Raw genomic sequence first — 72,089 nt, 5'->3', positions numbered from 1 at the left:
TTGTGATAAGCGTATCCCCGGTATAGTCAGGGGTTAATGGGAGTCGTCCCCGTCCCCCCAGTATACGGCCAGAACCATGGACCCGGTACTTGTGGTTCGGACTGTCTCCAACCAGCCATAATGTTGTGAGAGTGAAATTATGTCTAAGTCCAGCTTTGGTACATTAGAAGCAACTCTGAAACTTAACCTAAGCGTTTTTCGAAGCTACTTTTTGGCTAACTTCTTATAGGAAGGTCTAGGAGCTCTGAAAATGAACGTGCGCGTCTTTCACTCTTCCCGAGGGACTTAGAAGAATTTTGTGATATTTTTTATTAAAATGGTGTATAAGGGTATATATATAAATATATTTTATGCACTGTATATGAGCTGGCGATTTCTAAGTCTGTGGTTCCGAGAGGGGGTAACCAGGCTCACTAATAAAGGTCAAGCCACTTGGCTGCCAGAATGCCGTGCTTCAGCACAGACCAGAAAGGCATTGTGATAAGCGTATCCCCGGTATAGTCAGGGGTTTATGGGAGTCGTCCCCGTCCCCCCAGTATACGGCCAGAACCATGGACCCGGTACTTGTGGTTCGGACTGTCTCCAACCAGCCATAATGTTGTGAGAGTGAAATTATGTCTAAGTCCAGCTTTGGTACATTAGAAGCAACTCTGAAACTTAACCTAAGCGTTTTTCGAAGCTACTTTTTGGCTAACTTCTTATAGGAAGGTCTAGGAGCTCTAAAAATGAACGTGCGCGTCTTTCACTCTTCCCGAGGGACTTAGAAGAATTTTGTGATATTTTTTATTAAATGGTGTATAAGGGTATATATATAAATATATTTTATGCACTGTATATGAGCTGGCGATTTCTAAGTCTGTGGTTCCGAGAGGGGGTAACCAGGCTCACTAATAAAGGTCAAGCCACTTGGCTGCCAGAATGCCCTGCTTCAGCACAGACCAGAAAGGCATTGTGATAAGCGTATCCCCGGTATAGTCAGGGGTTAATGGGAGTCGTCCCCGTCCCCCCAGTATACGGCCAGAACCATGGACCCGGTACTTGTGGTTCGGACTCTCTCCAACCAGCCATAATGTTGTGAGAGTGAAATTATGTCTAAGTCCAGCTTTGGTACATTAGAAGCAACTCTGAAACTTAACCTAAGCGTTTTTCGAAGCTACTTTTTGGCTAACTTCTTATAGGAAGGTCTAGGAGCTCTGAAAATGAACGTGCGCGTCTTTCACTCTTCCCGAGGGACTTAGAAGAATTTTGTGATATTTTTTATTAAATGGTGTATAAGGGTATATATATAAATATATTTTATGCACTGTATATGAGCTGGCGATTTCTAAGTCTGTGGTTCCGAGAGGGGGTAACCAGGCTCACTAATAAAGGTCAAGCCACTTGGCTGCCAGAATGCCGTGCTTCAGCACAGACCAGAAAGGCATTGTGATAAGCGTATCCCCGGTATAGTCAGGGGTTAATGGGAGTCGTCCCCGTCCCCCCAGTATACGGCCAGAACCATGGACCCGGTACTTGTGGTTCGGACTGTCTCCAACCAGCCATAATGTTGTGAGAGTGAAATTATGTCTAAGTCCAGCTTTGGTACATTAGAAGCAACTCTGAAACTTAACCTAAGCGTTTTTCGAAGCTACTTTTTGGCTAACTTCTTATAGGAAGGTCTAGGAGCTCTGAAAATGAACGTGCGCGTCTTTCACTCTTCCCGAGGGACTTAGAAGAATTTTGTGATATTTTTTATTAAATGGTGTATAAGGGTATATATATAAATTTATTTTATGCACTGTATATGAGCTGGCGATTTCTAAGTCTGTGGTTCCGAGAGGGGGTAACCAGGCTCACTAATAAAGGTCAAGCCACTTGGCTGCCAGAATGCCCTGCTTCAGCACAGACCAGAAAGGCATTGTGATAAGCGTATCCCCGGTATAGTCAGGGGTTAATGGGAGTCGTCCCCGTCCCCCCAGTATACGGCCAGAACCATGGACCCGGTACTTGTGGTTCGGACTCTCTCCAACCAGCCATAATGTTGTGAGAGTGAAATTATGTCTAAGTCCAGCTTTGGTACATTAGAAGCAACTCTGAAACTTAACCTAAGCGTTTTTCGAAGCTACTTTTTGGCTAACTTCTTATAGGAAGGTCTAGGAGCTCTGAAAATGAACGTGCGCGTCTTTCACTCTTCCCGAGGGACTTAGAAGAATTTTGTGATATTTTTTATTAAATGGTGTATAAGGGTATATATATAAATTTATTTTATGCACTGTATATGAGCTGGCGATTTCTAAGTCTGTGGTTCCGAGAGGGGGTAACCAGGCTCACTAATAAAGGTCAAGCCACTTGGCTGCCAGAATGCCCTGCTTCAGCACAGACCAGAAAGGCATTGTGATAAGCGTATCCCCGGTATAGTCAGGGGTTAATGGGAGTCGTCCCCGTCCCCCCAGTATACGGCCAGAACCATGGACCCGGTACTTGTGGTTCGGACTGTCTCCAACCAGCCATAATGTTGTGAGAGTGAAATTATGTCTAAGTCCAGCTTTGGTACATTAGAAGCAACTCTGAAACTTAACCTAAGCGTTTTTCGAAGCTACTTTTTGGCTAACTTCTTATAGGAAGGTCTAGGAGCTCTGAAAATGAACGTGCGCGTCTTTCACTCTTCCCGAGGGACTTAGAAGAATTTTGTGATATTTTTTATTAAATGGTGTATAAGGGTATATATATAAATATATTTTATGCACTGTATATGAGCTGGCGATTTCTAAGTCTGTGGTTCCGAGAGGGGGTAACCAGGCTCACTAATAAAGGTCAAGCCACTTGGCTGCCAGAATGCCCTGCTTCAGCACAGACCAGAAAGGCATTGTGATAAGCGTATCCCCGGTATAGTCAGGGGTTAATGGGAGTCGTCCCCGTCCCCCCAGTATACGGCCAGAACCATGGACCCGGTACTTGTGGTTCGGACTCTCTCCAACCAGCCATAATGTTGTGAGAGTGAAATTATGTCTAAGTCCAGCTTTGGTACATTAGAAGCAACTCTGAAACTTAACCTAAGCGTTTTTCGAAGCTACTTTTTGGCTAACTTCTTATAGGAAGGTCTAGGAGCTCTGAAAATGAACGTGCGCGTCTTTCACTCTTCCCGAGGGACTTAGAAGAATTTTGTGATATTTTTTATTAAATGGTGTATAAGGGTATATATATAAATATATTTTATGCACTGTATATGAGCTGGCGATTTCTAAGTCTGTGGTTCCGAGAGGGGGTAACCAGGCTCACTAATAAAGGTCAAGCCACTTGGCTGCCAGAATGCCGTGCTTCAGCACAGACCAGAAAGGCATTGTGATAAGCGTATCCCCGGTATAGTCAGGGGTTTATGGGAGTCGTCCCCGTCCCCCCAGTATACGGCCAGAACCATGGACCCGGTACTTGTGGTTCGGACTGTCTCCAACCAGCCATAATGTTGTGAGAGTGAAATTATGTCTAAGTCCAGCTTTGGTACATTAGAAGCAACTCTGAAACTTAACCTAAGCGTTTTTCGAAGCTACTTTTTGGCTAACTTCTTATAGGAAGGTCTAGGAGCTCTAAAAATGAACGTGCGCGTCTTTCACTCTTCCCGAGGGACTTAGAAGAATTTTGTGATATTTTTTATTAAATGGTGTATAAGGGTATATATATAAATATATTTTATGCACTGTATATGAGCTGGCGATTTCTAAGTCTGTGGTTCCGAGAGGGGGTAACCAGGCTCACTAATAAAGGTCAAGCCACTTGGCTGCCAGAATGCCGTGCTTCAGCACAGACCAGAAAGGCATTGTGATAAGCGTATCCCCGGTATAGTCAGGGGTTAATGGGAGTCGTCCCCGTCCCCCCAGTATACGGCCAGAACCATGGACCCGGTACTTGTGGTTCGGACTGTCTCCAACCAGCCATAATGTTGTGAGAGTGAAATTATGTCTAAGTCCAGCTTTGGTACATTAGAAGCAACTCTGAAACTTAACCTAAGCGTTTTTCGAAGCTACTTTTTGGCTAACTTCTTATAGGAAGGTCTAGGAGCTCTGAAAATGAACGTGCGCGTCTTTCACTCTTCCCGAGGGACTTAGAAGAATTTTGTGATATTTTTTATTAAATGGTGTATAAGGGTATATATATAAATTTATTTTATGCACTGTATATGAGCTGGCGATTTCTAAGTCTGTGGTTCCGAGAGGGGGTAACCAGGCTCACTAATAAAGGTCAAGCCACTTGGCTGCCAGAATGCCCTGCTTCAGCACAGACCAGAAAGGCATTGTGATAAGCGTATCCCCGGTATAGTCAGGGGTTAATGGGAGTCGTCCCCGTCCCCCCAGTATACGGCCAGAACCATGGACCCGGTACTTGTGGTTCGGACTGTCTCCAACCAGCCATAATGTTGTGAGAGTGAAATTATGTCTAAGTCCAGCTTTGGTACATTAGAAGCAACTCTGAAACTTAACCTAAGCGTTTTTCGAAGCTACTTTTTGGCTAACTTCTTATAGGAAGGTCTAGGAGCTCTGAAAATGAACGTGCGCGTCTTTCACTCTTCCCGAGGGACTTAGAAGAATTTTGTGATATTTTTTATTAAATGGTGTATAAGGGTATATATATAAATTTATTTTATGCACTGTATATGAGCTGGCGATTTCTAAGTCTGTGGTTCCGAGAGGGGGTAACCAGGCTCACTAATAAAGGTCAAGCCACTTGGCTGCCAGAATGCCCTGCTTCAGCACAGACCAGAAAGGCATTGTGATAAGCGTATCCCCGGTATAGTCAGGGGTTAATGGGAGTCGTCCCCGTCCCCCCAGTATACGGCCAGAACCATGGACCCGGTACTTGTGGTTCGGACTGTCTCCAACCAGCCATAATGTTGTGAGAGTGAAATTATGTCTAAGTCCAGCTTTGGTACATTAGAAGCAACTCTGAAACTTAACCTAAGCGTTTTTCGAAGCTACTTTTTGGCTTTCTTATAGGAAGGTCTAGGAGCTCTGAAAATGAACGTGCGCGTCTTTCACTCTTCCCGAGGGACTTAGAAGAATTTTGTGATATTTTTTATTAAATGGTGTATAAGGGTATATATATAAATATATTTTATGCACTGTATATGAGCTGGCGATTTCTAAGTCTGTGGTTCCGAGAGGGGGTAACCAGGCTCACTAATAAAGGTCAAGCCACTTGGCTGCCAGAATGCCCTGCTTCAGCACAGACCAGAAAGGCATTGTGATAAGCGTATCCCCGGTATAGTCAGGGGTTAATGGGAGTCGTCCCCGTCCCCCCAGTATACGGCCAGAACCATGGACCCGGTACTTGTGGTTCGGACTCTCTCCAACCAGCCATAATGTTGTGAGAGTGAAATTATGTCTAAGTCCAGCTTTGGTACATTAGAAGCAACTCTGAAACTTAACCTAAGCGTTTTTCGAAGCTACTTTTTGGCTAACTTCTTATAGGAAGGTCTAGGAGCTCTGAAAATGAACGTGCGCGTCTTTCACTCTTCCCGAGGGACTTAGAAGAATTTTGTGATATTTTTTATTAAATGGTGTATAAGGGTATATATATAAATATATTTTATGCACTGTATATGAGCTGGCGATTTCTAAGTCTGTGGTTCCGAGAGGGGGTAACCAGGCTCACTAATAAAGGTCAAGCCACTTGGCTGCCAGAATGCCCTGCTTCAGCACAGACCAGAAAGGCATTGTGATAAGCGTATCCCCGGTATAGTCAGGGGTTAATGGGAGTCGTCCCCGTCCCCCCAGTATACGGCCAGAACCATGGACCCGGTACTTGTGGTTCGGACTCTCTCCAACCAGCCATAATGTTGTGAGAGTGAAATTATGTCTAAGTCCAGCTTTGGTACATTAGAAGCAACTCTGAAACTTAACCTAAGCGTTTTTCGAAGCTACTTTTTGGCTAACTTCTTATAGGAAGGTCTAAGAGCTCTGAAAATGAACGTGCGCGTCTTTCACTCTTCCCGAGGGACTTAGAAGAATTTTGTGATATTTTTTATTAAAATGGTGTATAAGGGTATATATATAAATATATTTTATGCACTGTATATGAGCTGGCGATTTCTAAGTCTGTGGTTCCGAGAGGGGGTAACCAGGCTCACTAATAAAGGTCAAGCCACTTGGCTGCCAGAATGCCCTGCTTCAGCACAGACCAGAAAGGCATTGTGATAAGCGTATCCCCGGTATAGTCAGGGGTTAATGGGAGTCGTCCCCGTCCCCCCAGTATACGGCCAGAACCATGGACCCGGTACTTGTGGTTCGGACTCTCTCCAACCAGCCATAATGTTGTGAGAGTGAAATTATGTCTAAGTCCAGCTTTGGTACATTAGAAGCAACTCTGAAACTTAACCTAAGCGTTTTTCGAAGCTACTTTTTGGCTAACTTCTTATAGGAAGGTCTAGGAGCTCTGAAAATGAACGTGCGCGTCTTTCACTCTTCCCGAGGGACTTAGAAGAATTTTGTGATATTTTTTATTAAAATGGTGTATAAGGGTGTATATATATAAATATATTTTATGCACTGTACATGAGCTGGCGATTTCTAAGTCTGTGGTTCCGAGAGGGGGTAACCAGGCTCACTAATAAAGGTCAAGCCACTTGGCTGCCAGAATGCCCTGCTTCAGCACAGACCAGAAAGGCATTGTGATAAGCATATCCCCGGTATAGTCAGGGGTTAATGGGAGTCGTCCCCATCCCCCCAGTATACGGCCAGAACCATGGACCCGGTACTTGTGGTTCGGACTCTCTCCAACCAGCCATAATGTTGTGAGAGTGAAATTATGTCTAAGTCCAGCTTTGGTACATTAGAAGCAACTCTGAAACTTAACCTAAGCGTTTTTCGAAACTACTTTTTGGCTAACTTCTTATAGGAAGGTGTAGGAGATCTGAAAATGAACGTGCGCGTCTTTCACTCTTCCCGAGGGACTTAGAAGAATTTTGTGATATTTTTTATTAAAATGGTGTATAAGGGTATATATATAAATATTTTTTATGCACTGTATATGAGCTGGCGATTTCTAAGTCTGTGGTTCCGAGAGGGGGTAACCAGGCTCACTAATAAAGGTCAAGCCACTTGGCTGCCAGAATGCCCTGCTTCAGCACAGACCAGAAAGGCATTGTGATAAGCGTATCCCCGGTATAGTCAGGGGTTAATGGGAGTCGTCCCCGTCCCCCCAGTATACGGCCAGAACCATGGACCCGGTACTTGTGGTTCGGACTCTCTCCAACCAGCCATAATGTTGTGAGAGTGAAATTATGTCTAAGTCCAGCTTTGGTACATTAGAAGCAACTCTGAAACTTAACCTAAGCGTTTTTCGAAGCTACTTTTTGGCTTACTTCTTATAGGAAGGTCTAGGAGCTCTGAAAATGAACGTGCGCGTCTTCCACTCTTCCCGAGGGACTTAGAAGAAATTTGTGATATTTTTTATTAAAATGGTGTATAAGGGTATATATACAGTATAAATATATTTTATGCACTGTATATGAGCTGGCGATTTCTAAGTCTGTGGTTCCGAGAGGGGGTAACCAGGCTCACTAATAAAGGTCAAGCCACTTGGCTGCCAGAATGCCCTGCTTCAGCACAGACCAGAAAGGCATTGTGATAAGCGTATCCCCGGTATAGTCAGGGGTTAATGGGAGTCGTCCCCGTCCCCCCAGTATACGGCCAGAACCATGGACCCGGTACTTGTGGTTCGGACTCTCTCCAACCAGCCATAATGTTGTGAGAGTGAAATTATGTCTAAGTCCAGCTTTGGTACATTAGAAGCAACTCTGAAACTTAACCTAAGCGTTTTTCGAAGCTACTTTTTGGCTAACTTCTTATAGGAAGGTCTAGGAGCTCTGAAAATGAACGTGCGCGTCTTTCACTCTTCCCGAGGGACTTAGAAGAATTTTGTGATATTTTTTATTAAATGGTGTATAAGGGTATATATATAAATATATTTTATGCACTGTATATGAGCTGGCGATTTCTAAGTCTGTGGTTCCGAGAGGGGGTAACCAGGCTCACTAATAAAGGTCAAGCCACTTGGCTGCCAGAATGCCCTGCTTCAGCACAGACCAGAAAGGCATTGTGATAAGCGTATCCCCGGTATAGTCAGGGGTTAATGGGAGTCGTCCCCGTCCCCCCAGTATACGGCCAGAACCATGGACCCGGTACTTGTGGTTCGGACTCTCTCCAACCAGCCATAATGTTGTGAGAGTGAAATTATGTCTAAGTCCAGCTTTGGTACATTAGAAGCAACTCTGAAACTTAACCTAAGCGTTTTTCGAAGCTACTTTTTGGCTAACTTCTTATAGGAAGGTCTAGGAGCTCTGAAAATGAACGTGCGCGTCTTTCACTCTTCCCGAGGGACTTAGAAGAATTTTGTGATATTTTTTATTAAATGGTGTATAAGGGTATATATATAAATATATTTTATGCACTGTATATGAGCTGGCGATTTCTAAGTCTGTGGTTCCGAGAGGGGGTAACCAGGCTCACTAATAAAGGTCAAGCCACTTGGCTGCCAGAATGCCCTGCTTCAGCACAGACCAGAAAGGCATTGTGATAAGCGTATCCCCGGTATAGTCAGGGGTTAATGGGAGTCGTCCCCGTCCCCCCAGTATACGGCCAGAACCATGGACCCGGTACTTGTGGTTCGGACTCTCTCCAACCAGCCATAATGTTGTGAGAGTGAAATTATGTCTAAGTCCAGCTTTGGTACATTAGAAGCAACTCTGAAACTTAACCTAAGCGTTTTTCGAAGCTACTTTTTGGCTAACTTCTTATAGGAAGGTCTAGGAGCTCTAAAAATGAACGTGCGCGTCTTCCACTCTTCCCGAGGGACTTCGAAGAAATTTGTGATATTTTTTATTAAAATGGTGTATAAGGGTATATATATAAATATATTTTATGCACTGTATATGAGCTGGCGATTTCTAAGTCTGTGGTTCCGAGAGGGGGTAACCAGGCTCACTAATAAAGGTCAAGCCACTTGGCTGCCAGAATGCCCTGCTTCAGCACAGACCAGAAAGGCATTGTGATAAGCGTATCCCCGGTATAGTCAGGGGTTAATGGGAGTCGTCCCCGTCCCCCCAGTATACGGCCAGAACCATGGACCCGGTACTTGTGGTTCGGACTCTCTCCAACCAGCCATAATGTTGTGAGAGTGAAATTATGTCTAAGTCCAGCTTTGGTACATTAGAAGCAACTCTGAAACTTAACCTAAGCGTTTTTCGAAGCTACTTTTTGGCTAACTTCTTATAGGAAGGTCTAGGAGCTCTGAAAATGAACGTGCGCGTCTTTCACTCTTCCCGAGGGACTTAGAAGAAATTTGTGATATTTTTTATTAAAATGGTGTATAAGGGTATATATATAAATATATTTTATGCACTGTATATGAGCTGGCGATTTCTAAGTCTGTGGTTCCGAGAGGGGGTAACCAGGCTCACTAATAAAGGTCAAGCCACTTGGCTGCCAGAATGCCGTGCTTCAGCACAGACCAGAAAGGCATTGTGATAAGCGTATCCCCGGTATAGTCAGGGGTTAATGGGAGTCGTCCCCGTCCCCCCAGTATACGGCCAGAACCATGGACCCGGTACTTGTGGTTCGGACTGTCTCCAACCAGCCATAATGTTGTGAGAGTGAAATTATGTCTAAGTCCAGCTTTGGTACATTAGAAGCAACTCTGAAACTTAACCTAAGCGTTTTTCGAAGCTACTTTTTGGCTAACTTCTTATAGGAAGGTCTAGGAGCTCTGAAAATGAACGTGCGCGTCTTTCACTCTTCCCGAGGGACTTAGAAGAATTTTGTGATATTTTTTATTAAATGGTGTATAAGGGTATATATATAAATATATTTTATGCACTGTATATGAGCTGGCGATTTCTAAGTCTGTGGTTCCGAGAGGGGGTAACCAGGCTCACTAATAAAGGTCAAGCCACTTGGCTGCCAGAATGCCGTGCTTCAGCACAGACCAGAAAGGCATTGTGATAAGCGTATCCCCGGTATAGTCAGGGGTTAATGGGAGTCGTCCCCGTCCCCCCAGTATACGGCCAGAACCATGGACCCGGTACTTGTGGTTCGGACTGTCTCCAACCAGCCATAATGTTGTGAGAGTGAAATTATGTCTAAGTCCAGCTTTGGTACATTAGAAGCAACTCTGAAACTTAACCTAAGCGTTTTTCGAAGCTACTTTTTGGCTAACTTCTTATAGGAAGGTCTAGGAGCTCTGAAAATGAACGTGCGCGTCTTTCACTCTTCCCGAGGGACTTAGAAGAATTTTGTGATATTTTTTATTAAAATGGTGTATAAGGGTATATATATAAATATATTTTATGCACTGTATATGAGCTGGCGATTTCTAAGTCTGTGGTTCCGAGAGGGGGTAACCAGGCTCACTAATAAAGGTCAAGCCACTTGGCTGCCAGAATGCCCTGCTTCAGCACAGACCAGAAAGGCATTGTGATAAGCGTATCCCCGGTATAGTCAGGGGTTAATGGGAGTCGTCCCCGTCCCCCCAGTATACGGCCAGAACCATGGACCCGGTACTTGTGGTTCGGACTCTCTCCAACCAGCCATAATGTTGTGAGAGTGAAATTATGTCTAAGTCCAGCTTTGGTACATTAGAAGCAACTCTGAAACTTAACCTAAGCGTTTTTCGAAGCTACTTTTTGGCTAACTTCTTATAGGAAGGTCTAGGAGCTCTGAAAATGAACGTGCGCGTCTTCCACTCTTCCCGAGGGACTTAGAAGAAATTTGTGATATTTTTTATTAAAATGGTGTATAAGGGTATATATATAAATATATTTTATGCACTGTATATGAGCTGGCGATTTCTAAGTCTGTGGTTCCGAGAGGGGGTAACCAGGCTCACTAATAAAGGTCAAGCCACTTGGCTGCCAGAATGCCGTGCTTCAGCACAGACCAGAAAGGCATTGTGATAAGCGTATCCCCGGTATAGTCAGGGGTTAATGGGAGTCGTCCCCGTCCCCCCAGTATACGGCCAGAACCATGGACCCGGTACTTGTGGTTCGGACTGTCTCCAACCAGCCATAATGTTGTGAGAGTGAAATTATGTCTAAGTCCAGCTTTGGTACATTAGAAGCAACTCTGAAACTTAACCTAAGCGTTTTTCGAAGCTACTTTTTGGCTAACTTCTTATAGGAAGGTCTAGGAGCTCTGAAAATGAACGTGCGCGTCTTTCACTCTTCCCGAGGGACTTAGAAGAATTTTGTGATATTTTTTATTAAAATGGTGTATAAGGGTATATATATAAATATATTTTATGCACTGTATATGAGCTGGCGATTTCTAAGTCTGTGGTTCCGAGAGGGGGTAACCAGGCTCACTAATAAAGGTCAAGCCACTTGGCTGCCAGAATGCCCTGCTTCAGCACAGACCAGAAAGGCATTGTGATAAGCGTATCCCCGGTATAGTCAGGGGTTAATGGGAGTCGTCCCCGTCCCCCCAGTATACGGCCAGAACCATGGACCCGGTACTTGTGGTTCGGACTCTCTCCAACCAGCCATAATGTTGTGAGAGTGAAATTATGTCTAAGTCCAGCTTTGGTACATTAGAAGCAACTCTGAAACTTAACCTAAGCGTTTTTCGAAGCTACTTTTTGGCTAACTTCTTATAGGAAGGTCTATGAGCTCTGAAAATGAACGTGCGCGTCTTTCACTCTTCCCGAGGGACTTAGAAGAATTTTGTGATATTTTTTATTAAAATGGTGTATAAGGGTATATATATAAATATATTTTATGCACTGTATATGAGCTGGCGATTTCTAAGTCTGTGGTTCCGAGAGGGGGTAACCAGGCTCACTAATAAAGGTCAAGCCACTTGGCTGCCAGAATGCCCTGCTTCAGCACAGACCAGAAAGGCATTGTGATAAGCGTATCCCCGGTATAGTCAGGGGTTAATGGGAGTCGTCCCCGTCCCCCCAGTATACGGCCAGAACCATGGACCCGGTACTTGTGGTTCGGACTGTCTCCAACTAGCCATAATGTTGTGAGAGTGAAATTATGTCTAAGTCCAGCTTTGGTACATTAGAAGCAACTCTGAAACTTAACCTAAGCGTTTTTCGAAGCTACTTTTTGGCTAACTTCTTATAGGAAGGTCTAGGAGCTCTGAAAATGAACGTGCGCGTCTTTCACTCTTCCCGAGGGACTTAGAAGAATTTTGTGATATTTTTTATTAAAATGGTGTATAAGGGTATATATATAAATATATTTTATGCACTGTATATGAGCTGGCGATTTCTAAGTCTGTGGTTCCGAGAGGGGGTAACCAGGCTCACTAATAAAGGTCAAGCCACTTGGCTGCCAGAATGCCCTGCTTCAGCACAGACCAGAAAGGCATTGTGATAAGCGTATCCCCGGTATAGTCAGGGGTTAATGGGAGTCGTCCCCGTCCCCCCAGTATACGGCCAGAACCATGGACCCGGTACTTGTGGTTCGGACTGTCTCCAACCAGCCATAATGTTGTGAGAGTGAAATTATGTCTAAGTCCAGCTTTGGTACATTAGAAGCAACTCTGAAACTTAACCTAAGCGTTTTTCGAAGCTACTTTTTGGCTAACTTCTTATAGGAAGGTCTAGGAGCTCTGAAAATGAACGTGCGCGTCTTTCACTCTTCCCGAGGGACTTAGAAGAATTTTGTGATATTTTTTATTAAAATGGTGTATAAGGGTATATATATAAATATATTTTATGCACTGTATATGAGCTGGCGATTTCTAAGTCTGTGGTTCCGAGAGGGGGTAACCAGGCTCACTAATAAAGGTCAAGCCACTTGGCTGCCAGAATGCCCTGCTTCAGCACAGACCAGAAAGGCATTGTGATAAGCGTATCCCCGGTATAGTCAGGGGTTAATGGGAGTCGTCCCCGTCCCCCCAGTATACGGCCAGAACCATGGACCCGGTACTTGTGGTTCGGACTGTCTCCAACCAGCCATAATGTTGTGAGAGTGAAATTATGTCTAAGTCCAGCTTTGGTACATTAGAAGCAACTCTGAAACTTAACCTAAGCGTTTTTCGAAGCTACTTTTTGGCTAACTTCTTATAGGAAGGTCTAGGAGCTCTGAAAATGAACGTGCGCGTCTTTCACTCTTCCCGAGGGACTTAGAAGAATTTTGTGATATTTTTTATTAAATGGTGTATAAGGGTATATATATAAATATATTTTATGCACTGTATATGAGCTGGCGATTTCTAAGTCTGTCGTTCCGAGAGGGGGTAACCAGGCTCACTAATAAAGGTCAAGCCACTTGGCTGCCAGAATGCCGTGCTTCAGCACAGACCAGAAAGGCATTGTGATAAGCGTATCCCCGGTATAGTCAGGGGTTAATGGGAGTCGTCCCCGTCCCCCCAGTATACGGCCAGAACCATGGACCCGGTACTTGTGGTTCGGACTGTCTCCAACCAGCCATAATGTTGTGAGAGTGAAATTATGTCTAAGTCCAGCTTTGGTACATTAGAAGCAACTCTGAAACTTAACCTAAGCGTTTTTCGAAGCTACTTTTTGGCTAACTTCTTATAGGAAGGTCTAGGAGCTCTGAAAATGAACGTGCGCGTCTTTCACTCTTCCCGAGGGACTTAGAAGAATTTTGTGATATTTTTTATTAAATGGTGTATAAGGGTATATATATAAATTTATTTTATGCACTGTATATGAGCTGGCGATTTCTAAGTCTGTGGTTCCGAGAGGGGGTAACCAGGCTCACTAATAAAGGTCAAGCCACTTGGCTGCCAGAATGCCCTGCTTCAGCACAGACCAGAAAGGCATTGTGATAAGCGTATCCCCGGTATAGTCAGGGGTTAATGGGAGTCGTCCCCGTCCCCCCAGTATACGGCCAGAACCATGGACCCGGTACTTGTGGTTCGGACTGTCTCCAACCAGCCATAATGTTGTGAGAGTGAAATTATGTCTAAGTCCAGCTTTGGTACATTAGAAGCAACTCTGAAACTTAACCTAAGCGTTTTTCGAAGCTACTTTTTGGCTAACTTCTTATAGGAAGGTCTAGGAGCTCTGAAAATGAACGTGCGCGTCTTTCACTCTTCCCGAGGGACTTAGAAGAATTTTGTGATATTTTTTATTAAATGGTGTATAAGGGTATATATATAAATTTATTTTATGCACTGTATATGAGCTGGCGATTTCTAAGTCTGTGGTTCCGAGAGGGGGTAACCAGGCTCACTAATAAAGGTCAAGCCACTTGGCTGCCAGAATGCCCTGCTTCAGCACAGACCAGAAAGGCATTGTGATAAGCGTATCCCCGGTATAGTCAGGGGTTAATGGGAGTCGTCCCCGTCCCCCCAGTATACGGCCAGAACCATGGACCCGGTACTTGTGGTTCGGACTGTCTCCAACCAGCCATAATGTTGTGAGAGTGAAATTATGTCTAAGTCCAGCTTTGGTACATTAGAAGCAACTCTGAAACTTAACCTAAGCGTTTTTCGAAGCTACTTTTTGGCTAACTTCTTATAGGACGGTCTAGGAGCTCTGAAAATGAACGTGCGCGTCTTTCACTCTTCCCGAGGGACTTAGAAGAATTTTGTGATATTTTTTATTAAATGGTGTATAAGGGTATATATATAAATATATTTTATGCACTGTATATGAGCTGGCGATTTCTAAGTCTGTGGTTCCGAGAGGGGGTAACCAGGCTCACTAATAAAGGTCAAGCCACTTGGCTGCCAGAATGCCCTGCTTCAGCACAGACCAGAAAGGCATTGTGATAAGCGTATCCCCGGTATAGTCAGGGGTTAATGGGAGTCGTCCCCGTCCCCCCAGTATACGGCCAGAACCATGGACCCGGTACTTGTGGTTCGGACTCTCTCCAACCAGCCATAATGTTGTGAGAGTGAAATTATGTCTAAGTCCAGCTTTGGTACATTAGAAGCAACTCTGAAACTTAACCTAAGCGTTTTTCGAAGCTACTTTTTGGCTAACTTCTTATAGGAAGGTCTAGGAGCTCTGAAAATGAACGTGCGCGTCTTTCACTCTTCCCGAGGGACTTAGAAGAATTTTGTGATATTTTTTATTAAATGGTGTATAAGGGTATATATATAAATATATCTTATGCACTGTATATGAGCTGGCGATTTCTAAGTCTGTGGTTCCGAGAGGGGGTAACCAGGCTCACTAATAAAGGTCAAGCCACTTGGCTGCCAGAATGCCGTGCTTCAGCACAGACCAGAAAGGCATTGTGATAAGCGTATCCCCGGTATAGTCAGGGGTTAATGGGAGTCGTCCCCGTCCCCCCAGTATACGGCCAGAACCATGGACCCGGTACTTGTGGTTCGGACTGTCTCCAACCAGCCATAATGTTGTGAGAGTGAAATTATGTCTAAGTCCAGCTTTGGTACATTAGAAGCAACTCTGAAACTTAACCTAAGCGTTTTTCGAAGCTACTTTTTGGCTAACTTCTTATAGGAAGGTCTAGGAGCTCTGAAAATGAACGTGCGCGTCTTTCACTCTTCCCGAGGGACTTAGAAGAATTTTGTGATATTTTTTATTAAATGGTGTATAAGGGTATATATATAAATATATTTTATGCACTGTATATGAGCTGGCGATTTCTAAGTCTGTGGTTCCGAGAGGGGGTAACCAGGCTCACTAATAAAGGTCAAGCCACTTGGCTGCCAGAATGAACTGCTTCAGCACAGACCAGAAAGGCATTGTGATAAGCGTATCCCCGGTATAGTCAGGGGTTAATGGGAGTCGTCCCCGTCCCCCCAGTATACGGCCAGAACCATGGACCCGGTACTTGTGGTTCGGACTCTCTCCAACCAGCCATAATGTTGTGAGAGTGAAATTATGTCTAAGTCCAGCTTTGGTACATTAGAAGCAACTCTGAAACTTAACCTAAGCGTTTTTCGAAGCTACTTTTTGGCTAACTTCTTATAGGAAGGTCTAGGAGCTCTGAAAATGAACGTGCGCGTCTTTCACTCTTCCCGAGGGACTTAGAAGAAATTTGTGATATTTTTTATTAAAATGGTGTATAAGGGTATATATATAAATATATTTTATGCACTGTATATGAGCTGGCGATTTCTAAGTCTGTGGTTCCGAGAGGGGGTAACCAGGCTCACTAATAAAGGTCAAGCCACTTGGCTGCCAGAATGCCGTGCTTCAGCACAGACCAGAAAGGCATTGTGATAAGCGTATCCCCGGTATAGTCAGGGGTTTATGGGAGTCGTCCCCGTCCCCCCAGTATACGGCCAGAACCATGGACCCGGTACTTGTGGTTCGGACTGTCTCCAACCAGCCATAATGTTGTGAGAGTGAAATTATGTCTAAGTCCAGCTTTGGTACATTAGAAGCAACTCTGAAACTTAACCTAAGCGTTTTTCGAAGCTACTTTTTGGCTTTCTTATAGGAAGGTCTAGGAGCTCTGAAAATGAACGTGCGCGTCTTTCACTCTTCCCGAGGGACTTAGAAGAATTTTGTGATATTTTTTATTAAAATGGTGTATAAGGGTATATATATAAATATATTTTATGCACTGTATATGAGCTGGCGATTTCTAAGTCTGTGGTTCCGAGAGGGGGTAACCAGGCTCACTAATAAAGGTCAAGCCACTTGGCTGCCAGAATGCCCTGCTTCAGCACAGACCAGAAAGGCATTGTGATAAGCGTATCCCCGGTATAGTCAGGGGTTAATGGGAGTCGTCCCCGTCCCCCCAGTATACGGCCAGAACCATGGACCCGGTACTTGTGGTTCGGACTGTCTCCAACCAGCCATAATGTTGTGAGAGTGAAATTATGTCTAAGTCCAGCTTTGGTACATTAGAAGCAACTCTGAAACTTAACCTAAGCGTTTTTCGAAGCTACTTTTTGGCTAACTTCTTATAGGAAGGTCTAGGAGCTCTGAAAATGAACGTGCGCGTCTTTCACTCTTCCCGAGGGACTTAGAAGAATTTTGTGATATTTTTTATTAAAATGGTGTATAAGGGTATATATATAAATATATTTTATGCACTGTATATGAGCTGGCGATTTCTAAGTCTGTGGTTCCGAGAGGGGGTAACCAGGCTCACTAATAAAGGTCAAGCCACTTGGCTGCCAGAATGCCGTGCTTCAGCACAGACCAGAAAGGCATTGTGATAAGCGTATCCCCGGTATAGTCAGGGGTTTATGGGAGTCGTCCCCGTCCCCCCAGTATACGGCCAGAACCATGGACCCGGTACTTGTGGTTCGGACTGTCTCCAACCAGCCATAATGTTGTGAGAGTGAAATTATGTCTAAGTCCAGCTTTGGTACATTAGAAGCAACTCTGAAACTTAACCTAAGCGTTTTTCGAAGCTACTTTTTGGCTAACTTCTTATAGGAAGGTCTAGGAGCTCTAAAAATGAACGTGCGCGTCTTTCACTCTTCCCGAGGGACTTAGAAGAATTTTGTGATATTTTTTATTAAATGGTGTATAAGGGTATATATATAAATATATTTTATGCACTGTATATGAGCTGGCGATTTCTAAGTCTGTGGTTCCGAGAGGGGGTAACCAGGCTCACTAATAAAGGTCAAGCCACTTGGCTGCCAGAATGCCGTGCTTCAGCACAGACCAGAAAGGCATTGTGATAAGCGTATCCCCGGTATAGTCAGGGGTTAATGGGAGTCGTCCCCGTCCCCCCAGTATACGGCCAGAACCATGGACCCGGTACTTGTGGTTCGGACTCTCTCCAACCAGCCATAATGTTGTGAGAGTGAAATTATGTCTAAGTCCAGCTTTGGTACATTAGAAGCAACTCTGAAACTTAACCTAAGCGTTTTTCGAAGCTACTTTTTGGCTAACTTCTTATAGGAAGGTCTAGGAGCTCTGAAAATGAACGTGCGCGTCTTTCACTCTTCCCGAGGGACTTAGAAGAATTTTGTGATATTTTTTATTAAATGGTGTATAAGGGTATATATATAAATATATTTTATGCACTGTATATGAGCTGGCGATTTCTAAGTCTGTGGTTCCGAGAGGGGGTAACCAGGCTCACTAATAAAGGTCAAGCCACTTGGCTGCCAGAATGCCGTGCTTCAGCACAGACCAGAAAGGCATTGTGATAAGCGTATCCCCGGTATAGTCAGGGGTTAATGGGAGTCGTCCCCGTCCCCCCAGTATACGGCCAGAACCATGGACCCGGTACTTGTGGTTCGGACTGTCTCCAACCAGCCATAATGTTGTGAGAGTGAAATTATGTCTAAGTCCAGCTTTGGTACATTAGAAGCAACTCTGAAACTTAACCTAAGCGTTTTTCGAAGCTACTTTTTGGCTAACTTCTTATAGGAAGGTCTAGGAGCTCTGAAAATGAACGTGCGCGTCTTTCACTCTTCCCGAGGGACTTAGAAGAATTTTGTGATATTTTTTATTAAATGGTGTATAAGGGTATATATATAAATTTATTTTATGCACTGTATATGAGCTGGCGATTTCTAAGTCTGTGGTTCCGAGAGGGGGTAACCAGGCTCACTAATAAAGGTCAAGCCACTTGGCTGCCAGAATGCCCTGCTTCAGCACAGACCAGAAAGGCATTGTGATAAGCGTATCCCCGGTATAGTCAGGGGTTAATGGGAGTCGTCCCCGTCCCCCCAGTATACGGCCAGAACCATGGACCCGGTACTTGTGGTTCGGACTGTCTCCAACCAGCCATAATGTTGTGAGAGTGAAATTATGTCTAAGTCCAGCTTTGGTACATTAGAAGCAACTCTGAAACTTAACCTAAGCGTTTTTCGAAGCTACTTTTTGGCTAACTTCTTATAGGAAGGTCTAGGAGCTCTGAAAATGAACGTGCGCGTCTTTCACTCTTCCCGAGGGACTTAGAAGAATTTTGTGATATTTTTTATTAAAATGGTGTATAAGGGTATATATATAAATATATTTTATGCACTGTATATGAGCTGGCGATTTCTAAGTCTGTGGTTCCGAGAGGGGGTAACCAGGCTCACTAATAAAGGTCAAGCCACTTGGCTGCCAGAATGCCCTGCTTCAGCACAGACCAGAAAGGCATTGTGATAAGCGTATCCCCGGTATAGTCAGGGGTTAATGGGAGTCGTCCCCGTCCCCCCAGTATACGGCCAGAACCATGGACCCGGTACTTGTGGTTCGGACTGTCTCCAACCAGCCATAATGTTGTGAGAGTGAAATTATGTCTAAGTCCAGCTTTGGTACATTAGAAGCAACTCTGAAACTTAACCTAAGCGTTTTTCGAAGCTACTTTTTGGCTAACTTCTTATAGGAAGGTCTAGGAGCTCTGAAAATGAACGTGCGCGTCTTTCACTCTTCCCGAGGGACTTAGAAGAATTTTGTGATATTTTTTATTAAAATGGTGTATAAGGGTATATATATAAATATATTTTATGCACTGTATATGAGCTGGCGATTTCTAAGTCTGTGGTTCCGAGAGGGGGTAACCAGGCTCACTAATAAAGGTCAAGCCACTTGGCTGCCAGAATGCCGTGCTTCAGCACAGACCAGAAAGGCATTGTGATAAGCGTATCCCCGGTATAGTCAGGGGTTTATGGGAGTCGTCCCCGTCCCCCCAGTATACGGCCAGAACCATGGACCCGGTACTTGTGGTTCGGACTGTCTCCAACCAGCCATAATGTTGTGAGAGTGAAATTATGTCTAAGTCCAGCTTTGGTACATTAGAAGCAACTCTGAAACTTAACCTAAGCGTTTTTCGAAGCTACTTTTTGGCTAACTTCTTATAGGAAGGTCTAGGAGCTCTAAAAATGAACGTGCGCGTCTTTCACTCTTCCCGAGGGACTTAGAAGAATTTTGTGATATTTTTTATTAAATGGTGTATAAGGGTATATATATAAATATATTTTATGCACTGTATATGAGCTGGCGATTTCTAAGTCTGTGGTTCCGAGAGGGGGTAACCAGGCTCACTAATAAAGGTCAAGCCACTTGGCTGCCAGAATGCCGTGCTTCAGCACAGACCAGAAAGGCATTGTGATAAGCGTATCCCCGGTATAGTCAGGGGTTAATGGGAGTCGTCCCCGTCCCCCCAGTATACGGCCAGAACCATGGACCCGGTACTTGTGGTTCGGACTCTCTCCAACCAGCCATAATGTTGTGAGAGTGAAATTATGTCTAAGTCCAGCTTTGGTACATTAGAAGCAACTCTGAAACTTAACCTAAGCGTTTTTCGAAGCTACTTTTTGGCTAACTTCTTATAGGAAGGTCTAGGAGCTCTGAAAATGAACGTGCGCGTCTTTCACTCTTCCCGAGGGACTTAGAAGAATTTTGTGATATTTTTTATTAAATGGTGTATAAGGGTATATATATAAATATATTTTATGCACTGTATATGAGCTGGCGATTTCTAAGTCTGTGGTTCCGAGAGGGGGTAACCAGGCTCACTAATAAAGGTCAAGCCACTTGGCTGCCAGAATGCCGTGCTTCAGCACAGACCAGAAAGGCATTGTGATAAGCGTATCCCCGGTATAGTCAGGGGTTAATGGGAGTCGTCCCCGTCCCCCCAGTATACGGCCAGAACCATGGACCCGGTACTTGTGGTTCGGACTGTCTCCAACCAGCCATAATGTTGTGAGAGTGAAATTATGTCTAAGTCCAGCTTTGGTACATTAGAAGCAACTCTGAAACTTAACCTAAGCGTTTTTCGAAGCTACTTTTTGGCTAACTTCTTATAGGAAGGTCTAGGAGCTCTGAAAATGAACGTGCGCGTCTTTCACTCTTCCCGAGGGACTTAGAAGAATTTTGTGATATTTTTTATTAAATGGTGTATAAGGGTATATATATAAATTTATTTTATGCACTGTATATGAGCTGGCGATTTCTAAGTCTGTGGTTCCGAGAGGGGGTAACCAGGCTCACTAATAAAGGTCAAGCCACTTGGCTGCCAGAATGCCCTGCTTCAGCACAGACCAGAAAGGCATTGTGATAAGCGTATCCCCGGTATAGTCAGGGGTTAATGGGAGTCGTCCCCGTCCCCCCAGTATACGGCCAGAACCATGGACCCGGTACTTGTGGTTCGGACTCTCTCCAACCAGCCATAATGTTGTGAGAGTGAAATTATGTCTAAGTCCAGCTTTGGTACATTAGAAGCAACTCTGAAACTTAACCTAAGCGTTTTTCGAAGCTACTTTTTGGCTAACTTCTTATAGGAAGGTCTAGGAGCTCTGAAAATGAACGTGCGCGTCTTTCACTCTTCCCGAGGGACTTAGAAGAATTTTGTGATATTTTTTATTAAATGGTGTATAAGGGTATATATATAAATATATTTTATGCACTGTATATGAGCTGGCGATTTCTAAGTCTGTGGTTCCGAGAGGGGGTAACCAGGCTCACTAATAAAGGTCAAGCCACTTGGCTGCCAGAATGCCGTGCTTCAGCACAGACCAGAAAGGCATTGTGATAAGCGTATCCCCGGTATAGTCAGGGGTTTATGGGAGTCGTCCCCGTCCCCCCAGTATACGGCCAGAACCATGGACCCGGTACTTGTGGTTCGGACTGTCTCCAACCAGCCATAATGTTGTGAGAGTGAAATTATGTCTAAGTCCAGCTTTGGTACATTAGAAGCAACTCTGAAACTTAACCTAAGCGTTTTTCGAAGCTACTTTTTGGCTAACTTCTTATAGGAAGGTCTAGGAGCTCTAAAAATGAACGTGCGCGTCTTTCACTCTTCCCGAGGGACTTAGAAGAATTTTGTGATATTTTTTATTAAATGGTGTATAAGGGTATATATATAAATATATTTTATGCACTGTATATGAGCTGGCGATTTCTAAGTCTGTGGTTCCGAGAGGGGGTAACCAGGCTCACTAATAAAGGTCAAGCCACTTGGCTGCCAGAATGCCGTGCTTCAGCACAGACCAGAAAGGCATTGTGATAAGCGTATCCCCGGTATAGTCAGGGGTTAATGGGAGTCGTCCCCGTCCCCCCAGTATACGGCCAGAACCATGGACCCGGTACTTGTGGTTCGGACTGTCTCCAACCAGCCATAATGTTGTGAGAGTGAAATTATGTCTAAGTCCAGCTTTGGTACATTAGAAGCAACTCTGAAACTTAACCTAAGCGTTTTTCGAAGCTACTTTTTGGCTAACTTCTTATAGGAAGGTCTAGGAGCTCTGAAAATGAACGTGCGCGTCTTTCACTCTTCCCGAGGGACTTAGAAGAATTTTGTGATATTTTTTATTAAATGGTGTATAAGGGTATATATATAAATTTATTTTATGCACTGTATATGAGCTGGCGATTTCTAAGTCTGTGGTTCCGAGAGGGGGTAACCAGGCTCACTAATAAAGGTCAAGCCACTTGGCTGCCAGAATGCCCTGCTTCAGCACAGACCAGAAAGGCATTGTGATAAGCGTATCCCCGGTATAGTCAGGGGTTAATGGGAGTCGTCCCCGTCCCCCCAGTATACGGCCAGAACCATGGACCCGGTACTTGTGGTTCGGACTGTCTCCAACCAGCCATAATGTTGTGAGAGTGAAATTATGTCTAAGTCCAGCTTTGGTACATTAGAAGCAACTCTGAAACTTAACCTAAGCGTTTTTCGAAGCTACTTTTTGGCTAACTTCTTATAGGAAGGTCTAGGAGCTCTGAAAATGAACGTGCGCGTCTTTCACTCTTCCCGAGGGACTTAGAAGAATTTTGTGATATTTTTTATTAAATGGTGTATAAGGGTATATATATAAATTTATTTTATGCACTGTATATGAGCTGGCGATTTCTAAGTCTGTGGTTCCGAGAGGGGGTAACCAGGCTCACTAATAAAGGTCAAGCCACTTGGCTGCCAGAATGCCCTGCTTCAGCACAGACCAGAAAGGCATTGTGATAAGCGTATCCCCGGTATAGTCAGGGGTTAATGGGAGTCGTCCCCGTCCCCCCAGTATACGGCCAGAACCATGGACCCGGTACTTGTGGTTCGGACTCTCTCCAACCAGCCATAATGTTGTGAGAGTGAAATTATGTCTAAGTCCAGCTTTGGTACATTAGAAGCAACTCTGAAACTTAACCTAAGCGTTTTTCGAAGCTACTTTTTGGCTAACTTCTTATAGGAAGGTCTAGGAGCTCTGAAAATGAACGTGCGCGTCTTTCACTCTTCCCGAGGGACTTAGAAGAATTTTGTGATATTTTTTATTAAATGGTGTATAAGGGTATATATATAAATATATTTTATGCACTGTATATGAGCTGGCGATTTCTAAGTCTGTGGTTCCGAGAGGGGGTAACCAGGCTCACTAATAAAGGTCAAGCCACTTGGCTGCCAGAATGCCCTGCTTCAGCACAGACCAGAAAGGCATTGTGATAAGCGTATCCCCGGTATAGTCAGGGGTTAATGGGAGTCGTCCCCGTCCCCCCAGTATACGGCCAGAACCATGGACCCGGTACTTGTGGTTCGGACTCTCTCCAACCAGCCATAATGTTGTGAGAGTGAAATTATGTCTAAGTCCAGCTTTGGTACATTAGAAGCAACTCTGAAACTTAACCTAAGCGTTTTTCGAAGCTACTTTTTGGCTAACTTCTTATAGGAAGGTCTAGGAGCTCTGAAAATGAACGTGCGCGTCTTTCACTCTTCCCGAGGGACTTAGAAGAATTTTGTGATATTTTTTATTAAATGGTGTATAAGGGTATATATATAAATATATTTTATGCACTGTATATGAGCTGGCGATTTCTAAGTCTGTGGTTCCGAGAGGGGGTAACCAGGCTCACTAATAAAGGTCAAGCCACTTGGCTGCCAGAATGCCGTGCTTCAGCACAGACCAGAAAGGCATTGTGATAAGCGTATCCCCGGTATAGTCAGGGGTTAATGGGAGTCGTCCCCGTCCCCCCAGTATACGGCCAGAACCATGGACCCGGTACTTGTGGTTCGGACTGTCTCCAACCAGCCATAATGTTGTGAGAGTGAAATTATGTCTAAGTCCAGCTTTGGTACATTAGAAGCAACTCTGAAACTTAACCTAAGCGTTTTTCGAAGCTACTTTTTGGCTAACTTCTTATAGGAAGGTCTAGGAGCTCTGAAAATGAACGTGCGCGTCTTTCACTCTTCCCGAGGGACTTAGAAGAATTTTGTGATATTTTTTATTAAATGGTGTATAAGGGTATATATATAAATTTATTTTATGCACTGTATATGAGCTGGCGATTTCTAAGTCTGTGGTTCCGAGAGGGGGTAACCAGGCTCACTAATAAAGGTCAAGCCACTTGGCTGCCAGAATGCCCTGCTTCAGCACAGACCAGAAAGGCATTGTGATAAGCGTATCCCCGGTATAGTCAGGGGTTAATGGGAGTCGTCCCCGTCCCCCCAGTATACGGCCAGAACCATGGACCCGGTACTTGTGGTTCGGACTCTCTCCAACCAGCCATAATGTTGTGAGAGTGAAATTATGTCTAAGTCCAGCTTTGGTACATTAGAAGCAACTCTGAAACTTAACCTAAGCGTTTTTCGAAGCTACTTTTTGGCTAACTTCTTATAGGAAGGTCTAGGAGCTCTGAAAATGAACGTGCGCGTCTTTCACTCTTCCCGAGGGACTTAGAAGAATTTTGTGATATTTTTTATTAAATGGTGTATAAGGGTATATATATAAATTTATTTTATGCACTGTATATGAGCTGGCGATTTCTAAGTCTGTGGTTCCGAGAGGGGGTAACCAGGCTCACTAATAAAGGTCAAGCCACTTGGCTGCCAGAATGCCCTGCTTCAGCACAGACCAGAAAGGCATTGTGATAAGCGTATCCCCGGTATAGTCAGGGGTTAATGGGAGTCGTCCCCGTCCCCCCAGTATACGGCCAGAACCATGGACCCGGTACTTGTGGTTCGGACTGTCTCCAACCAGCCATAATGTTGTGAGAGTGAAATTATGTCTAAGTCCAGCTTTGGTACATTAGAAGCAACTCTGAAACTTAACCTAAGCGTTTTTCGAAGCTACTTTTTGGCTAACTTCTTATAGGAAGGTCTAGGAGCTCTGAAAATGAACGTGCGCGTCTTTCACTCTTCCCGAGGGACTTAGAAGAATTTTGTGATATTTTTTATTAAATGGTGTATAAGGGTATATATATAAATATATTTTATGCACTGTATATGAGCTGGCGATTTCTAAGTCTGTGGTTCCGAGAGGGGGTAACCAGGCTCACTAATAAAGGTCAAGCCACTTGGCTGCCAGAATGCCCTGCTTCAGCACAGACCAGAAAGGCATTGTGATAAGCGTATCCCCGGTATAGTCAGGGGTTAATGGGAGTCGTCCCCGTCCCCCCAGTATACGGCCAGAACCATGGACCCGGTACTTGTGGTTCGGACTCTCTCCAACCAGCCATAATGTTGTGAGAGTGAAATTATGTCTAAGTCCAGCTTTGGTACATTAGAAGCAACTCTGAAACTTAACCTAAGCGTTTTTCGAAGCTACTTTTTGGCTAACTTCTTATAGGAAGGTCTAGGAGCTCTGAAAATGAACGTGCGCGTCTTTCACTCTTCCCGAGGGACTTAGAAGAATTTTGTGATATTTTTTATTAAATGGTGTATAAGGGTATATATATAAATATATTTTATGCACTGTATATGAGCTGGCGATTTCTAAGTCTGTGGTTCCGAGAGGGGGTAACCAGGCTCACTAATAAAGGTCAAGCCACTTGGCTGCCAGAATGCCGTGCTTCAGCACAGACCAGAAAGGCATTGTGATAAGCGTATCCCCGGTATAGTCAGGGGTTTATGGGAGTCGTCCCCGTCCCCCCAGTATACGGCCAGAACCATGGACCCGGTACTTGTGGTTCGGACTGTCTCCAACCAGCCATAATGTTGTGAGAGTGAAATTATGTCTAAGTCCAGCTTTGGTACATTAGAAGCAACTCTGAAACTTAACCTAAGCGTTTTTCGAAGCTACTTTTTGGCTAACTTCTTATAGGAAGGTCTAGGAGCTCTAAAAATGAACGTGCGCGTCTTTCACTCTTCCCGAGGGACTTAGAAGAATTTTGTGATATTTTTTATTAAATGGTGTATAGGGGTATATATATAAATATATTTTATGCACTGTATATGAGCTGGCGATTTCTAAGTCTGTGGTTCCGAGAGGGGGTAACCAGGCTCACTAATAAAGGTCAAGCCACTTGGCTGCCAGAATGCCGTGCTTCAGCACAGACCAGAAAGGCATTGTGATAAGCGTATCCCCGGTATAGTCAGGGGTTAATGGGAGTCGTCCCCGTCCCCCCAGTATACGGCCAGAACCATGGACCCGGTACTTGTGGTTCGGACTGTCTCCAACCAGCCATAATGTTGTGAGAGTGAAATTATGTCTAAGTCCAGCTTTGGTACATTAGAAGCAACTCTGAAACTTAACCTAAGCGTTTTTCGAAGCTACTTTTTGGCTAACTTCTTATAGGAAGGTCTAGGAGCTCTGAAAATGAACGTGCGCGTCTTTCACTCTTCCCGAGGGACTTAGAAGAATTTTGTGATATTTTTTATTAAATGGTGTATAAGGGTATATATATAAATTTATTTTATGCACTGTATATGAGCTGGCGATTTCTAAGTCTGTGGTTCCGAGAGGGGGTAACCAGGCTCACTAATAAAGGTCAAGCCACTTGGCTGCCAGAATGCCCTGCTTCAGCACAGACCAGAAAGGCATTGTGATAAGCGTATCCCCGGTATAGTCAGGGGTTAATGGGAGTCGTCCCCGTCCCCCCAGTATACGGCCAGAACCATGGACCCGGTACTTGTGGTTCGGACTGTCTCCAACCAGCCATAATGTTGTGAGAGTGAAATTATGTCTAAGTCCAGCTTTGGTACATTAGAAGCAACTCTGAAACTTAACCTAAGCGTTTTTCGAAGCTACTTTTTGGCTAACTTCTTATAGGAAGGTCTAGGAGCTCTGAAAATGAACGTGCGCGTCTTTCACTCTTCCCGAGGGACTTAGAAGAATTTTGTGATATTTTTTATTAAATGGTGTATAAGGGTATATATATAAATTTATTTTATGCACTGTATATGAGCTGGCGATTTCTAAGTCTGTGGTTCCGAGAGGGGGTAACCAGGCTCACTAATAAAGGTCAAGCCACTTGGCTGCCAGAATGCCCTGCTTCAGCACAGACCAGAAAGGCATTGTGATAAGCGTATCCCCGGTATAGTCAGGGGTTAATGGGAGTCGTCCCCGTCCCCCCAGTATACGGCCAGAACCATGGACCCGGTACTTGTGGTTCGGACTCTCTCCAACCAGCCATAATGTTGTGAGAGTGAAATTATGTCTAAGTCCAGCTTTGGTACATTAGAAGCAACTCTGAAACTTAACCTAAGCGTTTTTCGAAGCTACTTTTTGGCTAACTTCTTATAGGAAGGTCTAGGAGCTCTGAAAATGAACGTGCGCGTCTTTCACTCTTCCCGAGGGACTTAGAAGAATTTTGTGATATTTTTTATTAAATGGTGTATAAGGGTATATATATAAATATATTTTATGCACTGTATATGAGCTGGCGATTTCTAAGTCTGTGGTTCCGAGAGGGGGTAACCAGGCTCACTAATAAAGGTCAAGCCACTTGGCTGCCAGAATGCCCTGCTTCAGCACAGACCAGAAAGGCATTGTGATAAGCGTATCCCCGGTATAGTCAGGGGTTAATGGGAGTCGTCCCCGTCCCCCCAGTATACGGCCAGAACCATGGACCCGGTACTTGTGGTTCGGACTCTCTCCAACCAGCCATAATGTTGTGAGAGTGAAATTATGTCTAAGTCCAGCTTTGGTACATTAGAAGCAACTCTGAAACTTAACCTAAGCGTTTTTCGAAGCTACTTTTTGGCTAACTTCTTATAGGAAGGTCTAAGAGCTCTGAAAATGAACGTGCGCGTCTTTCACTCTTCCCGAGGGACTTAGAAGAATTTTGTGATATTTTTTATTAAAATGGTGTATAAGGGTATATATATAAATATATTTTATGCACTGTATATGAGCTGGCGATTTCTAAGTCTGTGGTTCCGAGAGGGGGTAACCAGGCTCACTAATAAAGGTCAAGCCACTTGGCTGCCAGAATGCCCTGCTTCAGCACAGACCAGAAAGGCATTGTGATAAGCGTATCCCCGGTATAGTCAGGGGTTAATGGGAGTCGTCCCCGTCCCCCCAGTATACGGCCAGAACCATGGACCCGGTACTTGTGGTTCGGACTCTCTCCAACCAGCCATAATGTTGTGAGAGTGAAATTATGTCTAAGTCCAGCTTTGGTACATTAGAAGCAACTCTGAAACTTAACCTAAGCGTTTTTCGAAGCTACTTTTTGGCTAACTTCTTATAGGAAGGTCTAGGAGCTCTGAAAATGAACGTGCGCGTCTTTCACTCTTCCCGAGGGACTTAGAAGAATTTTGTGATATTTTTTATTAAAATGGTGTATAAGGGTATATATATAAATATATTTTATGCACTGTACATGAGCTGGCGATTTCTAAGTCTGTGGTTCCGAGAGGGGGTAACCAGGCTCACTAATAAAGGTCAAGCCACTTGGCTGCCAGAATGCCCTGCTTCAGCACAGACCAGAAAGGCATTGTGATAAGCATATCCCCGGTATAGTCAGGGGTTAATGGGAGTCGTCCCCATCCCCCCAGTATACGGCCAGAACCATGGACCCGGTACTTGTGGTTCGGACTCTCTCCAACCAGCCATAATGTTGTGAGAGTGAAATTATGTCTAAGTCCAGCTTTGGTACATTAGAAGCAACTCTGAAACTTAACCTAAGCGTTTTTCGAAACTACTTTTTGGCTAACTTCTTATAGGAAGGTGTAGGAGATCTGAAAATGAACGTGCGCGTCTTTCACTCTTCCCGAGGGACTTAGAAGAATTTTGTGATATTTTTTATTAAAATGGTGTATAAGGGTATATATATAAATATTTTTTATGCACTGTATATGAGCTGGCGATTTCTAAGTCTGTGGTTCCGAGAGGGGGTAACCAGGCTCACTAATAAAGGTCAAGCCACTTGGCTGCCAGAATGCCCTGCTTCAGCACAGACCAGAAAGGCATTGTGATAAGCGTATCCCCGGTATAGTCAGGGGTTAATGGGAGTCGTCCCCGTCCCCCCAGTATACGGCCAGAACCATGGACCCGGTACTTGTGGTTCGGACTCTCTCCAACCAGCCATAATGTTGTGAGAGTGAAATTATGTCTAAGTCCAGCTTTGGTACATTAGAAGCAACTCTGAAACTTAACCTAAGCGTTTTTCGAAGCTACTTTTTGGCTTACTTCTTATAGGAAGGTCTAGGAGCTCTGAAAATGAACGTGCGCGTCTTCCACTCTTCCCGAGGGACTTAGAAGAAATTTGTGATATTTTTTATTAAAATGGTGTATAAGGGTATATATACAGTATAAATATATTTTATGCACTGTATATGAGCTGGCGATTTCTAAGTCTGTGGTTCCGAGAGGGGGTAACCAGGCTCACTAATAAAGGTCAAGCCACTTGGCTGCCAGAATGCCCTGCTTCAGCACAGACCAGAAAGGCATTGTGATAAGCGTATCCCCGGTATAGTCAGGGGTTAATGGGAGTCGTCCCCGTCCCCCCAGTATACGGCCAGAACCATGGACCCGGTACTTGTGGTTCGGACTCTCTCCAACCAGCCATAATGTTGTGAGAGTGAAATTATGTCTAAGTCCAGCTTTGGTACATTAGAAGCAACTCTGAAACTTAACCTAAGCGTTTTTCGAAGCTACTTTTTGGCTAACTTCTTATAGGAAGGTCTAGGAGCTCTGAAAATGAACGTGCGCGTCTTTCACTCTTCCCGAGGGACTTAGAAGAATTTTGTGATATTTTTTATTAAATGGTGTATAAGGGTATATATATAAATATATTTTATGCACTGTATATGAGCTGGCGATTTCTAAGTCTGTGGTTCCGAGAGGGGGTAACCAGGCTCACTAATAAAGGTCAAGCCACTTGGCTGCCAGAATGCCCTGCTTCAGCACAGACCAGAAAGGCATTGTGATAAGCGTATCCCCGGTATAGTCAGGGGTTAATGGGAGTCGTCCCCGTCCCCCCAGTATACGGCCAGAACCATGGACCCGGTACTTGTGGTTCGGACTCTCTCCAACCAGCCATAATGTTGTGAGAGTGAAATTATGTCTAAGTCCAGCTTTGGTACATTAGAAGCAACTCTGAAACTTAACCTAAGCGTTTTTCGAAGCTACTTTTTGGCTAACTTTTTATAGGAAGGTCTAGGAGCTCTGAAAATGAACGTGCGCGTCTTTCACTCTTCCCGAGGGACTTAGAAGAATTTTGTGATATTTTTTATTAAATGGTGTATAAGGGTATATATATAAATATATTTTATGCACTGTATATGAGCTGGCGATTTCTAAGTCTGTGGTTCCGAGAGGGGGTAACCAGGCTCACTAATAAAGGTCAAGCCACTTGGCTGCCAGAATGCCCTGCTTCAGCACAGACCAGAAAGGCATTGTGATAAGCGTATCCCCGGTATAGTCAGGGGTTAATGGGAGTCGTCCCCGTCCCCCCAGTATACGGCCAGAACCATGGACCCGGTACTTGTGGTTCGGACTCTCTCCAACCAGCCATAATGTTGTGAGAGTGAAATTATGTCTAAGTCCAGCTTTGGTACATTAGAAGCAACTCTGAAACTTAACCTAAGCGTTTTTCGAAGCTACTTTTTGGCTAACTTCTTATAGGAAGGTCTAGGAGCTCTGAAAATGAACGTGCGCGTCTTCCACTCTTCCCGAGGGACTTCGAAGAAATTTGTGATATTTTTTATTAAAATGGTGTATAAGGGTATATATATAAATATATTTTATGCACTGTATATGAGCTGGCGATTTCTAAGTCTGTGGTTCCGAGAGGGGGTAACCAGGCTCACTAATAAAGGTCAAGCCACTTGGCTGCCAGAATGCCCTGCTTCAGCACAGACCAGAAAGGCATTGTGATAAGCGTATCCCCGGTATAGTCAGGGGTTAATGGGAGTCGTCCCCGTCCCCCCAGTATACGGCCAGAACCATGGACCCGGTACTTGTGGTTCGGACTCTCTCCAACCAGCCATAATGTTGTGAGAGTGAAATTATGTCTAAGTCCAGCTTTGGTACATTAGAAGCAACTCTGAAACTTAACCTAAGCGTTTTTCGAAGCTACTTTTTGGCTAACTTCTTATAGGAAGGTCTAGGAGCTCTGAAAATGAACGTGCGCGTCTTTCACTCTTCCCGAGGGACTTAGAAGAAATTTGTGATATTTTTTATTAAAATGGTGTATAAGGGTATATATATAAATATATTTTATGCACTGTATATGAGCTGGCGATTTCTAAGTCTGTGGTTCCGAGAGGGGGTAACCAGGCTCACTAATAAAGGTCAAGCCACTTGGCTGCCAGAATGCCCTGCTTCAGCACAGACCAGAAAGGCATTGTGATAAGCGTATCCCCGGTATAGTCAGGGGTTAATGGGAGTCGTCCCCGTCCCCCCAGTATACGGCCAGAACCATGGACCCGGTACTTGTGGTTCGGACTCTCTCCAACCAGCCATAATGTTGTGAGAGTGAAATTATGTCTAAGTCCAGCTTTGGTACATTAGAAGCAACTCTGAAACTTAACCTAAGCGTTTTTCGAAGCTACTTTTTGGCTAACTTCTTATAGGAAGGTCTAGGAGCTCTGAAAATGAACGTGCGCGTCTTTCACTCTTCCCGAGGGACTTAGAAGAATTTTGTGATATTTTTTATTAAATGGTGTATAAGGGTATATATATAAATATATTTTATGCACTGTATATGAGCTGGCGATTTCTAAGTCTGTGGTTCCGAGAGGGGGTAACCAGGCTCACTAATAAAGGTCAAGCCACTTGGCTGCCAGAATGCCGTGCTTCAGCACAGACCAGAAAGGCATTGTGATAAGCGTATCCCCGGTATAGTCAGGGGTTAATGGGAGTCGTCCCCGTCCCCCCAGTATACGGCCAGAACCATGGACCCGGTACTTGTGGTTCGGACTGTCTCCAACCAGCCATAATGTTGTGAGAGTGAAATTATGTCTAAGTCCAGCTTTGGTACATTAGAAGCAACTCTGAAACTTAACCTAAGCGTTTTTCGAAGCTACTTTTTGGCTAACTTCTTATAGGAAGGTCTAGGAGCTCTGAAAATGAACGTGCGCGTCTTTCACTCTTCCCGAGGGACTTAGAAGAATTTTGTGATATTTTTTATTAAAATGGTGTATAAGGGTATATATATAAATATATTTTATGCACTGTATATGAGCTGGCGATTTCTAAGTCTGTGGTTCCGAGAGGGGGTAACCAGGCTCACTAATAAAGGTCAAGCCACTTGGCTGCCAGAATGCCCTGCTTCAGCACAGACCAGAAAGGCATTGTGATAAGCGTATCCCCGGTATAGTCAGGGGTTAATGGGAGTCGTCCCCGTCCCCCCAGTATACGGCCAGAACCATGGACCCGGTACTTGTGGTTCGGACTCTCTCCAACCAGCCATAATGTTGTGAGAGTGAAATTATGTCTAAGTCCAGCTTTGGTACATTAGAAGCAACTCTGAAACTTAACCTAAGCGTTTTTCGAAGCTACTTTTTGGCTAACTTCTTATAGGAAGGTCTAGGAGCTCTGAAAATGAACGTGCGCGTCTTCCACTCTTCCCGAGGGACTTAGAAGAAATTTGTGATATTTTTTATTAAAATGGTGTATAAGGGTATATATATAAATATATTTTATGCACTGTATATGAGCTGGCGATTTCTAAGTCTGTGGTTCCGAGAGGGGGTAACCAGGCTCACTAATAAAGGTCAAGCCACTTGGCTGCCAGAATGCCGTGCTTCAGCACAGACCAGAAAGGCATTGTGATAAGCGTATCCCCGGTATAGTCAGGGGTTAATGGGAGTCGTCCCCGTCCCCCCAGTATACGGCCAGAACCATGGACCCGGTACTTGTGGTTCGGACTGTCTCCAACCAGCCATAATGTTGTGAGAGTGAAATTATGTCTAAGTCCAGCTTTGGTACATTAGAAGCAACTCTGAAACTTAACCTAAGCGTTTTTCGAAGCTACTTTTTGGCTAACTTCTTATAGGAAGGTCTAGGAGCTCTGAAAATGAACGTGCGCGTCTTTCACTCTTCCCGAGGGACTTAGAAGAATTTTGTGATATTTTTTATTAAAATGGTGTATAAGGGTATATATATAAATATATTTTATGCACTGTATATGAGCTGGCGATTTCTAAGTCTGTGGTTCCGAGAGGGGGTAACCAGGCTCACTAATAAAGGTCAAGCCACTTGGCTGCCAGAATGCCCTGCTTCAGCACAGACCAGAAAGGCATTGTGATAAGCGTATCCCCGGTATAGTCAGGGGTTAATGGGAGTCGTCCCCGTCCCCCCAGTATACGGCCAGAACCATGGACCCGGTACTTGTGGTTCGGACTCTCTCCAACCAGCCATAATGTTGTGAGAGTGAAATTATGTCTAAGTCCAGCTTTGGTACATTAGAAGCAACTCTGAAACTTAACCTAAGCGTTTTTCGAAGCTACTTTTTGGCTAACTTCTTATAGGAAGGTCTATGAGCTCTGAAAATGAACGTGCGCGTCTTTCACTCTTCCCGAGGGACTTAGAAGAATTTTGTGATATTTTTTATTAAAATGGTGTATAAGGGTATATATATAAATATATTTTATGCACTGTATATGAGCTGGCGATTTCTAAGTCTGTGGTTCCGAGAGGGGGTAACCAGGCTCACTAATAAAGGTCAAGCCACTTGGCTGCCAGAATGCCCTGCTTCAGCACAGACCAGAAAGGCATTGTGATAAGCGTATCCCCGGTATAGTCAGGGGTTAATGGGAGTCGTCCCCGTCCCCCCAGTATACGGCCAGAACCATGGACCCGGTACTTGTGGTTCGGACTGTCTCCAACTAGCCATAATGTTGTGAGAGTGAAATTATGTCTAAGTCCAGCTTTGGTACATTAGAAGCAACTCTGAAACTTAACCTAAGCGTTTTTCGAAGCTACTTTTTGGCTAACTTCTTATAGGAAGGTCTAGGAGCTCTGAAAATGAACGTGCGCGTCTTTCACTCTTCCCGAGGGACTTAGAAGAATTTTGTGATATTTTTTATTAAAATGGTGTATAAGGGTATATATATAAATATATTTTATGCACTGTATATGAGCTGGCGATTTCTAAGTCTGTGGTTCCGAGAGGGGGTAACCAGGCTCACTAATAAAGGTCAAGCCACTTGGCTGCCAGAATGCCCTGCTTCAGCACAGACCAGAAAGGCATTGTGATAAGCGTATCCCCGGTATAGTCAGGGGTTAATGGGAGTCGTCCCCGTCCCCCCAGTATACGGCCAGAACCATGGACCCGGTACTTGTGGTTCGGACTGTCTCCAACCAGCCATAATGTTGTGAGAGTGAAATTATGTCTAAGTCCAGCTTTGGTACATTAGAAGCAACTCTGAAACTTAACCTAAGCGTTTTTCGAAGCTACTTTTTGGCTAACTTCTTATAGGAAGGTCTAGGAGCTCTGAAAATGAACGTGCGCGTCTTTCACTCTTCCCGAGGGACTTAGAAGAATTTTGTGATATTTTTTATTAAAATGGTGTATAAGGGTATATATATAAATATATTTTATGCACTGTATATGAGCTGGCGATTTCTAAGTCTGTGGTTCCGAGAGGGGGTAACCAGGCTCACTAATAAAGGTCAAGCCACTTGGCTGCCAGAATGCCGTGCTTCAGCACAGACCAGAAAGGCATTGTGATAAGCGTATCCCCGGTATAGTCAGGGGTTAATGGGAGTCGTCCCCGTCCCCCCAGTATACGGCCAGAACCATGGACCCGGTACTTGTGGTTCGGACTCTCTCCAACCAGCCATAATGTTGTGAGAGTGAAATTATGTCTAAGTCCAGCTTTGGTACATTAGAAGCAACTCTGAAACTTAACCTAAGCGTTTTTCGAAGCTACTTTTTGGCTAACTTCTTATAGGAAGGTCTAGGAGCTCTGAAAATGAACGTGCGCGTCTTTCACTCTTCCCGAGGGACTTAGAAGAATTTTGTGATATTTTTTATTAAAATGGTGTATAAGGGTATATATATAAATATATTTTATGCACTGTATATGAGCTGGCGATTTCTAAGTCTGTGGTTCCGAGAGGGGGTAACCAGGCTCACTAATAAAGGTCAAGCCACTTGGCTGCCAGAATGCCCTGCTTCAGCACAGACCAGAAAGGCATTGTGATAAGCGTATCCCCGGTATAGTCAGGGGTTAATGGGAGTCGTCCCCGTCCCCCCAGTATACGGCCAGAACCATGGACCCGGTACTTGTGGTTCGGACTGTCTCCAACTAGCCATAATGTTGTGAGAGTGAAATTATGTCTAAGTCCAGCTTTGGTACATTAGAAGCAACTCTGAAACTTAACCTAAGCGTTTTTCGAAGCTACTTTTTGGCTAACTTCTTATAGGAAGGTCTAGGAGCTCTGAAAATGAACGTGCGCGTCTTTCACTCTTCCCGAGGGACTTAGAAGAAATTTGTGATATTTTTTATTAAAATGGTGTATAAGGGTATATATATAAATATATTTTATGCACTGTATATGAGCTGGCGATTTCTAAGTCTGTGGTTCCGAGAGGGGGTAACCAGGCTCACTAATAAAGGTCAAGCCACTTGGCTGCCAGAATGCCGTGCTTCAGCACAGACCAGAAAGGCATTGTGATAAGCGTATCCCCGGTATAGTCAGGGGTTAATGGGAGTCGTCCCCGTCCCCCCAGTATACGGCCAGAACCATGGACCCGGTACTTGTGGTTCGGACTGTCTCCAACCAGCCATAATGTTGTGAGAGTGAAATTATGTCTAAGTCCAGCTTTGGTACATTAGAAGCAACTCTGAAACTTAACCTAAGCGTTTTTCGAAGCTACTTTTTGGCTAACTTCTTATAGGAAGGTCTAGGAGCTCTGAAAATGAACGTGCGCGTCTTTCACTCTTTCCGAGGGACTTAGAAGAATTTTGTGATATTTTTTATTAAAATGGTGTATAAGGGTATATATATAAATATATTTTATGCACTGTATATGAGCTGGCGATTTCTAAGTCTGTGGTTCCGAGAGGGGGTAACCAGGCTCACTAATAAAGGTCAAGCCACTTGGCTGCCAGAATGCCGTGCTTCAGCACAGACCAGAAAGGCATTGTGATAAGCGTATCCCCGGTATAGTCAGGGGTTAATGGGAGTCGTCCCCGTCCCCCCAGTATACGGCCAGAACCATGGACCCGGTACTTGTGGTTCGGACTGTCTCCAACCAGCCATAATGTTGTGAGAGTGAAATTATGTCTAAGTCCAGCTTTGGTACATTAGAAGCAACTCTGAAACTTAACCTAAGCGTTTTTCGAAGCTACTTTTTGGCTAACTTCTTATAGGAAGGTCTAGGAGCTCTGAAAATGAACGTGCGCGTCTTTCACTCTTCCCGAGGGACTTAGAAGAATTTTGTGATATTTTTTATTAAAATGGTGTATAAGGGTATATATATAAATATATTTTATGCACTGTATATGAGCTGGCGATTTCTAAGTCTGTGGTTCCGAGAGGGGGTAACCAGGCTCACTAATAAAGGTCAAGCCACTTGGCTGCCAGAATGCCCTGCTTCAGCACAGACCAGAAAGGCATTGTGATAAGCGTATCCCCGGTATAGTCAGGGGTTAATGGGAGTCGTCCCCGTCCCCCCAGTATACGGCCAGAACCATGGACCCGGTACTTGTGGTTCGGACTCTCTCCAACCAGCCATAATGTTGTGAGAGTGAAATTATGTCTAAGTCCAGCTTTGGTACATTAGAAGCAACTCTGAAACTTAACCTAAGCGTTTTTCGAAGCTACTTTTTGGCTAACTTCTTATAGGAAGGTCTAGGAGCTCTGAAAATGAACGTGCGCGTCTTTCACTCTTCCCGAGGGACTTAGAAGAAATTTGTGATATTTTTTATTAAAATGGTGTATAAGGGTATATATATAAATATATTTTATGCACTGTATATGAGCTGGCGATTTCTAAGTCTGTGGTTCCGAGAGGGGGTAACCAGGCTCACTAATAAAGGTCAAGCCACTTGGCTGCCAGAATGCCGTGCTTCAGCACAGACCAGAAAGGCATTGTGATAAGCGTATCCCCGGTATAGTCAGGGGTTAATGGGAGTCGTCCCCGTCCCCCCAGTATACGGCCAGAACCATGGACCCGGTACTTGTGGTTCGGACTGTCTCCAACCAGCCATAATGTTGTGAGAGTGAAATTATGTCTAAGTCCAGCTTTGGTACATTAGAAGCAACTCTGAAACTTAACCTAAGCGTTTTTCGAAGCTACTTTTTGGCTAACTTCTTATAGGAAGGTCTAGGAGCTCTGAAAATGAACGTGCGCGTCTTTCACTCTTTCCGAGGGACTTAGAAGAATTTTGTGATATTTTTTATTAAAATGGTGTATAAGGGTATATATATAAATATATTTTATGCACTGTATATGAGCTGGCGATTTCTAAGTCTGTGGTTCCGAGAGGGGGTAACCAGGCTCACTAATAAAGGTCAAGCCACTTGGCTGCCAGAATGCCGTGCTTCAGCACAGACCAGAAAGGCATTGTGATAAGCGTATCCCCGGTATAGTCAGGGGTTAATGGGAGTCGTCCCCGTCCCCCCAGTATACGGCCAGAACCATGGACCCGGTACTTGTGGTTCGGACTGTCTCCAACCAGCCATAATGTTGTGAGTGAAATTATGTCTAAGTCCAGCTTTGGTACATTAGAAGCAACTCTGAAACTTAACCTAAGCGTTTTTCGAAGCTACTTTTTGGCTAACTTCTTATAGGAAGGTCTAGGAGCTCTGAAAATGAACGTGCGCGTCTTTCACTCTTCCCGAGGGACTTAGAAGAATTTTGTGATATTTTTTATTAAAATGGTGTATAAGGGTATATATATAAATATATTTTATGCACTGTATATGAGCTGGCGATTTCTAAGTCTGTGGTTCCGAGAGGGGGTAACCAGGCTCACTAATAAAGGTCAAGCCACTTGGCTGCCAGAATGCCCTGCTTCAGCACAGACCAGAAAGGCATTGTGATAAGCGTATCCCCGGTATAGTCAGGGGTTAATGGGAGTCGTCCCCGTCCCCCCAGTATACGGCCAGAACCATGGACCCGGTACTTGTGGTTCGGACTCTCTCCAACCAGCCATAATGTTGTGAGAGTGAAATTATGTCTAAGTCCAGCTTTGGTACATTAGAAGCAACTCTGAAACTTAACCTAAGCGTTTTTCGAAGCTACTTTTTGGCTAACTTCTTATAGGAAGGTCTAGGAGCTCTGAAAATGAACGTGCGCGTCTTCCACTCTTCCCGAGGGACTTAGAAGAAATTTGTGATATTTTTTATTAAAATGGTGTATAAGGGTATATATATAAATATATTTTATGCACTGTATATGAGCTGGCGATTTCTAAGTCTGTGGTTCCGAGAGGGGGTAACCAGGCTCACTAATAAAGGTCAAGCCACTTGGCTGCCAGAATGCCGTGCTTCAGCACAGACCAGAAAGGCATTGTGATAAGCGTATCCCCGGTATAGTCAGGGGTTAATGGGAGTCGTCCCCGTCCCCCCAGTATACGGCCAGAACCATGGACCCGGTACTTGTGGTTCGGACTGTCTCCAACCAGCCATAATGTTGTGAGAGTGAAATTATGTCTAAGTCCAGCTTTGGTACATTAGAAGCAACTCTGAAACTTAACCTAAGCGTTTTTCGAAGCTACTTTTTGGCTAACTTCTTATAGGAAGGTCTAGGAGCTCTGAAAATGAACGTGCGCGTCTTTCACTCTTCCCGAGGGACTTAGAAGAATTTTGTGATATTTTTTATTAAAATGGTGTATAAGGGTATATATATAAATATATTTTATGCACTGTATATGAGCTGGCGATTTCTAAGTCTGTGGTTCCGAGAGGGGGTAACCAGGCTCACTAATAAAGGTCAAGCCACTTGGCTGCCAGAATGCCCTGCTTCAGCACAGACCAGAAAGGCATTGTGATAAGCGTATCCCCGGTATAGTCAGGGGTTAATGGGAGTCGTCCCCGTCCCCCCAGTATACGGCCAGAACCATGGACCCGGTACTTGTGGTTCGGACTCTCTCCAACCAGCCATAATGTTGTGAGAGTGAAATTATGTCTAAGTCCAGCTTTGGTACATTAGAAGCAACTCTGAAACTTAACCTAAGCGTTTTTCGAAGCTACTTTTTGGCTAACTTCTTATAGGAAGGTCTAGGAGCTCTGAAAATGAACGTGCGCGTCTTCCACTCTTCCCGAGGGACTTAGAAGAAATTTGTGATATTTTTTATTAAAATGGTGTATAAGGGTATATATATAAATATATTTTATGCACTGTATATGAGCTGGCGATTTCTAAGTCTGTGGTTCCGAGAGGGGGTAACCAGGCTCACTAATAAAGGTCAAGCCACTTGGCTGCCAGAATGCCCTGCTTCAGCACAGACCAGAAAGGCATTGTGATAAGCGTATCCCCGGTATAGTCAGGGGTTAATGGGAGTCGTCCCCGTCCCCCCAGTATACGGCCAGAACCATGGACCCGGTACTTGTGGTTCGGACTCTCTCCAACCAGCCATAATGTTGTGAGAGTGAAATTATGTCTAAGTCCAGCTTTGGTACATTAGAAGCAACTCTGAAACTTAACCTAAGCGTTTTTCGAAGCTACTTTTTGGCTAACATCTTATAGGAAGGTCTATGAGCTCTGAAAATGAACGTGCGCGTCTTTCACTCTTCCCGAGGGACTTAGAAGAATTTTGTGATATTTTTTATTAAAATGGTGTATAAGGGTATATATATAAATATATTTTATGCACTGTATATGAGCTGGCGATTTCTAAGTCTGTGGTTCCGAGAGGGGGTAACCAGGCTCACTAATAAAGGTCAAGCCACTTGGCTGCCAGAATGCCCTGCTTCAGCACAGACCAGAAAGGCATTGTGATAAGCGTATCCCCGGTATAGTCAGGGGTTAATGGGAGTCGTCCCCGTCCCCCCAGTATACGGCCAGAACCATGGACCCGGTACTTGTGGTTCGGACTGTCTCCAACTAGCCATAATGTTGTGAGAGTGAAATTATGTCTAAGTCCAGCTTTGGTACATTAGAAGCAACTCTGAAACTTAACCTAAGCGTTTTTCGAAGCTACTTTTTGGCTAACTTCTTATAGGAAGGTCTAGGAGCTCTGAAAATGAACGTGCGCGTCTTTCACTCTTCCCGAGGGACTTAGAAGAATTTTGTGATATTTTTTATTAAAATGGTGTATAAGGGTATATATATAAATATATTTTATGCACTGTATATGAGCTGGCGATTTCTAAGTCTGTGGTTCCGAGAGGGGGTAACCAGGCTCACTAATAAAGGTCAAGCCACTTGGCTGCCAGAATGCCCTGCTTCAGCACAGACCAGAAAGGCATTGTGATAAGCGTATCCCCGGTATAGTCAGGGGTTAATGGGAGTCGTCCCCGTCCCCCCAGTATACGGCCAGAACCATGGACCCGGTACTTGTGGTTCGGACTGTCTCCAACCAGCCATAATGTTGTGAGAGTGAAATTATGTCTAAGTCCAGCTTTGGTACATTAGAAGCAACTCTGAAACTTAACCTAAGCGTTTTTCGAAGCTACTTTTTGGCTAACTTCTTATAGGAAGGTCTAGGAGCTCTGAAAATGAACGTGCGCGTCTTTCACTCTTCCCGAGGGACTTAGAAGAATTTTGTGATATTTTTTATTAAAATGGTGTATAAGGGTATATATATAAATATATTTTATGCACTGTATATGAGCTGGCGATTTCTAAGTCTGTGGTTCCGAGAGGGGGTAACCAGGCTCACTAATAAAGGTCAAGCCACTTGGCTGCCAGAATGCCCTGCTTCAGCACAGACCAGAAAGGCATTGTGATAAGCGTATCCCCGGTATAGTCAGGGGTTAATGGGAGTCGTCCCCGTCCCCCCAGTATACGGCCAGAACCATGGACCCGGTACTTGTGGTTCGGACTCTCTCCAACCAGCCATAATGTTGTGAGAGTGAAATTATGTCTAAGTCCAGCTTTGGTACATTAGAAGCAACTCTGAAACTTAACCTAAGCGTTTTTCGAAGCTACTTTTTGGCTAACTTCTTATAGGAAGGTCTAGGAGCTCTGAAAATGAACGTGCGCGTCTTTCACTCTTCCCGAGGGACTTAGAAGAAATTTGTGATATTTTTTATTAAAATGGTGTATAAGGGTATATATATAAATATATTTTATGCACTGTATATGAGCTAGCGATTTCTAAGTCTGTGGTTCCGAGAGGGGGTAACCAGGCTCACTAATAAAGGTCAAGCCACTTGGCTGCCAGAATGCCGTGCTTCAGCACAGACCAGAAAGGCATTGTGATTAGCGTATCCCCGGTATAGTCAGGGGTTAATGGGAGTCGTCCCCGTCCCCCCAGTATACGGCCAGAACCATGGACCCGGTACTTGTGGTTCGGACTGTCTCCAACCAGCCATAATGTTGTGAGAGTGAAATTATGTCTAAGTCCAGCTTTGGTACATTAGAAGCAACTCTGAAACTTAACCTAAGCGTTTTTCGAAGCTACTTTTTGGCTAACTTCTTATAGGAAGGTCTAGGAGCTCTGAAAATGAACGTGCCCGTCTTTCACTCTTCCCGAGGGACTTAGAAGAATTTTGTGATATTTTTTATTAAATGGTGTATAAGGGTATATATATAAATATATTTTATGCACTGTATATGAGCTGGCGATTTCTAAGTCTGTGGTTCCGAGAGGGGGTAACCAGGCTCACTAATAAAGGTCAAGCCACTTGGCTGCCAGAATGCCCTGCTTCAGCACAGACCAGAAAGGCATTGTGATAAGCGTATCCCCGGTATAGTCAGGGGTTAATGGGAGTCGTCCCCGTCCCCCCAGTATACGGCCAGAACCATGGACCCGGTACTTGTGGTTCGGACTCTCTCCAACCAGCCATAATGTTGTGAGAGTGAAATTATGTCTAAGTCCAGCTTTGGTACATTAGAAGCAACTCTGAAACTTAACCTAAGCGTTTTTCGAAGCTACTTTTTGGCTAACTTCTTATAGGAAGGTCTAGGAGCCCTGAAAATGAACGTGCGCGTCTTCCACTCTTCCCGAGGGACTTAGAAGAATTTTGTGATATTTTTTATTAAAATGGTGTATAAGGGTATATATATAAATATATTTTATGCACTGTATATGAGCTGGCGATTTCTAAGTCAGTGGTTCCGAGAGGGGGTAACCAGGCTCACTAATAAAGGTCAAGCCACTTGGCTGCCAGAATGCCGTGCTTCAGCACAGACCAGAAAGGCATTGTGATAAGCGTATCCCCGGTATAGTCAGGGGTTAATGGGAGTCGTCCCTGTCCCCCCAGTATACGGCCAGAACCATGGACCCGGTACTTGTGGTTCGGACTGTCTCCAACCAGCCATAATGTTGTGAGAGTGAAATTATGTCTAAGTCCAGCTTTGGTACATTAGAAGCAACTCTGAAACTTAACCTAAGCGTTTTTCGAAGCTACTTTTTGGCTAACTTCTTATAGGAAGGTCTAGGAGCTCTGAAAATGAACGTGCGCGTCTTTCACTCTTCCCGAGGGACTTAGAAGAATTTTGTGATATTTTTTATTAAAATGGTGTATAAGGGTATATATATAAATATATTTTATGCACTGTATATGAGCTGGCGATTTCTAAGTCTGTGGTTCCGAGAGGGGGTAACCAGGCTCACTAATAAAGGTCAAGCCACTTGGCCGCCAGAATGCCCTGCTTCAGCACAGACCAGAAAGGCATTGTGATAAGCGTATCCCCGGTATAGTCAGGGGTTAATGGGAGTCGTCCCCGTCCCCCCAGTATACGGCCAGAACCATGGACCCGGTACTTGTGGTTCGGACTCTCTCCAACCAGCCATAATGTTGTGAGAGTGAAATTATGTCTAAGTCCAGCTTTGGTACATTAGAAGCAACTCTGAAACTTAACCTAAGCGTTTTTCGAAGCTACTTTTTGGCTAACTTCTTATAGGAAGGTCTAGGAGCTCTGAAAATGAACGTGCGCGTCTTTCACTCTTCCCGAGGGACTTAGAAGAATTTTGTGATATTTTTTATTAAAATGGTGTATAAGGGTATATATATAAATATATTTTATGCACTGTATATGAGCTGGCGATTTCTAAGTCTGTGGTTCCGAGAGGGGGTAACCAGGCTCACTAATAAAGGTCAAGCCACTTGGCTGCCAGAATGCCCTGCTTCAGCACAGACCAGAAAGGCATTGTGATAAGCATATCCCCGGTATAGTCAGGGGTTAATGGGAGTCGTCCCCATCCCCCCAGTATACGGCCAGAACCATGGACCCGGTACTTGTGGTTCGGACTCTCTCCAACCAGCCATAATGTTGTGAGAGTGAAATTATGTCTAAGTCCAGCTTTGGTACATTAGAAGCAACTCTGAAACTTAACCTAAGCGTTTTTCGAAGCTACTTTTTGGCTAACTTCTTATAGGAAGGTCTAGGAGCTCTGAAAATGAACGTGCGCGTCTTTCACTCTTCCCGAGGGACTTAGAAGAAATTTGTGATATTTTTTATTAAAATGGTGTATAAGGGTATATATATAAATATATTTTATGCACTGTATATGAGCTAGCGATTTCTAAGTCTGTGGTTCCGAGAGGGGGTAACCAGGCTCACTAATAAAGGTCAAGCCACTTGGCTGCCAGAATGCCGTGCTTCAGCACAGACCAGAAAGGCATTGTGATTAGCGTATCCCCGGTATAGTCAGGGGTTAATGGGAGTCGTCCCCGTCCCCCCAGTATACGGCCAGAACCATGGACCCGGTACTTGTGGTTCGGACTGTCTCCAACCAGCCATAATGTTGTGAGAGTGAAATTATGTCTAAGTCCAGCTTTGGTACATTAGAAGCAACTCTGAAACTTAACCTAAGCGTTTTTCGAAGCTACTTTTTGGCTAACTTCTTATAGGAAGGTCTAGGAGCTCTGAAAATGAACGTGCCCGTCTTTCACTCTTCCCGAGGGACTTAGAAGAATTTTGTGATATTTTTTATTAAATGGTGTATAAGGGTATATATATAAATATATTTTATGCACTGTATATGAGCTGGCGATTTCTAAGTCTGTGGTTCCGAGAGGGGGTAACCAGGCTCACTAATAAAGGTCAAGCCACTTGGCTGCCAGAATGCCCTGCTTCAGCACAGACCAGAAAGGCATTGTGATAAGCGTATCCCCGGTATAGTCAGGGGTTAATGGGAGTCGTCCCCGTCCCCCCAGTATACGGCCAGAACCATGGACCCGGTACTTGTGGTTCGGACTCTCTCCAACCAGCCATAATGTTGTGAGAGTGAAATTATGTCTAAGTCCAGCTTTGGTACATTAGAAGCAACTCTGAAACTTAACCTAAGCGTTTTTCGAAGCTACTTTTTGGCTAACTTCTTATAGGAAGGTCTAGGAGCCCTGAAAATGAACGTGCGCGTCTTCCACTCTTCCCGAGGGACTTAGAAGAATTTTGTGATATTTTTTATTAAAATGGTGTATAAGGGTATATATATAAATATATTTTATGCACTGTATATGAGCTGGCGATTTCTAAGTCAGTGGTTCCGAGAGGGGGTAACCAGGCTCACTAATAAAGGTCAAGCCACTTGGCTGCCAGAATGCCGTGCTTCAGCACAGACCAGAAAGGCATTGTGATAAGCGTATCCCCGGTATAGTCAGGGGTTAATGGGAGTCGTCCCTGTCCCCCCAGTATACGGCCAGAACCATGGACCCGGTACTTGTGGTTCGGACTGTCTCCAACCAGCCATAATGTTGTGAGAGTGAAATTATGTCTAAGTCCAGCTTTGGTACATTAGAAGCAACTCTGAAACTTAACCTAAGCGTTTTTCGAAGCTACTTTTTGGCTAACTTCTTATAGGAAGGTCTAGGAGCTCTGAAAATGAACGTGCGCGTCTTTCACTCTTCCCGAGGGACTTAGAAGAATTTTGTGATATTTTTTATTAAAATGGTGTATAAGGGTATATATATAAATATATTTTATGCACTGTATATGAGCTGGCGATTTCTAAGTCTGTGGTTCCGAGAGGGGGTAACCAGGCTCACTAATAAAGGTCAAGCCACTTGGCTGCCAGAATGCCCTGCTTCAGCACAGACCAGAAAGGCATTGTGATAAGCGTATCCCCGGTATAGTCAGGGGTTAATGGGAGTCGTCCCCGTCCCCCCAGTATACGGCCAGAACCATGGACCCGGTACTTGTGGTTCGGACTCTCTCCAACCAGCCATAATGTTGTGAGAGTGAAATTATGTCTAAGTCCAGCTTTGGTACATTAGAAGCAACTCTGAAACTTAACCTAAGCGTTTTTCGAAGCTACTTTTTGGCTAACTTCTTATAGGAAGGTCTAGGAGCTCTGAAAATGAACGTGCGCGTCTTTCACTCTTCCCGAGGGACTTAGAAGAATTTTGTGATATTTTTTATTAAAATGGTGTATAAGGGTATATATAAATATATTTTATGCACTGTATATGAGCTGGCGATTTCTAAGTCTGTGGTTCCGAGAGGGGGTAACCAGGCTCACTAATAAAGGTCAAGCCACTTGGCTGCCAGAATGCCCTGCTTCAGCACAGACCAGAAAGGCATTGTGATAAGCATATCCCCGGTATAGTCAGGGGTTAATGGGAGTCGTCCCCATCCCCCCAGTATACGGCCAGAACCATGGACCCGGTACTTGTGGTTCGGACTCTCTCCAACCAGCCATAATGTTGTGAGAGTGAAATTATGTCTAAGTCCAGCTTTGGTACATTAGAAGCAACTCTGAAACTTAACCTAAGCGTTTTTCGAAGCTACTTTTTGGCTAACTTCTTATAGGAAGGTCTAGGAGCTCTGAAAATGAACGTGCGCGTCTTTCACTCTTCCCGAGGGACTTAGAAGAATTTTGTGATATTTTTTATTAAATGGTGTATAAGGGTATATATATAAATATATTTTATGCACTGTATATGAGCTGGCGATTTCTAAGTCTGTGGTTCCGAGAGGGGGTAACCAGGCTCACTAATAAAGGTCAAGCCACTTGGCTGCCAGAATGCCCTGCTTCAGCACAGACCAGAAAGGCATTGTGATAAGCGTATCCCCGGTATAGTCAGGGGTTAATGGGAGTCGTCCCCGTCCCCCCAGTATACGGCCAGAACCATGGACCCGGTACTTGTGGTTCGGACTCTCTCCAACCAGCCATAATGTTGTGAGAGTGAAATTATGTCTAAGTCCAGCTTTGGTACATTAGAAGCAACTCTGAAACTTAACCTAAGCGTTTTTCGAAGCTACTTTTTGGCTAACTTCTTATAGGAAGGTCTAGGAGCTCTGAAAATGAACGTGCGCGTCTTCCACTCTTCCCGAGGGACTTAGAAGAAATTTGTGATATTTTTTATTAAAATGGTGTATAAGGGTATATATATAAATATATTTTATGCACTGTATATGAGCTGGCGATTTCTAAGTCTGTGGTTCCGAGAGGGGGTAACCAGGCTCACTAATAAAGGTCAAGCCACTTGGCTGCCAGAATGCCCTGCTTCAGCACAGACCAGAAAGGCATTGTGATAAGCGTATCCCCGGTATAGTCAGGGGTTAATGGGAGTCGTCCCCGTCCCCCCAGTATACGGCCAGAACCATGGACCCGGTACTTGTGGTTCGGACTCTCTCCAACCAGCCATAATGTTGTGAGAGTGAAATTATGTCTAAGTCCAGCTTTGGTACATTAGAAGCAACTCTGAAACTTAACCTAAGCGTTTTTCGAAGCTACTTTTTGGCTAACTTCTTATAGGAAGGTCTAGGAGCTCTGAAAATGAACGTGCGCGTCTTTCACTCTTCCCGAGGGACTTAGAAGAAATTTGTGATATTTTTTATTAAAATGGTGTATAAGGGTATATATATAAATATATTTTATGCACTGTATATGAGCTGGCGATTTCTAAGTCTGTGGTTCCGAGAGGGGGTAACCAGGCTCACTAATAAAGGTCAAGCCACTTGGCTGCCAGAATGCCGTGCTTCAGCACAGACCAGAAAGGCATTGTGATAAGCGTATCCCCGGTATAGTCAGGGGTTAATGGGAGTCGTCCCCGTCCCCCCAGTATACGGCCAGAACCATGGACCCGGTACTTGTGGTTCGGACTGTCTCCAACCAGCCATAATGTTGTGAGAGTGAAATTATGTCTAAGTCCAGCTTTGGTACATTAGAAGCAACTCTGAAAATTAACCTAAGCGTTTTTCGAAGCTACTTTTTGGCTAACTTCTTATAGGAAGGTCTAGGAGCTCTGAAAATGAACGTACGCGTCTTTCACTCTTCCCGAGGGACTTAGAAGAATTTTGTGATATTTTTTATTAAAATGGTGTATAAGGGTATATATATAAATATATTTTATGCACTGTATATGAGCTGGCGATTTCTAAGTCTGTGGTTCCGAGAGGGGGTAACCAGGCTCACTAATAAAGGTCAAGCCACTTGGCTGCCAGAATGCCGTGCTTCAGCACAGACCAGAAAGGCATTGTGATAAGCGTATCCCCGGTATAGTCAGGGGTTAATGGGAGTCGTCCCCGTCCCCCCAGTATACGGCCAGAACCATGGACCCGGTACTTGTGGTTCGGACTCTCTCCAACCAGCCATAATGTTGTGAGAGTGAAATTATGTCTAAGTCCAGCTTTGGTACATTAGAAGCAACTCTGAAACTTAACCTAAGCGTTTTTCGAAGCTACTTTTTGGCTAACTTCTTATAGGAAGGTCTAGGAGCTCTGAAAATGAACGTGCGCGTCTTCCACTCTTCCCGAGGGACTTAGAAGAAATTTGTGATATTTTTTATTAAAATGGTGTATAAGGGTATATATATAAATATATTTTATGCACTGTATATGAGCTGGCGATTTCTAAGTCTGTGGTTCCGAGAGGGGGTAACCAGGCTCACTAATAAAGGTCAAGCCACTTGGCTGCCAGAATGCCGTGCTTCAGCACAGACCAGAAAGGCATTGTGATAAGCGTATCCCCGGTATAGTCAGGGGTTAATGGGAGTCGTCCCCGTCCCCCCAGTATACGGCCAGAACCATGGACCCGGTACTTGTGGTTCGGACTGTCTCCAACCAGCCATAATGTTGTGAGAGTGAAATTATGTCTAAGTCCAGCTTTGGTACATTAGAAGCAACTCTGAAACTTAACCTAAGCGTTTTTCGAAGCTACTTTTTGGCTAACTTCTTATAGGAAGGTCTAGGAGCTCTGAAAATGAACGTGCGCGTCTTTCACTCTTCCCGAGGGACTTAGAAGAATTTTGTGATATTTTTTAATAAAATGGTGTATAAGGGTATATATATAAATATATTTTATGCACTGTATATGAGCTGGCGATTTCTAAGTCTGTGGTTCCGAGAGGGGGTAACCAGGCTCACTAATAAAGGTCAAGCCACTTGGCTGCCAGAATGCCCTGCTTCAGCACAGACCAGAAAGGCATTGTGATAAGCGTATCCCCGGTATAGTCAGGGGTTAATGGGAGTCGTCCCCGTCCCCCCAGTATACGGCCAGAACCATGGACCCGGTACTTGTGGTTCGGACTCTCTCCAACCAGCCATAATGTTGTGAGAGTGAAATTATGTCTAAGTCCAGCTTTGGTACATTAGAAGCAACTCTGAAACTTAACCTAAGCGTTTTTCGAAGCTACTTTTTGGCTAACTTCTTATAGGAAGGTCTAGGAGCTCTGAAAATGAACGTGCGCGTCTTTCACTCTTCCCGAGGGACTTAGAAGAAATTTGTGATATTTTTTATTAAAATGGTGTATAAGGGTATATATATAAATATATTTTATGCACTGTATATGAGCTGGCGATTTCTAAGTCTGTGGTTCCGAGAGGGGGTAACCAGGCTCACTAATAAAGGTCAAGCCACTTGGCTGCCAGAATGCCGTGCTTCAGCACAGACCAGAAAGGCATTGTGATAAGCGTATCCCCGGTATAGTCAGGGGTTAATGGGAGTCGTCCCCGTCCCCCCAGTATACGGCCAGAACCATGGACCCGGTACTTGTGGTTCGGACTGTCTCCAACCAGCCATAATGTTGTGAGAGTGAAATTATGTCTAAGTCCAGCTTTGGTACATTAGAAGCAACTCTGAAACTTAACCTAAGCGTTTTTCGAAGCTACTTTTTGGCTAACTTCTTATAGGAAGGTCTAGGAGCTCTGAAAATGAACGTGCGCGTCTTTCACTCTTCCCGAGGGACTTAGAAGAATTTTGTGATATTTTTTATTAAAATGGTGTATAAGGGTATATATATAAATATATTTTATGCACTGTATATGAGCTGGCGATTTCTAAGTCTGTGGTTCCGAGAGGGGGTAACCAGGCTCACTAATAAAGGTCAAGCCACTTGGCTGCCAGAATGCCGTGCTTCAGCACAGACCAGAAAGGCATTGTGATAAGCGTATCCCCGGTATAGTCAGGGGTTAATGGGAGTCGTCCCCGTCCCCCCAGTATACGGCCAGAACCATGGACCCGGTACTTGTGGTTCGGACTCTCTCCAACCAGCCATAATGTTGTGAGAGTGAAATTATGTCTAAGTCCAGCTTTGGTACATTAGAAGCAACTCTGAAACTTAACCTAAGCGTTTTTCGAAGCTACTTTTTGGCTAACTTCTTATAGGAAGGTCTAGGAGCTCTGAAAATGAACGTGCGCGTCTTCCACTCTTCCCGAGGGACTTAGAAGAAATTTGTGATATTTTTTATTAAAATGGTGTATAAGGGTATATATATAAATATATTTTATGCACTGTATATGAGCTGGCGATTTCTAAGTCTGTGGTTCCGAGAGGGGGTAACCAGGCTCACTAATAAAGGTCAAGCCACTTGGCTGCCAGAATGCCGTGCTTCAGCACAGACCAGAAAGGCATTGTGATAAGCGTATCCCCGGTATAGTCAGGGGTTAATGGGAGTCGTCCCCGTCCCCCCAGTATACGGCCAGAACCATGGACCCGGTACTTGTGGTTCGGACTGTCTCCAACCAGCCATAATGTTGTGAGAGTGAAATTATGTCTAAGTCCAGCTTTGGTACATTAGAAGCAACTCTGAAACTTAACCTAAGCGTTTTTCGAAGCTACTTTTTGGCTAACTTCTTATAGGAAGGTCTAGGAGCTCTGAAAATGAACGTGCGCGTCTTTCACTCTTCCCGAGGGACTTAGAAGAATTTTGTGATATTTTTTATTAAAATGGTGTATAAGGGTATATATATAAATATATTTTATGCACTGTATATGAGCTGGCGATTTCTAAGTCTGTGGTTCCGAGAGGGGGTAACCAGGCTCACTAATAAAGGTCAAGCCACTTGGCTGCCAGAATGCCCTGCTTCAGCACAGACCAGAAAGGCATTGTGATAAGCGTATCCCCGGTATAGTCAGGGGTTAATGGGAGTCGTCCCCGTCCCCCCAGTATACGGCCAGAACCATGGACCCGGTACTTGTGGTTCGGACTGTCTCCAACCAGCCATAATGTTGTGAGAGTGAAATTATGTCTAAGTCCAGCTTTGGTACATTAGAAGCAACTCTGAAACTTAACCTAAGCGTTTTTCGAAGCTACTTTTTGGCTAACTTCTTATAGGAAGGTCTAGGAGCTCTGAAAATGAACGTGCGCGTCTTTCACTCTTCCCGAGGGACTTAGAAGAATTTTGTGATATTTTTTATTAAAATGGTGTATAAGGGTATATATATAAATATATTTTATGCACTGTATATGAGCTGGCGATTTCTAAGTCTGTGGTTCCGAGAGGGGGTAACCAGGCTCACTAATAAAGGTCAAGCCACTTGGCTGCCAGAATGCCCTGCTTCAGCACAGACCAGAAAGGCATTGTGATAAGCGTATCCCCGGTATAGTCAGGGGTTAATGGGAGTCGTCCCCGTCCCCCCAGTATACGGCCAGAACCATGGACCCGGTACTTGTGGTTCGGACTCTCTCCAACCAGCCATAATGTTGTGAGAGTGAAATTATGTCTAAGTCCAGCTTTGGTACATTAGAAGCAACTCTGAAACTTAACCTAAGCGTTTTTCGAAGCTACTTTTTGGCTAACTTCTTATAGGAAGGTCTAGGAGCTCTGAAAATGAACGTGCGCGTCTTTCACTCTTCCCGAGGGACTTAGAAGAAATTTGTGATATTTTTTATTAAAATGGTGTATAAGGGTATATATATAAATATATTTTATGCACTGTATATGAGCTGGCGATTTCTAAGTCTGTGGTTCCGAGAGGGGGTAACCAGGCTCACTAATAAAGGTCAAGCCACTTGGCTGCCAGAATGCCGTGCTTCAGCACAGACCAGAAAGGCATTGTGATAAGCGTATCCCCGGTATAGTCAGGGGTTAATGGGAGTCGTCCCCGTCCCCCCAGTATACGGCCAGAACCATGGACCCGGTACTTGTGGTTCGGACTGTCTCCAACCAGCCATAATGTTGTGAGAGTGAAATTATGTCTAAGTCCAGCTTTGGTACATTAGAAGCAACTCTGAAACTTAACCTAAGCGTTTTTCGAAGCTACTTTTTGGCTAACTTCTTATAGGAAGGTCTAGGAGCTCTGAAAATGAACGTGCGCGTCTTTCACTCTTCCCGAGGGACTTAGAAGAATTTTGTGATATTTTTTATTAAAATGGTGTATAAGGGTATATATATAAATATATTTTATGCACTGTATATGAGCTGGCGATTTCTAAGTCTGTGGTTCCGAGAGGGGGTAACCAGGCTCACTAATAAAGGTCAAGCCACTTGGCTGCCAGAATGCCCTGCTTCAGCACAGACCAGAAAGGCATTGTGATAAGCGTATCCCCGGTATAGTCAGGGGTTAATGGGAGTCGTCCCCGTCCCCCCAGTATACGGCCAGAACCATGGACCCGGTACTTGTGGTTCGGACTCTCTCCAACCAGCCATAATGTTGTGAGAGTGAAATTATGTCTAAGTCCAGCTTTGGTACATTAGAAGCAACTCTGAAACTTAACCTAAGCGTTTTTCGAAGCTACTTTTTGGCTAACTTCTTATAGGAAGGTCTAGGAGCTCTGAAAATGAACGTGCGCGTCTTTCACTCTTCCCGAGGGACTTAGAAGAATTTTGTGATATTTTTTATTAAAATGGTGTATAAGGGTATATATATAAATATATTTTATGCACTGTATATGAGCTGGCGATTTCTAAGTCTGTGGTTCCGAGAGGGGGTAACCAGGCTCACTAATAAAGGTCAAGCCACTTGGCTGCCAGAATGCCCTGCTTCAGCACAGACCAGAAAGGCATTGTGATAAGCGTATCCCCGGTATAGTCAGGGGTTAATGGGAGTCGTCCCCGTCCCCCCAGTATACGGCCAGAACCATGGACCCGGTACTTGTGGTTCGGACTCTCTCCAACCAGCCATAATGTTGTGAGAGTGAAATTATGTCTAAGTCCAGCTTTGGTACATTAGAAGCAACTCTGAAACTTAACCTAAGCATTTTTCGAAGCTACTTTTTGGCTAACTTCTTATAGGAAGGTCTAGGAGCTCTGAAAATGAACGTGCGCGTCTTTCACTCTTCCCGAGGGACTTAGAAGAATTTTGTGATATTTTTTATTAAAATGGTGTATAAGGGTATATATATAAATATATTTTATGCACTGTATATGAGCTGGCGATTTCTAAGTCTGTGGTTCCGAGAGGGGGTAACCAGGCTCACTAATAAAGGTCAAGCCACTTGGCTGCCAGAATGCCCTGCTTCAGCACAGACCAGAAAGGCATTGTGATAAGCGTATCCCCGGTATAGTCAGGGGTTAATGGGAGTCGTCCCCGTCCCCCCAGTATACGGCCAGAACCATGGACCCGGTACTTGTGGTTCGGACTCTCTCCAACCAGCCATAATGTTGTGAGAGTGAAATTATGTCTAAGTCCAGCTTTGGTACATTAGAAGCAACTCTGAAACTTAACCTAAGCGTTTTTCGAAGCTACTTTTTGGCTAACTTCTTATAGGAAGGTCTAGGAGCTCTGAAAATGAACGTGCGCGTCTTCCACTCTTCCCGAGGGACTTAGAAGAAATTTGTGATATTTTTTATTAAAATGGTGTATAAGGGTATATATATAAATATATTTTATGCACTGTATATGAGCTGGCGATTTCTAAGTCTGTGGTTCCGAGAGGGGGTAACCAGGCTCACTAATAAAGGTCAAGCCACTTGGCTGCCAGAATGCCGTGCTTCAGCACAGACCAGAAAGGCATTGTGATAAGCGTATCCCCGGTATAGTCAGGGGTTAATGGGAGTCGTCCCCGTCCCCCCAGTATACGGCCAGAACCATGGACCCGGTACTTGTGGTTCGGACTGTCTCCAACCAGCCATAATGTTGTGAGAGTGAAATTATGTCTAAGTCCAGCTTTGGTACATTAGAAGCAACTCTGAAACTTAACCTAAGCGTTTTTCGAAGCTACTTTTTGGCTAACTTCTTATAGGAAGGTCTAGGAGCTCTGAAAATGAACGTGCGCGTCTTTCACTCTTCCCGAGGGACTTAGAAGAATTTTGTGATATTTTTTATTAAAATGGTGTATAAGGGTATATATATAAATATATTTTATGCACTGTATATGAGCTGGCGATTTCTAAGTCTGTGGTTCCGAGAGGGGGTAACCAGGCTCACTAATAAAGGTCAAGCCACTTGGCTGCCAGAATGCCCTGCTTCAGCACAGACCAGAAAGGCATTGTGATAAGCGTATCCCCGGTATAGTCAGGGGTTAATGGGAGTCGTCCCCGTCCCCCCAGTATACGGCCAGAACCATGGACCCGGTACTTGTGGTTCGGACTCTCTCCAACCAGCCATAATGTTGTGAGAGTGAAATTATGTCTAAGTCCAGCTTTGGTACATTAGAAGCAACTCTGAAACTTAACCTAAGCGTTTTTCGAAGCTACTTTTTGGCTAACTTCTTATAGGAAGGTCTAGGAGCTCTGAAAATGAACGTGCGCGTCTTCCACTCTTCCCGAGGGACTTAGAAGAAATTTGTGATATATTTTATTAAAATGGTGTATAAGGGTATATATATAAATATATTTTATGCACTGTATATGAGCTGGCGATTTCTAAGTCTGTGGTTCCGAGAGGGGGTAACCAGGCTCACTAATAAAGGTCAAGCCACTTGGCTGCCAGAATGCCCTGCTTCAGCACAGACCAGAAAGGCATTGTGATAAGCGTATCCCCGGTATAGTCAGGGGTTAATGGGAGTCGTCCCCATCCCCCCAGTATACGGCCAGAACCATGGACCCGGTACTTGTGGTTCGGACTGTCTCCAACTAGCCATAATGTTGTGAGAGTGAAATTATGTCTAAGTCCAGCTTTGGTACATTAGAAGCAACTCTGAAACTTAACCTAAGCGTTTTTCGAAGCTACTTTTTGGCTAACTTCTTATAGGAAGGTCTAGGAGCTCTGAAAATGAACGTGCGCGTCTTTCACTCTTCCCGAGGGACTTAGAAGAATTTTGTGATATTTTTTATTAAAATGGTGTATAAGGGTATATATATAAATATATTTTATGCACTGTATATGAGCTGGCGATTTCTAAGTCTGTGGTTCCGAGAGGGGGTAACCAGGCTCACTAATAAAGGTCAAGCCACTTGGCTGCCAGAATGCCGTGCTTCAGCACAGACCAGAAAGGCATTGTGATAAGCGTATCCCCGGTATAGTCAGGGGTTAATGGGAGTCGTCCCCGTCCCCCCAGTATACGGCCAGAACCATGGACCCGGTACTTGTGGTTCGGACTGTCTCCAACCAGCCATAATGTTGTGTGAGTGAAATTATGTCTAAGTCCAGCTTTGGTACATTAGAAGCAACTCTGAAACTTAACCTACGCGTTTTTCGAAGCTACTTTTTGGCTAACTTCTTATAGGAAGGTCTAGGAGCTCTGAAAATGAACGTGCGCGTCTTTCACTCTTCCCGAGGGACTTAGAAGAATTTTGTGATATTTTTTATTAAAATGGTGTATAAGGGTATATATATAAATATATTTTATGCACTGTATATGAGCTGGCGATTTCTAAGTCTGTGGTTCCGAGAGGGGGTAACCAGGCTCACTAATAAAGGTCAAGCCACTTGGCTGCCAGAATGCCCTGCTTCAGCACAGACCAGAAAGGCATTGTGATAAGCGTATCCCCGGTATAGTCAGGGGTTAATGGGAGTCGTCCCCGTCCCCCCAGTATACGGCCAGAACCATGGACCCGGTACTTGTGGTTCGGACTCTCTCCAACCAGCCATAATGTTGTGAGAGTGAAATTATGTCTAAGTCCAGCTTTGGTACATTAGAAGCAACTCTGAAACTTAACCTAAGCGTTTTTCGAAGCTACTTTTTGGCTAACTTCTTATAGGAAGGTCTAGGAGCTCTGAAAATGAACGTGCGCGTCTTCCACTCTTCCCGAGGGACTTAGAAGAAATTTGTGATATTTTTTATTAAAATGGTGTATAAGGGTATATATATAAATATATTTTATGCACTGTATATGAGCTGGCGATTTCTAAGTCTGTGGTTCCGAGAGGGGGTAACCAGGCTCACTAATAAAGGTCAAGCCACTTGGCTGCCAGAATGCCCTGCTTCAGCACAGACCAGAAAGGCATTGTGATAAGCGTATCCCCGGTATAGTCAGGGGTTAATGGGAGTCGTCCCCGTCCCCCCAGTATACGGCCAGAACCATGGACCCGGTACTTGTGGTTCGGACTCTCTCCAACCAGCCATAATGTTGTGAGAGTGAAATTATGTCTAAGTCCAGCTTTGGTACATTAGAAGCAACTCTGAAACTTAACCTAAGCGTTTTTCGAAGCTACTTTTTGGCTAACTTCTTATAGGAAGGTCTAGGAGCTCTGAAAATGAACGTGCGCGTCTTCCACTCTTCCCGAGGGACTTAGAAGAAATTTGTGATATTTTTTATTAAAATGGTGTATAAGGGTATATATATAAATATATTTTATGCACTGTATATGAGCTGGCGATTTCTAAGTCTGTGGTTCCGAGAGGGGGTAACCAGGCTCACTAATAAAGGTCAAGCCACTTGGCTGCCAGAATGCCCTGCTTCAGCACAGACCAGAAAGGCATTGTGATAAGCGTATCCCCGGTATAGTCAGGGGTTAATGGGAGTCGTCCCCATCCCCCCAGTATACGGCCAGAACCATGGACCCGGTACTTGTGGTTCGGACTGTCTCCAACTAGCCATAATGTTGTGAGAGTGAAATTATGTCTAAGTCCAGCTTTGGTACATTAGAAGCAACTCTGAAACTTAACCTAAGCGTTTTTCGAAGCTACTTTTTGGCTAACTTCTTATAGGAAGGTCTAGGAGCTCTGAAAATGAACGTGCGCGTCTTTCACTCTTCCCGAGGGACTTAGAAGAATTTTGTGATATTTTTTATTAAAATGGTGTATAAGGGTATATATATAAATATATTTTATGCACTGTATATGAGCTGGCGATTTCTAAGTCTGTGGTTCCGAGAGGGGGTAACCAGGCTCACTAATAAAGGTCAAGCCACTTGGCTGCCAGAATGCCGTGCTTCAGCACAGACCAGAAAGGCATTGTGATAAGCGTATCCCCGGTATAGTCAGGGGTTAATGGGAGTCGTCCCCGTCCCCCCAGTATACGGCCAGAACCATGGACCCGGTACTTGTGGTTCGGACTGTCTCCAACCAGCCATAATGTTGTGTGAGTGAAATTATGTCTAAGTCCAGCTTTGGTACATTAGAAGCAACTCTGAAACTTAACCTAAGCGTTTTTCGAAGCTACTTTTTGGCTAACTTCTTATAGGAAGGTCTAGGAGCTCTGAAAATGAACGTGCGCGTCTTTCACTCTTCCCGAGGGACTTAGAAGAATTTTGTGATATTTTTTATTAAAATGGTGTATAAGGGTATATATATAAATATATTTTATGCACTGTATATGAGCTGGCGATTTCTAAGTCTGTGGTTCCGAGAGGGGGTAACCAGGCTCACTAATAAAGGTCAAGCCACTTGGCTGCCAGAATGCCCTGCTTCAGCACAGACCAGAAAGGCATTGTGATAAGCGTATCCCCGGTATAGTCAGGGGTTAATGGGAGTCGTCCCCGTCCCCCCAGTATACGGCCAGAACCATGGACCCGGTACTTGTGGTTCGGACTCTCTCCAACCAGCCATAATGTTGTGAGAGTGAAATTATGTCTAAGTCCAGCTTTGGTACATTAGAAGCAACTCTGAAACTTAACCTAAGCGTTTTTCGAAGCTACTTTTTGGCTAACTTCTTATAGGAAGGTCTAGGAGCTCTGAAAATGAACGTGCGCGTCTTCCACTCTTCCCGAGGGACTTAGAAGAAATTTGTGATATTTTTTATTAAAATGGTGTATAAGGGTATATATATAAATATATTTTATGCACTGTATATGAGCTGGCGATTTCTAAGTCTGTGGTTCCGAGAGGGGGTAACCAGGCTCACTAATAAAGGTCAAGCCACTTGGCTGCCAGAATGCCCTGCTTCAGCACAGACCAGAAAGGCATTGTGATAAGCATATCCCCGGTATAGTCAGGGGTTAATGGGAGTCGTCCCCGTCCCCCCAGTATACGGCCAGAACCATGGACCCGGTACTTGTGGTTCGGACTCTCTCCAACCAGCCATAATGTTGTGAGAGTGAAATTATGTCTAAGTCCAGCTTTGGTACATTAGAAGCAACTCTGAAACTTAACCTAAGCGTTTTTCGAAACTACTTTTTGGCTAACTTCTTATAGGAAGGTGTAGGAGATCTGAAAATGAACGTGCGCGTCTTTCACTCTTCCCGAGGGACTTAGAAGAATTTTGTGATATTTTTTATTAAAATGGTGTATAAGGGTATATATATAAATATATTTTATGCACTGTATATGAGCTGGCGATTTCTAAGTCTGTGGTTCCGAGAGGGGGTAACCAGGCTCACTAATAAAGGTCAAGCCACTTGGCTGCCAGAATGCCCTGCTTCAGCACAGACCAGAAAGGCATTGTGATAAGCGTATCCCCGGTATAGTCAGGGGTTAATGGGAGTCGTCCCCGTCCCCCCAGTATACGGCCAGAACCATGGACCCGGTACTTGTGGTTCGGACTCTCTCCAACCAGCCATAATGTTGTGAGAGTGAAATTATGTCTAAGTCCAGCTTTGGTACATTAGAAGCAACTCTGAAACTTAACCTAAGCGTTTTTCGAAGCTATTTTTTGGCTTACTTCTTATAGGAAGGTCTAGGAGCTCTGAAAATGAACGTGCGCGTCTTCCACTCTTCCCGAGGGACTTAGAAGAAATTTGTGATATTTTTTATTAAAATGGTGTATAAGGGTATATATACAGTATAAATATATTTTATGCACTGTATATGAGCTGGCGATTTCTAAGTCTGTGGTTCCGAGAGGGGGTAACCAGGCTCACTAATAAAGGTCAAGCCACTTGGCTGCCAGAATGCCCTGCTTCAGCACAGACCAGAAAGGCATTGTGATAAGCGTATCCCCGGTATAGTCAGGGGTTAATGGGAGTCGTCCCCGTCCCCCCAGTATACGGCCAGAACCATGGACCCGGTACTTGTGGTTCGGACTGTCTCCAACCAGCCATAATGTTGTGAGAGTGAAATTATGTCTAAGTCCAGCTTTGGTACATTAGAAGCAACTCTGAAACTTAACCTAAGCGTTTTTCGAAGCTACTTTTTGGCTAACTTCTTATAGGAAGGTCTAGGAGCTCTGAAAATGAACGTGCGCGTCTTTCACTCTTCCCGAGGGACTTAGAAGAATTTTGTGATATTTTTTATTAAATGGTGTATAAGGGTATATATATAAATATATTTTATGCACTGTATATGAGCTGGCGATTTCTAAGTCTGTGGTTCCGAGAGGGGGTAACCAGGCTCACTAATAAAGGTCAAGCCACTTGGCTGCCAGAATGCCCTGCTTCAGCACAGACCAGAAAGGCATTGTGATAAGCGTATCCCCGGTATAGTCAGGGGTTAATGGGAGTCGTCCCCGTCCCCCCAGTATACGGCCAGAACCATGGACCCGGTACTTGTGGTTCGGACTCTCTCCAACCAGCCATAATGTTGTGAGAGTGAAATTATGTCTAAGTCCAGCTTTGGTACATTAGAAGCAACTCTGAAACTTAACCTAAGCGTTTTTCGAAGCTACTTTTTGGCTAACTTCTTATAGGAAGGTCTAGGAGCTCTGAAAATGAACGTGCGCGTCTTCCACTCTTCCCGAGGGACTTAGAAGAAATTTGTGATATTTTTTATTAAAATGGTGTATAAGGGTATATATATAAATATATTTTATGCACTGTATATGAGCTGGCGATTTCTAAGTCTGTGGTTCCGAGAGGGGGTAACCAGGCTCACTAATAAAGGTCAAGCCACTTGGCTGCCAGAATGCCCTGCTTCAGCACAGACCAGAAAGGCATTGTGATAAGCGTATCCCCGGTATAGTCAGGGGTTAATGGGAGTCGTCCCCATCCCCCCAGTATACGGCCAGAACCATGGACCCGGTACTTGTGGTTCGGACTGTCTCCAACTAGCCATAATGTTGTGAGAGTGAAATTATGTCTAAGTCCAGCTTTGGTACATTAGAAGCAACTCTGAAACTTAACCTAAGCGTTTTTCGAAGCTACTTTTTGGCTAACTTCTTATAGGAAGGTCTAGGAGCTCTGAAAATGAACGTGCGCGTCTTTCACTCTTCCCGAGGGACTTAGAAGAATTTTGTGATATTTTTTATTAAAATGGTGTATAAGGGTATATATATAAATATATTTTATGCACTGTATATGAGCTGGCGATTTCTAAGTCTGTGGTTCCGAGAGGGGGTAACCAGGCTCACTAATAAAGGTCAAGCCACTTGGCTGCCAGAATGCCGTGCTTCAGCACAGACCAGAAAGGCATTGTGATAAGCGTATCCCCGGTATAGTCAGGGGTTAATGGGAGTCGTCCCCGTCCCCCCAGTATACGGCCAGAACCATGGACCCGGTACTTGTGGTTCGGACTGTCTCCAACCAGCCATAATGTTGTGTGAGTGAAATTATGTCTAAGTCCAGCTTTGGTACATTAGAAGCAACTCTGAAACTTAACCTAAGCGTTTTTCGAAGCTACTTTTTGGCTAACTTCTTATAGGAAGGTCTAGGAGCTCTGAAAATGAACGTGCGCGTCTTTCACTCTTCCCGAGGGACTTAGAAGAATTTTGTGATATTTTTTATTAAAATGGTGTATAAGGGTATATATATAAATATATTTTATGCACTGTATATGAGCTGGCGATTTCTAAGTCTGTGGTTCCGAGAGGGGGTAACCAGGCTCACTAATAAAGGTCAAGCCACTTGGCTGCCAGAATGCCCTGCTTCAGCACAGACCAGAAAGGCATTGTGATAAGCGTATCCCCGGTATAGTCAGGGGTTAATGGGAGTCGTCCCCGTCCCCCCAGTATACGGCCAGAACCATGGACCCGGTACTTGTGGTTCGGACTCTCTCCAACCAGCCATAATGTTGTGAGAGTGAAATTATGTCTAAGTCCAGCTTTGGTACATTAGAAGCAACTCTGAAACTTAACCTAAGCGTTTTTCGAAGCTACTTTTTGGCTAACTTCTTATAGGAAGGTCTAGGAGCTCTGAAAATGAACGTGCGCGTCTTCCACTCTTCCCGAGGGACTTAGAAGAAATTTGTGATATTTTTTATTAAAATGGTGTATAAGGGTATATATATAAATATATTTTATGCACTGTATATGAGCTGGCGATTTCTAAGTCTGTGGTTCCGAGAGGGGGTAACCAGGCTCACTAATAAAGGTCAAGCCACTTGGCTGCCAGAATGCCCTGCTTCAGCACAGACCAGAAAGGCATTGTGATAAGCATATCCCCGGTATAGTCAGGGGTTAATGGGAGTCGTCCCCGTCCCCCCAGTATACGGCCAGAACCATGGACCCGGTACTTGTGGTTCGGACTCTCTCCAACCAGCCATAATGTTGTGAGAGTGAAATTATGTCTAAGTCCAGCTTTGGTACATTAGAAGCAACTCTGAAACTTAACCTAAGCGTTTTTCGAAACTACTTTTTGGCTAACTTCTTATAGGAAGGTGTAGGAGATCTGAAAATGAACGTGCGCGTCTTTCACTCTTCCCGAGGGACTTAGAAGAATTTTGTGATATTTTTTATTAAAATGGTGTATAAGGGTATATATATAAATATATTTTATGCACTGTATATGAGCTGGCGATTTCTAAGTCTGTGGTTCCGAGAGGGGGTAACCAGGCTCACTAATAAAGGTCAAGCCACTTGGCTGCCAGAATGCCCTGCTTCAGCACAGACCAGAAAGGCATTGTGATAAGCGTATCCCCGGTATAGTCAGGGGTTAATGGGAGTCGTCCCCGTCCCCCCAGTATACGGCCAGAACCATGGACCCGGTACTTGTGGTTCGGACTCTCTCCAACCAGCCATAATGTTGTGAGAGTGAAATTATGTCTAAGTCCAGCTTTGGTACATTAGAAGCAACTCTGAAACTTAACCTAAGCGTTTTTCGAAGCTATTTTTTGGCTTACTTCTTATAGGAAGGTCTAGGAGCTCTGAAAATGAACGTGCGCGTCTTCCACTCTTCCCGAGGGACTTAGAAGAAATTTGTGATATTTTTTATTAAAATGGTGTATAAGGGTATATATACAGTATAAATATATTTTATGCACTGTATATGAGCTGGCGATTTCTAAGTCTGTGGTTCCGAGAGGGGGTAACCAGGCTCACTAATAAAGGTCAAGCCACTTGGCTGCCAGAATGCCCTGCTTCAGCACAGACCAGAAAGGCATTGTGATAAGCGTATCCCCGGTATAGTCAGGGGTTAATGGGAGTCGTCCCCGTCCCCCCAGTATACGGCCAGAACCATGGACCCGGTACTTGTGGTTCGGACTGTCTCCAACCAGCCATAATGTTGTGAGAGTGAAATTATGTCTAAGTCCAGCTTTGGTACATTAGAAGCAACTCTGAAACTTAACCTAAGCGTTTTTCGAAGCTACTTTTTGGCTAACTTCTTATAGGAAGGTCTAGGAGCTCTGAAAATGAACGTGCGCGTCTTTCACTCTTCCCGAGGGACTTAGAAGAATTTTGTGATATTTTTTATTAAATGGTGTATAAGGGTATATATATAAATATATTTTATGCACTGTATATGAGCTGGCGATTTCTAAGTCTGTGGTTCCGAGAGGGGGTAACCAGGCTCACTAATAAAGGTCAAGCCACTTGGCTGCCAGAATGCCCTGCTTCAGCACAGACCAGAAAGGCATTGTGATAAGCGTATCCCCGGTATAGTCAGGGGTTAATGGGAGTCGTCCCCGTCCCCCCAGTATACGGCCAGAACCATGGACCCGGTACTTGTGGTTCGGACTCTCTCCAACCAGCCATAATGTTGTGAGAGTGAAATTATGTCTAAGTCCAGCTTTGGTACATTAGAAGCAACTCTGAAACTTAACCTAAGCGTTTTTCGAAGCTACTTTTTGGCTAACTTCTTATAGGAAGGTCTAGGAGCTCTGAAAATGAACGTGCGCGTCTTCCACTCTTCCCGAGGGACTTAGAAGAAATTTGTGATATTTTTTATTAAAATGGTGTATAAGGGTATATATATAAATATATTTTATGCACTGTATATGAGCTGGCGATTTCTAAGTCTGTGGTTCCGAGAGGGGGTAACCAGGCTCACTAATAAAGGTCAAGCCACTTGGCTGCCAGAATGCCCTGCTTCAGCACAGACCAGAAAGGCATTGTGATAAGCGTATCCCCGGTATAGTCAGGGGTTAATGGGAGTCGTCCCCGTCCCCCCAGTATACGGCCAGAACCATGGACCCGGTACTTGTGGTTCGGACTGTCTCCAACTAGCCATAATGTTGTGAGAGTGAAATTATGTCTAAGTCCAGCTTTGGTACATTAGAAGCAACTCTGAAACTTAACCTAAGCGTTTTTCGAAGCTACTTTTTGGCTAACTTCTTATAGGAAGGTCTAGGAGCTCTGAAAATGAACGTGCGCGTCTTTCACTCTTCCCGAGGGACTTAGAAGAATTTTGTGATATTTTTTATTAAAATGGTGTATAAGGGTATATATATAAATATATTTTATGCACTGTATATGAGCTGGCGATTTCTAAGTCTGTGGTTCCGAGAGGGGGTAACCAGGCTCACTAATAAAGGTCAAGCCACTTGGCTGCCAGAATGCCGTGCTTCAGCACAGACCAGAAAGGCATTGTGATAAGCGTATCCCCGGTATAGTCAGGGGTTAATGGGAGTCGTCCACGTCCCCCCAGTATACGGCCAGAACCATGGACCCGGTACTTGTGGTTCGGACTGTCTCCAACCAGCCATAATGTTGTGAGAGTGAAATTATGTCTAAGTCCAGCTTTGGTACATTAGAAGCAACTCTGAAACTTAACCTAAGCGTTTTTCGAAGCTACTTTTTGGCTAACTTCTTATAGGAAGGTCTAGGAGCTCTGAAAATGAACGTGCGCGTCTTTCACTCTTCCCGAGGGACTTAGAAGAATTTTGTGATATTTTTTATTAAAATGGTGTATAAGGGTATATATATAAATATATTTTATGCACTGTATATGAGCTGGCGATTTCTAAGTCTGTGGTTCCGAGAGGGGGTAACCAGGCTCACTAATAAAGGTCAAGCCACTTGGCTGCCAGAATGCCCTGCTTCAGCACAGACCAGAAAGGCATTGTGATAAGCGTATCCCCGGTATAGTCAGGGGTTAATGGGAGTCGTCCCCGTCCCCCCAGTATACGGCCAGAACCATGGACCCGGTACTTGTGGTTCGGACTCTCTCCAACCAGCCATAATGTTGTGAGAGTGAAATTATGTCTAAGTCCAGCTTTGGTACATTAGAAGCAACTCTGAAACTTAACCTAAGCGTTTTTCGAAGCTACTTTTTGGCTAACTTCTTATAGGAAGGTCTAGAAGCTCTGAAAATGAACGTGCGCGTCTTTCACTCTTCCCGAGGGACTTAGAAGAAATTTGTGATATTTTTTATTAAAATGGTGTATAAGGGTATATATATAAATATATTTTATGCACTGTATATGAGCTAGCGATTTCTAAGTCTGTGGTTCCGAGAGGGGGTAACCAGGCTCACTAATAAAGGTCAAGCCACTTGGCTGCCAGAATGCCCTGCTTCAGCACAGACCAGAAAGGCATTGTGATAAGCGTATCCCCGGTATAGTCAGGGGTTAATGGGAGTCGTCCCCGTCCCCCCAGTATACGGCCAGAACCATGGACCCGGTACTTGTGGTTCGGACTGTCTCCAACCAGCCATAATGTTGTGAGAGTGAAATTATGTCTAAGTCCAGCTTTGGTACATTAGAAGCAACTCTGAAACTTAACCTAAGCGTTTTTCGAAGCTACTTTTTGGCTAACTTCTTATAGGAAGGTCTAGGAGCTCTGAAAATGAACGTGCCCGTCTTTCACTCTTCCCGAGGGACTTAGAAGAATTTTGTGATATTTTTTATTAAATGGTGTATAAGGGTATATATATAAATATATTTTATGCACTGTATATGAGCTGGCGATTTCTAAGTCTGTGGTTCCGAGAGGGGGTAACCAGGCTCACTAATAAAGGTCAAGCCACTTGGCTGCCAGAATGCCCTGCTTCAGCACAGACCAGAAAGGCATTGTGATAAGCGTATCCCCGGTATAGTCAGGGGTTAATGGGAGTCGTCCCCGTCCCCCCAGTATACGGCCAGAACCATGGACCCGGTACTTGTGGTTCGGACTCTCTCCAACCAGCCATAATGTTGTGAGAGTGAAATTATGTCTAAGTCCAGCTTTGGTACATTAGAAGCAACTCTGAAACTTAACCTAAGCGTTTTTCGAAGCTACTTTTTGGCTAACTTCTTATAGGAAGGTCTAGGAGCCCTGAAAATGAACGTGCACGTCTTTCACTCTTCCCGAGGGACTTAGAAGAATTTTGTGATATTTTTTATTAAATGGTGTATAAGGGTATATATATAAATATATTTTATGCACTGTATATGAGCTGGCGATTTCTAAGTCTGTGGTTCCGAGAGGGGGTAACCAGGCTCACTAATAAAGGTCAAGCCACTTGGCTGCCAGAATGCCCTGCTTCAGCACAGACCAGAAAGGCATTGTGATAAGCGTATCCCCGGTATAGTCAGGGGTTAATGGGAGTCGTCCCCGTCCCCCCCAGTATACGGCCAGAACCATGGACCCGGTACTTGTGGTTCGGACTCTCTCCAACCAGCCATAATGTTGTGAGAGTGAAATTATGTCTAAGTCCAGCTTTGGTACATTAGAAGCAACTCTGAAACTTAACCTAAGCGTTTTTCGAAGCTACTTTTTGGCTAACTTCTTATAGGAAGGTCTAGGAGCCCTGAAAATGAACGTGCGCGTCTTCCACTCTTCCCGAGGGACTTAGAAGAATTTTGTGATATTTTTTATTAAAATGGTGTATAAGGGTATATATATAAATATATTTTATGCACTGTATATGAGCTGGCGATTTCTAAGTCAGTGGTTCCGAGAGGGGGTAACCAGGCTCACTAATAAAGGTCAAGCCACTTGGCTGCCAGAATGCCGTGTTTCAGCACAGACCAGAAAGGCATTGTGATAAGCGTATCCCCGGTATAGTCAGGGGTTAATGGGAGTCGTCCCTGTCCCCCCAGTATACGGCCAGAACCATGGACCCGGTACTTGTGGTTCGGACTGTCTCCAACCAGCCATAATGTTGTGAGAGTGAAATTATGTCTAAGTCCAGCTTTGGTACATTAGAAGCAACTCTGAAACTTAACCTAAGCGTTTTTCGAAGCTACTTTTTGGCTAACTTCTTATAGGAAGGTCTAGGAGCTCTGAAAATGAACGTGCACGTCTTTCACTCTTCCCGAGGGACTTAGAAGAATTTTGTGATATTTTTTATTAAATGGTGTATAAGGGTATATATATAAATATATTTTATGCACTGTATATGAGCTGGCGATTTCTAAGTCTGTGGTTCCGAGAGGGGGTAACCAGGCTCACTAATAAAGGTCAAGCCACTTGGCTGCCAGAATGCCCTGCTTCAGCACAGACCAGAAAGGCATTGTGATAAGCGTATCCCCGGTATAGTCAGGGGTTAATGGGAGTCGTCCCCGTCCCCCCAGTATACGGCCAGAACCATGGACCCGGTACTTGTGGTTCGGACTCTCTCCAACCAGCCATAATGTTGTGAGAGTGAAATTATGTCTAAGTCCAGCTTTGGTACATTAGAAGCAACTCTGAAACTTAACCTAAGCGTTTTTCGAAGCTACTTTTTGGCTAACTTCTTATAGGAAGGTCTAGGAGCCCTGAAAATGAACGTGCACGTCTTTCACTCTTCCCGAGGGACTTAGAAGAATTTTGTGATATTTTTTATTAAATGGTGTATAAGGGTATATATATAAATATATTTTATGCACTGTATATGAGCTGGCGATTTCTAAGTCTGTGGTTCCGAGAGGGGGTAACCAGGCTCACTAATAAAGGTCAAGCCACTTGGCTGCCAGAATGCCCTGCTTCAGCACAGACCAGAAAGGCATTGTGATAAGCGTATCCCCGGTATAGTCAGGGGTTAATGGGAGTCGTCCCCGTCCCCCCAGTATACGGCCAGAACCATGGACCCGGTACTTGTGGTTCGGACTCTCTCCAACCAGCCATAATGTTGTGAGAGTGAAATTATGTCTAAGTCCAGCTTTGGTACATTAGAAGCAACTCTGAAACTTAACCTAAGCGTTTTTCGAAGCTACTTTTTGGCTAACTTCTTATAGGAAGGTCTAGGAGCCCTGAAAATGAACGTGCGCGTCTTCCACTCTTCCCGAGGGACTTAGAAGAATTTTGTGATATTTTTTATTAAAATGGTGTATAAGGGTATATATATAAATATATTTTATGCACTGTATATGAGCTGGCGATTTCTAAGTCAGTGGTTCCGAGAGGGGGTAACCAGGCTCACTAATAAAGGTCAAGCCACTTGGCTGCCAGAATGCCGTGTTTCAGCACAGACCAGAAAGGCATTGTGATAAGCGTATCCCCGGTATAGTCAGGGGTTAATGGGAGTCGTCCCTGTCCCCCCAGTATACGGCCAGAACCATGGACCCGGTACTTGTGGTTCGGACTGTCTCCAACCAGCCATAATGTTGTGAGAGTGAAATTATGTCTAAGTCCAGCTTTGGTACATTAGAAGCAACTCTGAAACTTAACCTAAGCGTTTTTCGAAGCTACTTTTTGGCTAACTTCTTATAGGAAGGTCTAGGAGCTCTGAAAATGAACGTGCACGTCTTTCACTCTTCCCGAGGGACTTAGAAGAATTTTGTGATATTTTTTATTAAATGGTGTATAAGGGTATATATATAAATATATTTTATGCACTGTATATGAGCTGGCGATTTCTAAGTCTGTGGTTCCGAGAGGGGGTAACCAGGCTCACTAATAAAGGTCAAGCCACTTGGCTGCCAGAATGCCCTGCTTCAGCACAGACCAGAAAGGCATTGTGATAAGCGTATCCCCGGTATAGTCAGGGGTTAATGGGAGTCGTCCCCGTCCCCCCAGTATACGGCCAGAACCATGGACCCGGTACTTGTGGTTCGGACTCTCTCCAACCAGCCATAATGTTGTGAGAGTGAAATTATGTCTAAGTCCAGCTTTGGTACATTAGAAGCAACTCTGAAACTTAACCTAAGCGTTTTTCGAAGCTACTTTTTGGTTAACTTCTTATAGGAAGGTCTAGGAGCTCTGAAAATGAACGTGCGCGTCTTTCACTCTTCCCGAGGGACTTAGAAGAATTTTGTGATATTTTTTATTAAATGTTGTGATATTTTTTATTAAATGGTGTATAAGGGTATATATATAAATATATTTTAGACATAATTTCACTCTCACAACATTATGGCTGGTTGGAGACAGTCCGAACCACAAGTACCGGGTCTATGGTTCTGGCCGTATACTGGGGGGAAGGGGACGACTCCCATTAACCCCTGACTATACCGGGGATACGCTTATCACAATGCCTTTCTGGTCTGTGCTGAAGCACGGCATTCTGGCAGCCAAGTGGCTTGACCTTTATTAGTGAGCCTGGTTACCCCCTCTCGGAACCACAGACTTAGAAATCGCCAGCTCATATACAGTGCATAAAATATATTTATATATATACCCTTATACACCATTTAATAAAAAATATCACAAAATTCTTCTAAGTCCCTCGGGAAGAGTGAAAGACGCGCACGTTCATTTTCAGAGCTCCTAGACCTTCCTATAAGAAGTTAGCCAAAAAGTAGCTTCGAAAAACGCTTAGGTTAAGTTTCAGAGTTGCTTCTAATGTACCAAAGCTGGACTTAGACATAATTTCACTCTCACAACATTATGGCTGGTTGGAGAGAGTCCGAACCACAAGTACCGGGTCCATGGTTCTGGCCGTATACTGGGGGGACGGGGACGACTCCCATTAACCCCTGACTATACCGGGGATACGCTTATCACAATGCCTTTCTGGTCTGTGCTGAAGCAGGGCATTCTGGCAGCCAAGTGGCTTGACCTTTATTAGTGAGCCTGGTTACCCCCTCTCGGAACCACAGACTTAGAAATCGCCAGCTCATATACAGTGCATAAAATATATTTATATATATACCCTTATACACCATTTTAATAAAAAATATCACAAAATTCTTCTAAGTCCCTCGGGAAGAGTGAAAGACGCGCACATTCATTTTCAGAGCTCCTAGACCTTCCTATAAGAAGTTAGCCAAAAAGTAGCTTCGAAAAACGCTTAGGTTAAGTTTCAGAGTTGCTTCTAATGTATCAAAGCTGGACTTAGACATAATTTCACTCTCACAACATTATGGCTGGTTGGAGACAGTCCGAACCACAAGTACCGGGTCCATGGTTCTGGCCGTATACTGGGGGGACGGGGACGACTCCCATTAACCCCTGACTATACCGGGGATACGCTTATCACAATGCCTTTCTGGTCTGTGCTGAAGCAGGGCATTCTGGCAGCCAAGTGGCTTGACCTTTATTAGTGAGCCTGGTTACCCCCTCTCGGAACCACAGACTTAGAAATCGCCAGCTCATATACAGTGCATAAAATATATTTATATATATACCCTTATACACCATTTAATAAAAAATATCACAAAATTCTTCTAAGTCCCTCGGGAAGAGTGAAAGACGCGCACGTTCATTTTCAGAGCTCCTAGACCTTTCTATAAGAAGTTAGCCAAAAAGTAGCTTCGAAAAACGCTTAGGTTAAGTTTCAGAGTTGCTTCTAATGTACCAAAGCTGGACTTAGACATAATTTCACTCTCACAACATTATGGCTGGTTGGAGACAGTCCGAACCACAAGTACCGGGTCCATGGTTCTGGCCGTATACTGGGGGGACGGGGACGACTCCCATTAACCCCTGACTATACCGGGGATACGCTTATCACAATGCCTTTCTGGTCTGTGCTGAAGCACGGCATTCTGGCAGCCAAGTGGCTTGACCTTTATTAGTGAGCCTGGTTACCCCCTCTCGGAACCACAGACTTAGAAATCGCCAGCTCATATACAGTGCATAAAATATATTTATATATATACCCTTATACACCATTTAATAAAAAATATCACAAAATTCTTCTAAGTCCCTCGGGAAGAGTGAAAGACGCGCACGTTCATTTTCAGAGCTCCTAGACCTTCCTATAAGAAGTTAGCCAAAAAGTAGCTTCGAAAAACGCTTAGGTTAAGTTTCAGAGTTGCTTCTAATGTACCAAAGCTGGACTTAGACATAATTTCACTCTCACAACATTATGGCTGGTTGGAGACAGTCCGAACCACAAGTACCGGGTCCATGGTTCTGGCCGTATACTGGGGGGGCGGGGACGACTCCCATTAACCCCTGACTATACCGGGGATACGCTTATCACAATGCCTTTCTGGTCTGTGCTGAAGCACGGCATTCTGGCAGCCAAGTGGCTTGACCTTTATTAGTGAGCCTGGTTACCCCCTCTCGGAACCACAGACTTAGAAATCGCCAGCTCATATACAGTGCATAAAATATATTTATATATATACCCTTATACACCATTTAATAAAAAATATCACAAAATTCTTCTAAGTCCCTCGGGAAGAGTGAAAGACGCGCACGTTCATTTTCAGAGCTCCTAGACCTTCCTATAAGAAGTTAGCCAAAAAGTAGCTTCGAAAAACGCTTAGGTTAAGTTTCAGAGTTGCTTCTAATGTACCAAAGCTGGACTTAGACATAATTTCACTCTCACAACATTATGGCTGGTTGGAGAGAGTCCGAACCACAAGTACCGGGTCCATGGTTCTGGCCGTATACTGGGGGGACGGGGACGACTCCCATTAACCCCTGACTATACCGGGGATACGCTTATCACAATGCCTTTCTGGACTGTGCTGAAGCAGGGCATTCTGGCAGCCAAGTGGCTTGACCTTTATTAGTGAGCCTGGTTACCCCCTCTCGGAACCACAGACTTAGAAATCGCCAGCTCATATACAGTGCATAAAATATATTTATATATATACCCTTATACACCATTTAATAAAAAATATCACAAAATTCTTCTAAGTCCCTCGGGAAGAGTGAAAGACGCGCACGTTCATTTTCAGAGCTCCTAGACCTTCCTATAAGAAGTTAGCCAAAAAGTAGCTTCGAAAAACGCTTAGGTTAAGTTTCAGAGTTGCTTCTAATGTACCAAAGCTGGACTTAGACATAATTTCACTCTCACAACATTATGGCTGGTTGGAGAGAGTCCGAACCACAAGTACCGGGTCCATGGTTCTGGCCGTATACTGGGGGGACGGGGACGACTCCCATTAACCCCTGACTATACCGGGGATACGCTTATCACAATGCCTTTCTGGTCTGTGCTGAAGCAGGGCATTCTGGCAGCCAAGTGGCTTGACCTTTATTAGTGAGCCTGGTTACCCCCTCTCGGAACCACAGACTTAGAAATCGCCAGCTCATATACAGTGCATAAAATATATTTATATATATACCCTTATACACCATTTTAATAAAAAATATCACAAAATTCTTCTAAGTCCCTCGGGAAGAGTGAAAGACGCGCACATTCATTTTCAGAGCTCCTAGACCTTCCTATAAGAAGTTAGCCAAAAAGTAGCTTCGAAAAACGCTTAGGTTAAGTTTCAGAGTTGCTTCTAATGTATCAAAGCTGGACTTAGACATAATTTCACTCTCACAACATTATGGCTGGTTGGAGACAGTCCGAACCACAAGTACCGGGTCCATGGTTCTGGCCGTATACTGGGGGGACGGGGACGACTCCCATTAACCCCTGACTATACCGGGGATACGCTTATCACAATGCCTTTCTGGTCTGTGCTGAAGCAGGGCATTCTGGCAGCCAAGTGGCTTGACCTTTATTAGTGAGCCTGGTTACCCCCTCTCGGAACCACAGACTTAGAAATCGCCAGCTCATATACAGTGCATAAAATATATTTATATATATACCCTTATACACCATTTAATAAAAAATATCACAAAATTCTTCTAAGTCCCTCGGGAAGAGTGAAAGACGCGCACGTTCATTTTCAGAGCTCCTAGACCTTTCTATAAGAAGTTAGCCAAAAAGTAGCTTCGAAAAACGCTTAGGTTAAGTTTCAGAGTTGCTTCTAATGTACCAAAGCTGGACTTAGACATAATTTCACTCTCACAACATTATGGCTGGTTGGAGACAGTCCGAACCACAAGTACCGGGTCCATGGTTCTGGCCGTATACTGGGGGGACGGGGACGACTCCCATTAACCCCTGACTATACCGGGGATACGCTTATCACAATGCCTTTCTGGTCTGTGCTGAAGCACGGCATTCTGGCAGCCAAGTGGCTTGACCTTTATTAGTGAGCCTGGTTACCCCCTCTCGGAACCACAGACTTAGAAATCGCCAGCTCATATACAGTGCATAAAATATATTTATATATATACCCTTATACACCATTTAATAAAAAATATCACAAAATTCTTCTAAGTCCCTCGGGAAGAGTGAAAGACGCGCACGTTCATTTTCAGAGCTCCTAGACCTTCCTATAAGAAGTTAGCCAAAAAGTAGCTTCGAAAAACGCTTAGGTTAAGTTTCAGAGTTGCTTCTAATGTACCAAAGCTGGACTTAGACATAATTTCACTCTCACAACATTATGGCTGGTTGGAG

This window comes from Ascaphus truei (assembly GCF_040206685.1).
Source record: "Ascaphus truei isolate aAscTru1 chromosome 15 unlocalized genomic scaffold, aAscTru1.hap1 SUPER_15_unloc_1, whole genome shotgun sequence".
NCBI classification, from domain to species: Eukaryota; Metazoa; Chordata; class Amphibia; order Anura; family Ascaphidae; genus Ascaphus; species Ascaphus truei.
This window is presented reverse-complemented; position numbering follows the sequence as displayed.